This window comes from Anopheles ziemanni, chromosome 2 (genome assembly GCF_943734765.1).
Source record: "Anopheles ziemanni chromosome 2, idAnoZiCoDA_A2_x.2, whole genome shotgun sequence".
Lineage (NCBI taxonomy): Eukaryota > Metazoa > Arthropoda > Insecta > Diptera > Culicidae > Anopheles > Anopheles ziemanni.
The window spans coordinates 48998257-49070345 of record NC_080705.1 but is presented as its reverse complement, the minus strand read 5'-3'; the positions used below and the strand labels follow the sequence as shown (position 1 = coordinate 49070345).

General features: G+C 42.7%; 4 protein-coding genes and 1 pseudogene across 4 annotated transcripts; 2 read left to right on the top strand and 3 right to left on the bottom strand.

Annotated features, from left to right (window-relative positions):
• Nucleotides 1–11639: 11639 nt before the first annotated feature.
• LOC131293732 (myeloid differentiation primary response protein MyD88-A-like) lies at nt 11640–13022 on the bottom strand. Its single transcript, XM_058321799.1, has one exon. It carries the CDS (start codon nt 13020–13022, stop codon nt 11640–11642), a length of 1383 nt encoding a protein of 460 aa, XP_058177782.1.
• A 316-nt stretch (nt 13023–13338) lies between these two features.
• LOC131293731 (uncharacterized) lies at nt 13339–17161 on the bottom strand. The gene is made up of 2 exons (XM_058321798.1): nt 16540–17161; nt 13339–13364 (listed from the first exon to the last, which is right to left on the bottom strand). Exons 1-2 carry the CDS (start codon nt 17159–17161, stop codon nt 13339–13341), a joined length of 648 nt encoding a protein of 215 aa, XP_058177781.1.
• Nucleotides 17162–33220: 16059 nt separating this feature from the next.
• Nucleotides 33221–33846, top strand: LOC131293730 (putative nuclease HARBI1; annotated as a pseudogene).
• An 18635-nt stretch (nt 33847–52481) lies between these two features.
• On the top strand, nt 52482–55226 carry LOC131293729 (uncharacterized). Its single transcript, XM_058321796.1, has 4 exons — nt 52482–52539; nt 52857–52885; nt 53380–53541; nt 55035–55226. The coding sequence occupies exons 1-4, from the start codon at nt 52482–52484 to the stop codon at nt 55224–55226; spliced, it is 441 nt and encodes a 146-aa protein (XP_058177779.1).
• A 2739-nt stretch (nt 55227–57965) lies between these two features.
• Nucleotides 57966–59047, bottom strand: LOC131293728 (uncharacterized). Its single transcript, XM_058321795.1, is given in 2 exon segments — nt 57966–58147; nt 58150–59047. Coding segments are annotated over 2 exon segments (1080 nt in total).
• Nucleotides 59048–72089: the final 13042 nt, after the last annotated feature.

The following is a 72089-nucleotide window of genomic DNA, read 5'->3' as shown; positions in this document are numbered from 1 at the left end:
ATGGTGTACCGAGCAAGTGAACCGTTGCCTGTTGAGAATGCACCGGGAATGGTGGCAATTGAAGAAGGATCGCGGGTCCGATTAGCGTGGCCTTAGCCGAGGCGAGCGAGTGATGCGGAGGGTGGGAAGGCGGCACGATTGAAGAATAGGGTTGCTGCTGCTGCTGGAGGATGGCGCGGGAAGTGAGAGCGCCACAGGAATTCGTAGAGGTCAGCAGTCCGTCCGGGAGCTGCTGAGACTGAGGTTGTAGCGATGGCAGCATATAGCAGTAAGCTGAACCTGTCCCGTCCGGCACGGGAAGGGTTATGCCTGCCGTTTGCTGCGAAAGGCCCTCCATTTTGGGCAACAATTGTGGAGCGGGGTGATGCTTGTACTGTACTGGTTGGGGCGGTGGGGGTTTCTTGCCAACGTACAGGAGTGGCGCCATTTTTTTTCATCTGCAGGCCTCATCCAGAAAGTAATGTCAGTTGAAGTCGTTGGGATGTCCGCCGAAGATATGTTCAACATCACGAATGCCATCTGTGTTGAACTGTCCACTGACTGTGATGCCATACCGATGCCAGAGATGAGTATGTTGATATTCGAAGTGAATACAATTAACTGCCGAGCGAACGCTTCTGAGATCAAGTTGGACATCGATCCGGAATCGAGAAGCTCTCTTTCTTCGCAGCTTTTTCCAAAGTCATCGATGGGATGTGATGTCGCGGTCTCAAGGAAATCCGTTTCCTCTTCCGAATTAACTCCCATCGAAGTTGTAGAAGTAATGTGGAGAAGCGAGTGATGACGATCCCCGCACGTGCGACAAGACTGATCCGATTTGCAGTCCTTCGCTGAATGAGCATTGCTAAGGCAATTCCAACAATAAAGCTGCTTTGCCACGATGTCGCGTCGGTGGTTTACATCTTTACCGCTGAAAACTGGACAGTTGCTTAGCGGGTGGTTTTCACTGCACTCCAACAAACACCGTGGTTGAAGTGTCCCCGAAAATCCGTGAGTAGATGCGGTGTTTGTAATGGCCGTCCGTGGCGCATTTTTCCGAGAGTTGCCGGCCACCTTGATCGAGGTGTCGGCTTTATCAATAGAGGACCGTTCAGTGGACCTTAGAATCCGAATCCGACCCTCGACGAAGTATAATAGCTCTTGAAACGTATCCTCCTTGAGGTGGATAGAATGCTGTTCCCATGCCATTCTTGTTTCACTATCAAACTTTAGCAGAAAAATATTGAACAGTGTAGCGTTCCATTCCTCGATAGGTTCCTTAAGCTCTATCAAACCGTTGATGAGACGCGTGAACTCCTCCACTAGGTAATTCAACGCCTTTATCGTAGGATACTGTACTGCCGGAAGCAGATGCAGTTTACGCCAATATTCTCGAATAAGAAAACGTGTATCACCATACTGTTTGAGAATCACTTACCCAGGTAGCTTGTGACTCTCGTTAGTTGACAGTATGGTTTGTAATGGTAACGCAGCGTTGCCCATTACTATTGAATCCGTAGGAAGATTCACTCTGAGGAACGCCTTGAGCCGTTGGCATCGTTCCTCCATGTCGACCCGTGCTATGATACATGATTCCAACGAATCATCGCTGTCGTCTAACTCTTCTATCTCCTCCATCGCGGTGAAGAAATCTTCCTTGTGCTGGTGAAAGCTTTCCAACGCCTCGGGAATCTCAACTGCATCTTGCGGGGAGAACGCTTTCATAAAACGCTCCAGCGATTTAATATTCTCCAAAGCGATCCGTAGTTTGAGTCGGGCCGCCTTGATCTTTTTTTTCATTTCGTTTAACATTTTTTCACTGCTCCCCTTTTTCGCTGTTCCTCCAAGGGTTAACCGATAACGCGCTTGAAGACCAAATGCGCGCGAAACTCTCTCAAACTGCGATGGCGCGCAAAACGTGATGGCGGATGGATGATACAGCACTATCGCGATGCGGTGAGGTGCGTAGGCGCCTTTCTCTAGCGTCGAATCTTGTGCACTCTTTCTCACTGTACTACCGATGTAGTAAACAAAGTTCCTTGCGTTGCACCCGTTATGCAAATCACTAGTTACACTCGACGACGTAATTGTCGAATGTTTCCACTGCACTATTGACGTCGTGAACGTCGAAGTTCTATGTGTTGCACCCGTTGTGCAAATCCCTAACCACAATCGACGACGTAATCGTCGAATGTTCTTCTACCACTTGCTTCGCGGTCTTGACGTCGTGAACGTCGAAGAAAACAATTGTCCGTAAGACAATGCGTACGTCGTAGACGTAAACCGATATAATTGTTCGTAAAACAATTATAGAGTAAAACTTTCACTCAAGCACGAATAATCCGGTTCGAAGGACCAAATGTGTGAATTTCGGATGGTCTTCGTGCTGTGCAATTAAACCTTACACTTTGAGCTCCAGTTTGCTACTGTTTATTTCTTCTGTCAAAATAGTTCATTTGGCTTATTCATTCGACTTAGTTCCTAATTCCTTTTAAATGAATAGAAAAGGATTCCTGCATTCCTAAACGCCTGAATGTAGGCAACTGCTTAGAATATATTTCGAACAAGGATGAAAACTGATTCACTTAAACAACTCTTCATTGCAACTAACATTTTGATAGAAAAAATGAACTCTTACCTTGGTATCGTAAATGGCACCATAGCAGAAACGAGTCCAGAAAAATATGAGAAAGAATGCACACATAACCACGATATAACATCCGATCATCAAGTATACCTTGATCAACAAGTTGGAGAGAAAAACTTTTCTGCCAATACTACCGTCAGATGTTGGCAAAATGTTGAAGATTAAGTCAAAAGTCAATCGTAAAAGTATTGAAATAGCAGTACTTAACCATAACTACAACAAGGAGCTTGGAAAACAGATTATTTCTCTAAATGATGTAAAAGGCCAAAATGGAAGTCTGATCCTCGAGTCAGCTCTTCTGGAAATATGCCAAATTCTGAAGAGATATAATCGTGATAAAGTTGCAATTTCAGTAAAGGATGAATTATTTAATCAATTTTCTCAGTCAACCATAAAGGAAATCGCGGATACAGCCATTTTCGGTTATGAGATAATATTATTTGATCCACCCAAATGGATTAGCGATGAAAATAAAAAGAGACAAATTATGCGAGAATATCATATGATACCAACTGGAGGCCATGTAGGGCAGCACAGGTTATATTTGAAAATACGTGAAAATTTCACATGGAATAATATGAAGCAAGACATAAGGAACTATGTGCATAGTTGCGAAACATGCAAATTAAACAAAGTAAACAGACATACAAAAGAAAAAACAATAATCACAACAACTCCAAGTAAACCATTTACAGTAATATCAATTGATACTGTCGGTCCTTTACCTAAAACACTAAACAATAACAGATACGCAATCACCATTCAATGTGACCTTACAAAATATGTAGTGATCATTCCTATTCAAAACAAAGAGGCAAGTACTATTGCAAGGGCACTGGTTGAAAATTTTATTTTCACTTACGGTTCATTCTTGGAGCTCAAATCGGATCAAGGATTGGAGTACAATACACTGTTTTCAGGGCCAATTCGTCGGCATAAAGCTGCTCTTTGTTGGTAGAAGACAGTGAATTGCACGCGCAAGGTTTTTGTTTGGCATCGTTAGGAACCAGTTTGGGCTTATTAAGTTTAACTTTGCCATTATCGGTAGCAACATTGACGCGACGAGAAAATGTCGCGTTGTTGTCGCGCCAATGTTGCAACCGATAATGGCAAAGTTAAACTTAACAAACCCAAAGTGCTTCCTAATGAAACCAAACAAAAACCGTGCGCGTGCAATTGACTGCATACTACCAACAAAGAGCAGCTTGATGCCGACGAATTGGCCCTGAAAACAGTGTAATGAGATTCTAGGAAAAATTGCTGAAATTCTTAAAATCAAACAGACATTTGCTACACCCTATCATCCACAAACAATCGGTGCGTTGGAAAGAAACCATCGAAGCCTTAATGAATATTTAAGAGCATTCACTAACGAACACCACGATGATTGGGATGCATGGATCAAATTTTACGAATTCGTTTATAATACTACACCAAATTGTCATACATTTACACCTTATGAACTTGTTTTCGGTAGGAAAGCAAACCTACCTCAAGATATTTACAAACATAAAATAGACCCAATTTATAATTTAGATCAATATTACAATGAGTTAAAATTTAAATTACAGAAATCTAATGAAATCGCTCGTAAAAACATAATTGAACAAAAAGAAAAAAGACAAACCTACTTGAATCAAAACATACACCCCATAGATATTAGTATAGGCGATTTTGTGTATCTAAAAAATGAAAATAGAAAAAAGCTAGACCCGTTATACATAGGACCATTTACAGTAATTGAATTGAGAGATCCAAACTGTACTATCAAAAATAATCATACTAATAAAACAACGGTAGTTCATAAAAATAGGTTGATAAAAAAATGAAAAGCTCACATACTGTTACACTTTTCATTTTTTTTTTTCTATAGGGGTAGGATGTAACATAATTATAACAGCCAACGAATTTAGGTTATAGGTATTTGAAATAATTATAGTAAGCTAGTTAGTGAAACATTTCAAAACTTTCGTTAAGATAAGATTGAAAGATGTTTAGCACCGGGCGATAAGATAGATAGCTAGATAATAAGAAAGAGACAGATATATGTTTTAAGCATGCTTATCAAATAATTGTAAATTTAAATCAAAGTATAATTATAAATAGGTAGGAAATAATTTCACGTGATAGGTAATTAAAATTAGGGTAATTAGGAATATAACTTAGATAGGGTAAGATGACCAATTTATAGATCACAAGCAAGCGGTCACCTTACTTTAATTACGTTGTGTCATTGGGCCTTTTGTGTAAGAGTGATATAAAAGCGCGCTGCGTGCGAAGTAAGATGATTCGCAATAAAGTCTTCGGAAAAGTCACACTTAAATAGTTATTATTAAAAGTGCCGGGATATCACATCTGTTTTTGACTCAACGTTGAGGACGGAAAGACGGACATGTACGTTGCACGCATACCATTGCATAGTAGAGCATACGGGTTTTTGGTTCGTTTCGTCGTATCCGTTTCGATCGGTCGTTCGTTACCGGGGCGGTTGGCCCCGGTGACAGCAGCTAGTTTTGGGAAAAAAACGCCCGTCAACAAAGTGTTAAGCAAACGCATGCGTTTGCGTTTTTTCCCTTGGGAGAGATAGGGACTGTCACCGATGGCAGCAAACCTTCCGTTTTCTGTACTAAAAATCAAAGGATTTTGATTCTTGTCGCAGACTCTTGCGTTTTTATATGTCAATTGTGAATATTGTTCCTAGTAGATTTTAATGAGATTGTATTTACATTTAATTGGGATTTTTAAAAGTTAAAGTATTATTTGAGACAGAAAATTGTGTTTGTTTGATAGATGACCTGATTCATTACGGTTTCGAAAGACTCATTAACACATTAACCGTCATGTCAGTCCCTGGGGACCGATAGTCAAGTTTCGTCTAGGTTCGCGTCGGTCGTTCAGAGTCAGTCTGCTAATCTCGGTCCGCCAGTGTGCTTCATATTCATGCACTATATTCGAATCTTTCTTTCCACTTCGTTTTGTTTCACCGGTGTTTACCCAACAACCATTTTTGAGTGTTTTCGCTCATTTTTAAAGGGCTCCACCTTCCATAATGGATGCGACTGCGCGTAACTAACGTTGCCTCGAGTCTTATTAGCGCGCATCGTCCATTGTAGCCAACCTAGACTCTCCATGTGTCTAATGCCAGCCGCATAGCCTTTCGCTGGATCGATTTGAGGCGCGCTCGTAGACGTGAGCCCGACGGCCACCCTACCACAGCACTATGGAGCGAAAAGAGCAAATTGCCGGGATAAAATTCGGAATCAAATGTTTTGCAATTTTTTCATTGTAATATCGTGTAATACTATTATATTACACGAAATTGTGATGTTTCGGGACAATCCCGCCAGGTGGCGCTCCAAAAACCACATATTTTTGAAATTTTCTATGGGTGCATTATTTTTTAATTTTTTTTGTTATATTAACTTAAAGATTTTTAAAAGTTTGATATAAAACAAATTAAATTTACTACAAACTTTCATTCAAAATGTTGTCATCTGGAATATAATTGATATTCAAAGCATCTAACGCGGACATAACGTCTCCTAACGAAGAGCTACTGTCTGAATGTCAATAATTTTATTGATGTTTTTGTTGACAAAATTATTGACGTTCGATCGAGTGCGATCGATGCTGACGATCGACCGATAAACATAATCCAGCAGATGGCGCTGGTACTTCCGAGAAGAACAACGAAGATCAAATCAATAAATAAACTAAATTAGGTCATTCGCAAACCGACACTTGCGGCAAGCAGACTGAATTTTTAGCCTTCTCGTAGTGCTTAAAAAATATCTACTGTGTCGCCTTTTCTTGTGCGAACTCCGAAACGCGAATCAACAACACTGAATATTCTGAACTTGTACCATCATCTTCTTGGGTTTGAATTGGCAAGGGACTGTTACTATTTGAGGAGCTGTAATCTACGAAGAATGTTTTTACTGCGTCTGGGTAAGGGATTTGTTTTTTATTTTTCAACGATTTAGCCAGAGATATTGTTGAAATGTATGGATCGGATGATTGTAATGCTCTCATAAAAATGTCTCTAATATTGAATTCTCGTGACATTTTACGGGCGTGTTCTCTTCTATCCCTTCTGTATATTTTATTTCTACCTTCTGCTGCTTCCTCTCCTAAGGATCCCAATGGTGTTGGGGCATTTACAATGATTTCACCTACATGCGCAAGAACTTTATGGACAGTAGAAGCCATTTTGTGCCAATTGTAATGATGTATGTAAAACATGTATGTGTCATGGCAATATAGACTAATAGTTTTTGGATTTAAAGGCTGTGAACAGTTGATGGCTATTAAAATATTTCGAAACCTTTCTATAAGTTCTGTTTCTATTTGCAAAATATCGCTCAATTTTTCTATGTTTGAAAAAGCCCGACGACAAACATTTCCCGTCGTACTATTTCCACCCATTTGCTTTGGTTCATCTACTTTAACACCAAATTCCATGTTCATCTTTTCCAATAATTTTTTTTTTTCGATCGTTGTACATGTTTTTATAATTTTTAGTAATCTTCCATCTTTTAAATTCAATTCTGTACGAAATGTGAAGCAGGCATTCGAATAATCTCATCCAACAGTGCTGTGGAGATATTCTATAAGATAAATTCTCAGGATTTGGAATGAATCCACTTTCTAATTGCTGTCTGTTCATTTCTGTTGGTTTTGCACCACATATACAACATGTTTGCATAGACTCTGTCTCGGTTAAATATGCCAAAATTCTTCCATCAATTAAACTCGTATAAAATGTATAGTTTTGCGCCACATAACTTGTTTCATTTAGCTGAATTGTATAAGGAACTAACCTGGTTATTTGGGTTTTGATTTCGTCTACTGTTTGTATAACTTTCTTTTTTACTTTTTCGCAACACAATTGAAAAATGATCGATCACAATTGGCCTGCAAAATCTAACACTTTGGGGCATCAAGTTTATCCAGATGATATCTGAATCGTCACTGATGAACGAAAGACGGATAGGCGTTAATGCCGATACTACTATATCACTGTCTGATGCAGTATTTTCTCCGGAACCATGAAGCGGTTGATTGTAAATGCTGTGTCCACTAGATCCGTCAATGCCCCACGAGCACAATAATACGCTTAGTGAATCACACAAAGAAGATGAAAGGTGTCGCAAGATTTCTGCTTTTTGTATTTGTATTTGATTTCTGCATTTGTATACAATCTACACGCAGTGTGATTGATGCTTACGGTTTGATGCTTACTTTACTTTCAATGAACTCTAACGCATACCAAACATTTTCCTTGCAAGAAGCATTGTTTATCAAAACGTTTATGATATCAAAACGTTTATGATATGTAAGGGTACAAACAGAACAAAGTATTAGTGTAGGGTACATTATTCCGGGGAATTTTGGGTATAAAAAGATGGGTTTGTGAACTGTAGAACAAGTAAAAGCGACCTGATACATTCAAAGCAAACCAAACCAAATTTCATTCTTTGCCAGTGACTTGGCTTGTCTTTCACCTTTTACGTGATGTTCAACCACTACCCTGCTTCACATTTTTCATTGAATGAGAATTTCAAATATTTCTTACCACACATGATGCTGCATATGGCATGATGGAGACGCCTAGTCTATATCTATAAAATTCTTGTGTCACGGTGTTAGTGTTCAAACTCCTCCTAAACGACTGAACCATTTAAACTCAAACTTTGCACACACGTTCCTTAGGTATGAGAATAGGTTTTTAACTATGTCTCATATCTGTAAATTTTATACTTTTTTAATTAATTACAATTTTCTATCGTCATACATTGGTTTGTTTGTTTTGTTTACATTCAGCAATGACACATAAAGTGAACTACAACAAGTATAAACGGACACAGCAACATGCCTTTTGACATACTGTGGTGGTGAGTTTAATACAAAAGTGGTGAATTTAATTCAAACAAGTCGTTTCATATAAGTGACGATAGTAAAATCTTTGTTAATTTTTGGTAATAATAACTAATGTTGTTAATTGGTGGTAGTAGAATATGTGTTCAAATTATTGTTGCTTAGAGCAGTGAGAAAACCTTCTCATTTACCAGTGTTGTGAAAACGAATTTCAGTATAGTTACCACTCGCGAGGCTATGAACTCGCGAGTAGGGACGAGCATGCTTATTCGTCACGTTTACATGCAATCCAACGTGGCGTAAGTTTTACTGTTATCAGGACAAAATGCGGCGCATAGTCATGATAGAACAAAACGTGTGTTCAAACATTAATGTCGCTGAATTTAGTCCGACAAGCTATGATTAGTATCGAGGATCGTAGCATGGTAATTAAAAAGTTATTGTTATGTTTTAGGTTCGCCGAATCGAAGTGCATTTAATTTGATGGACACTGAAATAAGTCGTGAACTGCAGCATAATATTGCAGTCATGTTGGATATCGTTTCTCACAACGTATCAATGTTGACTGATGAACAAGCATATGTTTACCCAAGTAACATTTCCAAAACCTAATAGACTTTTACAAGTTTTATCAATGTTTTAACATGGGTGTACCAAGTCCAATTGGTTTTTTAGAGGTTTCCCAGCAGGCAAAATAGTTTTAATATTTTGACATCCTTTTGAGGATAGCTATAAAACCGCTCATTAAGTCTAAAATCTTAGTAGACTTGAAGAGTCTGTAAATACGCTGTTAAGTCCTTCTTAAAACCTTCTTTTTAAACCAATCAGTGATTTTTGGTCTAGAAAAGGTTTTAAGGGATGGTTTTGACAACGTTCTGTAGAGTGGGCCCTCTTACACTTAAAACGGGTTTATGAAGGTTTTATCACAGCCTTTAAGATATTTTACTCTTAAAATGGAACTTAATGATGAGCATGAACAACATCGTTAGAACCATGATAAAACTTAAAATGTTACTTGGGTACGAACGCATTATCATGGCAGTATCAACGGGACAAAGTGGTATCTTTTTTTGGATGCCCCAGTCCGAACTGGCAAAACATTTCTCATATCGCTCTTGCTTTCCAAAATACGAGCAAACAATGACATTGCAATACCAGTTGCTTCATCTGGAATTGTAGCTGGAAATGGAGGTAGAACGACGCATTCATCATATAGGATACTTCGAAACATCAATAGGAACACAAAAGCCGTATGAAACAACAAAAATCAATAACTCATGGCCTAGGTCATGCAACAGTGAAAAATAATTATCTGGGAAGAATGCACCATGGCAAAGAAGCATTCTCTTGAGGCGCTGTACAGAACACTCAAAGACGTGAAGTGTAATAAAGATTGTTCCAGTAATACAGTAGATCCCTGCAGTACGCTATTCTCGATATACGCGAATTCGCAATACGCATTTTTTTACAACTGACAGCCCATAGGGTTGCTCGACTTCTATTAGTCAGTTTTACTTTGTTTTGGTAGAATGAAGTTTTTAATATACACTTTTTAACAGAGATATAATGAAACAATGGAAAAAATGGAACACTTATTAGTTATTTGGATAAAAGATATGTTAAATAAGCGGTTCCCTCTCAGTGTCAACTCTTCAATATGAAGTATAAACTATATGGCAGAGGAAATCCCCAATACGCGAATCGATATACGCTATTGCGTTCGGTCCCAAACATTCGCGTACTGCGGAGACCAACTGTACTGTGTTTCTCCTCTCAGGTGATTTCAGGCAAACTCTTCCCGTAGTGCCACGATCCACCTATGCTGATAAGATCACCTGAACTTGCCTTACTCATCGGTGTTGTGGAGCAATATTGAAAAACTTTAACTAAGCATAAACAGGCACGTCCAAATGCTACAGGATCCATCAGCTTTTACTTTCTCCAAACAGTTATTAGACATCGGCAATACACCTTAGCAGATTCTTAAAAAGCTCTAATAGAAACCCAATTTAGAAAACTAATATGTACGTCATACATGGCTTACCAGGCGTACATAAAACATCGTTCATTCAATTGATCTGCTTGATTATTAACAAAATAAGGATGATAATCATTAGCAGCCTCACTATAAGCTTTTTACGACGTAAAAAGTGTAAATACAATGAAATTAATGTACTTAAGAAATATAATGTGACCGTTAAACCAATTTTCAACAACATCAAACGGGTCAGCTAGTAGGTGATAAAATATAAGCTTCACATGTAAAGTACAGAATAACGTAAAGATGCGCGCGTATGCGCAAAGAAAACTATCATTTATTGTTACAAAACATTCTTGACTATGAGTGGGTATGCATTATATTACAATCTTTCACAATCCTTAGCGATGGCGTAAGGTTAAAAACAGAAAATTGAAAAATTTTCCAGGAGTTTTGCGAAACAATGCTTAATATTTTTTGACATTCAATTTCAATTTACTCAAACTGTCAACAATTATAAAGCATGATAATATACCTTTTCAAAACTGTGCTTAAAATCCGATTCCGGCCATTATTATAGGAGTTACAGACCTTCAAAAATGATGGATTTTTTTCAATTTTTCACGCAATATTTTCACAAATCTTGGCTTTGACGGGCTGTTTCTCAGAACCTGGAAGAACAGAGGCTCTAGTTTTTGGGTCATTTCTTAGTTTCATCTTGTAGATTAAAAAAACATGTTTCATTTTTCTGAAATCCAAAAATGAATTTTTGATTTTTATCCCGGCTTCGTTCCATCGTGCACAGATGCGTACTCAACGACAGACCGTACTAACGAGCAGTACAATATCTTTATGGAGGTGGGATCGTTCTTATTCTTGGCGTAACGACCTCTTGGCTTAGGAGACTTGTTTCCCTGTCGTACGTGGATAGTCAGTCCTCTCGTACAGGGGAGGGTCCGATCTCGGTTGGGATTGGAACCCACGCCGTCGAGGTGGTGAGCCCCGGCGCTCATGGACCAATTTTGTAACCGGCGCTACTGCTCGGCTGTCGCGAACCCCTTGGTGGTGGGATCGTTGAGCAGGTCAATTAGCTGGTTGACCTTAGCGACGACTTGTTCCCGCTGGTCCTGGAAGATATCGTATGGCACATTGTAACCATCATGTTGCGGGGGCCACCTTACGGCCCATCGATTTGTACCATTTCTTTTTCGGCTTCGGCTGCTTCTTCTCCCTCCCCGGCGAAGCGTTAGACAGAACGGATGAAGCTGCATTACCGTTCGGTTTCGGGGAATCACGCTTGATAAAGCTAAGCAAAGAGTAGCTCGTCTGGTTCGGACTGGGCGACGGTGTAATGTCATTGATGTTCACCTGTGAGCTGCTACTGTAAAGCCGGTTCTTCTTTTGACTGAGCCCGGAAAATAGATCCCAGAACGAATGCGACTTTTGCAAGCTGTATGAGCAGCCCTCCTGTTCCGCGGTGTTCGGTAGTTTTACTATCAGCGTCGGTTCATCGTCGTCCACGGCCAGTTTTGCAATCGGCAAGGGGGCGGTTACAGCGATTGGTTGCGCTTTAGGGGGTGCCTGATCTTCTGGATCTTCTTTGACGGGCGACGCTTTTATTGAGACCGCCGCAGACGATGGTCTTATAGAGTTGGCAAGTTTGTCCCAGAAGTTGTACAAATTTTGCGATCGCTGATAATCCAATCGACAGGTGTACTTGAGATGTGGCGGTAGGTCACATTTCTCATACACGCACGGTATTACCTTGCGTTGCCTCCGTTCGATCTGCAGTGCCTGGGCAAAGGTAACAGTGAAATCGTTGAGCGAGCTGGCCAGGAATGCCTCCGATATGATAACCACCAAGCGGCGGCAGCGCTCTGAAATGAGCCGCGACATGACCTCGTGCTCGAAAGAAGCACCGGCCAGAATATCACGATCCTTAAGGCACAGCTTCAACCCGCGATCCTCCAAGCGGGACACCATTTTCGTGGCAAAATCAATGTCCTCTTGGGCGAATAGAATGAAGGCATCGAACTGTTGCTTGTACCTGGCCCTATCGCCTACCACAATAATATCGTTGTCGTCCGGTACACAGTCATCTTGCAATTCCGCTGGTTCACTTTCCCTAGCCGTACGCCTGTGTTCCTGCAGCAAGAATTTCTCCGCATCTTTCTCAAACAATTCGAACGTATCGTCCACGACGTCCCATCGGTCGATGCAGCCGAGCAGGTTCTGCAGTTGGGCCAAATTTGCATCAACCTTACATTGATGTGATTCCTTTTCCCACAGCTCCAGCAGGAAGTGCGTGTGTTTTTCATGGCCCTTCACTAGCGGGTAGAGGCTTTTGGGAATTTCAACCAAATTGAAAAGCCCCCGCCAGTCTCGGGAAAATCCTGCCTCGCTCAGGAATATTCGCTCCTTGTCCAACAGACAGCCAAGAAGGTCACGGGTCAGCGGGCTAAGTGCTTTCAGCGGCACCATCGTCAGGTCGTTTCGGCTCCCGACGTGAGCCTCGGTAACTTTTGCGGAATTATCAAGCATTGGGTTCGCAACAGATGCAAAGCAATTTCTCACCAACGCACAACCTACAGGAAACACGCATGTAACTTCGAGGAAATGGCTAATCTCACTTTTAAAGAAAAGTTCACTTTTATAAATTCTTTCGTTCTCAGGCAACAACCAGGTGTTAGAACTCGGTGTCTTTACGATGTTTATTCTTCGATTGTTATTCTGAGAGTGGTGATGCCTACAATGTGTGTCTTATTTACATATTGCTTTCTATCCGGAATCGGGTAAGGAGGGTAAAGGAAGGAATCGTCAACGGGTACACGGTAATGTGTCCTGGGTGACGGATGCATCACAGGTATTCTTGTAGGCGGGATCCTGTCGAACAGGTTTACCCCGTAATAGACCCGTGCTGGAATAATCTGAGCATCTGGAGCCGTGTCGCGTAATCGGTGAAGTATGGCGACGGTGGCAGGTCTTCTTCTTGGCGTTACAACCTCTTGGTTATGCCTACCCGTTAAGGGCCTACGAGACTTGTACCCTAAGAGTACGTGGATAGTCCGTCCTCTCGTATAGGGGAGGGTCCGGTCTCGGTTAGGATACGAACATACCCACGGAACACAGCACAAAGTAACCTTCCAACATTAGCTTCGGGTCGAGATAGGAATTCAATTGGCAAGAGCGAGATGGTGATATCCTTGTCTCTTTTACACCAACGCAGAAATTCCCCACTCCCAACATCACCAGAAAGTTCTCCCTGCCGCGCCCAGCAATTCCCTCGGGTTTGTTCAAGCGCGAGCAATCCACCGCGGTATTCGAAGAACCAGCGCGAGCTATCGAAAACCCAGTGCGAATGAGTGGGTTGAACGTATAACGATGCATTCCCATACAGTCCATACAAACAGCTACTCAGTAGAAATATATTGCGCCTTTAGTACACCGTTCTCAACAAAGAGCGAAGGTCTTGCGGTTGGTGAGCACAGACCGGAGTGGACACAACGCGGTTCAAGTCCGCGTAATAGCTCGAGACATGCGAATGTGTAGAAGGAAGAGTAGAGAAAAAGTGGGAGGGCCCCAAAAAGGGCCTCCATTTTTCGTTTTTTGCCGCGGCAACTTCGGTTTTTTCTTCGGTTCGAGCTGGATATAATCTGAATATACCGATGAGACTCCATTTATTACCCAGCCGCGTTTTACAAGGTGCTGTGGCGCTAAGGTAAAGCAAGCCAAATTGTGGCTCAATCGGGATCCGAACATTCAGATCAATTTGGTCGAAAATTACCGAAACAAAACCGAAGTTGCGCATGTTTTTTGAGTGTTGATTTTTTTCCCGTCATATTTCTTGATGCAGAATGCAATGAAAAACCCAAACAAGCCCTCCATTTATTTTTCTTTGATTTTCGTAACAGCAGCACAATTTTTCCAATTATTGCTGGTGCACCATCGGTAGCGCCGGTTAGAAAATCGGCCCATGAGCGCCGGGGCTCACCACCTCGACGGCGTGGGTTCGAATCCCAGCCGAGACCGGACCTTCCCCTGTACGAGAGAACTGACTATCCACGTACACCAGGGAAACAAGTCTCGTAAGCCCTTACGGCCAGGCATGACCAACAAGGTCGTTACGCCAAGAAGAAGAAGACCATCGTTCTTCTACGCTCACAACACGTGACCAATCCAACCCTATCTTATCTAACGAATCGCGTACAGCGCAAAATATATCCTCTGCCGTTGTAGTATTTAGGTGGCACGACATCCCCTAGTGGGACAAGGCCTCCCTCCGAAGAGAGTTTGTGTGACTGAAAGACGGTATATTATAGATCGGTGGTCAGCCGTTCGTAATACCGGAGGGTGCCAGACTCGAGATTCGATCCCACACCTGTGGTGTGGTGTTTCCTCGCGCTACCGCTGCGCCATGTTGTAGTATTCACCAATGGTAAATAGCTATGTGGAGGCTTAGTGGTTTAAAAGTTTGGCGATTTGAATGTTAAACCTCCTTTTTTATTTGCTAATTTTCACAGGTTACAAGGAACGGTTCGAGCGCGAAGAACGGACACGAGAGATTTTTTTTTTATTAATTTTAGAGACTTTGACCTATTCGGTCATTCGTCGCACGGACACGAGAGAGAGAGTATAGCGCTGCGATGTTCAAAATTGGAATTACCTCAGGCCAACGCGTGAACCTGTCAACGATGGAAAGACAATAGCGTTGTCCGTTGCTGACGGGGAAAGGGCCCACTAGATCGATGTTGATATGGTTGAACCTTCCATCTGGCGGGGTATAGCGTTGGTACGGACTTTGTGTATGTCGAGTCACCTTGTTGGCCTGGCAGGCCAAACACTCTTTCACAAACTTGCCGCAATTCCGCTTTACGTCCAACCATACCAACTGTTGTGGATTGCCTGGAGTAAAGGTTGGCGAAACTTTCGTGTGACGTACGGGCGGATGACACCAGTTGGGAAATCACAAATCAGTTTGCGGCTGCTGCTCGGGACTAATACACTTTGCAGGACAAGATAAGTTGCAGTTTTACCACTAAGGAAGTTTGCTAGTTCCGAATCGTGGGACTGATTCTCAGCTAGAGCGTCAAAATAAGATGGTGGTAGCAGCCTGGACTGGTTCGATGCGTGACAGTAGATTAGCGGTGACGTTGGACTCCCCTTCTACATGGCGAATATCCGTAGTGAATTGGCCAATGAAGTCGATGTGTCGCGCTTGTCGAGGCGTGGCTTTGTCCAAGGGTTGTTTTAAGGCGAACACCAGCGGTTTGTGGTCCGTGTAAAGGTAGAAGCTTCTTCCTTCCAGTTGATGGCGGAAATGTCGAACCGCCAAATATATAGCCGTTAGTTCCCGATCGTATGTTGAGTATTTTCGCTGCAAAATCGGAGGCGTCCGTCCACAGAGAAAGTTCAGCGTCGCGGTCTGGATGCGTCAAGAGAGTTGCTTCAGCGAGTTGGGACTTGTATTCTTCGAACGCCGCGATAGTTACGGGGTTCCAGCTGAGTGGCGTCTTGTCGCGCTTTTTATTTCCAGGTGTCATTGCTATCAGTGGCCCTTGTTTTTCCAACGCGTGCGGGATAAAAAGTCTGTAGAAATTTATCTTGGCTAGAAAACGTTTCAAGCCCATGACCGTTTCCGGGCGTGGAAATGCGCGGATGGCGTCTACCTTTTCAGGTAGTGGAAGGATCCTCATAGTTGTTATACGATGACCCAAGAAGTTTATTTCAGGTTTGGTAAACTCACACTTGGCCAGGTTAATTTTTAGTTGATGCTCCTGGAGTCGATCAAAAACCAGCTGCAAATGATGTTCGTGTTTCTCGATTGATGAAGAGGCGACTATAATATTATCCACGTAAGGGAATGAAAAGTCTAGGCCTCGCATTACACCATGGATCAAACGTTGGAACGTTTGTGCAGCGTTTCGTAATCCTAACGGCATTGTGATAAACTCAAACTGGCCGAATGGTGTGATTAAGGCCGTTTTTGGGACATCATCCGGGTGTAACGGAATCTGATGGTATGCTTTGTGTAAGTCTATTTTTGAAAATATAGACTTACCTCGTAGGTGAATCGTGAAATATTGCAGATACGGAAGTGGATAGCGATCGGGGACGGTCTGTGCGTTTAGTGCGCGATAACCACCGCAGGGACGCCAGGTACCGTCCGCCTTCCGGACCATGTGGAGAGCGCTGGCCCAACAGCTATTAGACGGGCGACAGATGCCGAGTCGCATAAGGGCCTCAAACTCTCCTTTAGCAGCATCATACTTTTCCGGAGCAAGTCGTCGGGCTCTAGCGGAAACAGGTTTGCCGGTGGTCTCTATCCGATGCGATACTCCCATGTGTTGTGTGGTACCAAGAGGGTCTGGAGAGGTTAGTTGCGGGTACTTACGAAGTAGGTCAGACATGCTGGAAGTGGCGTCAAACGTGCGGATGGTTTCCACGCTAGTCTGATCTGTATTTCCTGGAGCACGTAGTTTCGTTTTGTTGTCTATCAAACACCTCCCTCGAAGATCCACCATGAGGTCGTGGTGGTGCAAGAAGTCCGCTCCCAGGATGGCAGAACCAACGTCTGCAATGACGAAGTTCCACAGGACTGGACGCCGCAGGCTGAGGTCCAGTTCGTGCAGCGTTTGTCCATAGACGGTGATTGGGGTACCGTTGGCGGCGTAGAGGCGCATCACAGAAGGCTTGGTTTTTTGTGGTATGCACGTTACGACAGTAAACCAGCGAACGTATCATATTCCACCCTCGCGACAGGATGTCACCGCATTCTATGAGAACCCTCGCTACGGATGCAACCACTCAACGCAGACACCAGCGCGAACCCTCGCGACAGGACATGACCACTCGACGCAGAAACCTGACGACGATCGCGAACGAGTTGAGACATGAATTGTGCAGAACAACGACTGTGAGAAAGACTTCGTCACCAATCGCAGAGCAACACGTCGAAACAGAAGACCACCCGGAGCAGCAACGGCAGCGCTATAAAAGGGCTTCATAACAAGTTAGACCTCAGTCTCTAGCTAGGAACAGACAGAAAAGGTTCAATCCCAAATAAAAATTGTAATAGTCGTGAATCAGTAATTATACTTAAATAAAAATTATATTTTTTTATAATAATCTTGAGGCAACGATCATAACTGGCGCAGTCGTACGGCTTAGCGTGAAAAATCCTGTGAAGTGAAAGTGAACAGTGGAAGATAATTGCAAAAAAAAACTCTTATCGTCAGTGGCCCCGCGAAAGCATCGGAGTAAAACACCCCGAGTAGAGGACCCCCCGCCATCTAAGCACACCAGGAAGAAGCAGCTAAGGAACCCTGAACCGAACCCGTCGGACAATCCAGCAGACTCCGGGACGATGATAATCATCCTGTAAGTATTTAGTGAAGTGAGAATTGTGCATAAATTCCTCCAACACTGATACAAACCCAAAAACCGGTAGAGACGATTATTTGCGAATAAAATAATTGTTTAAGAATTCTACCAAGTGTAACGAAAATTGTGAATAAATTTTCAAACACTAACCCTTGCGGAACAAGCACCTTATTTTGCGCATAAAAATAAGTGGGAATTATTTGTGCATAAAATAATTCGCCTTAGTGGGTGATTCGCAGTGTTAACAACAAAGAAAACGCTGACCATAGGTAAAACCGGAAACAGCAGTAGAGAGACCATTTTTCTCAAAAACAGAGGTATAATGGCAACCAACGAGGAGTTGATGGCACATATTGCCCAACTTTCCGAAAACCAGCGTTCCCTCCTGGAACAACTGAACTTCATTAAAAGCAGACCGGTGGTGGATCCGTTTACTTACTACAAGACTCCGGACCCCATCAAAAATATTTCCCTTTTCTCAGGGAACAGAAGAGAAACACTCGCATGGATTGAAGAAGTGGAAGACACTCTCGATCTCTTTAAAGAATGCAAAGAAGAACCGATCTACCCTCAGTTGATCAGGGCTGTTAAAAGCAAAATCACGGGAGAGGCTAGAGAAATCTTGATCGCAGCGGGAAATCCCAGCGACTGGATCGACATTAAGGATGTGTTACTGCACTCCTACGGGGATAAGAGGGATCTAGCATCTCACATCCAATCCCTTTTTTATATAACACTCGGTAAGAAAACAATTACCGAATACTTCAACAAACTTAAACAGATAGACACAGCAATCAAGAGCACAGCGAATTCGACTGACGAATTCAAAGGTGCCACGAAGCAGATCAACGCTTTTATTGGATTGATAAGCACCACACGCTACGTGGACGGCTTAGGGGACAACCTTTCGATGATTGTCAGGAGCCACAAGCCCGAATCATTAGAGGAAGCACATACCTACGCTATGCAATATTCAAACGCAGCGTACCGCCAAAAGTTAGAGAAAAATAGCATCAGGCAACCAGAACAAAAGAAACAATATCCGAATCAACCAATAAAAACAAATATGTACCCACCGGCAAACAGGTCAGACAGATTTAAAGCCAAACCCACCGAGGTATACAAAAACATCCCAGACGAGGATGTCTCCATGAGAACCCATAGGTCAAAAGTTGTCGTGAACAACCACGAAGGAATAGAAGAAGATCAGGAACCTCCACCGGAAATCGACTCTGAAGACGATGATTATTTCATATCGGACGAGCTAAATTTTCGGCAGGCCGAGGAAAAACCACAAAAAACCTAAAAAATAATAATTTCATTCCATACCTTCAAATCAATACAACAAAAGGAGCTTTAAAATTTCTCGTCGACACTGGCGCAAACAAAAACTATATCTCTCCAGACCACGTAAATATAGAAAACTGCAAAGACGAAGAAGGGATAAAAGTTACAAATATCAAAGGTACACACAGCATAAATAAATCAGCTTCATTCGACGTTTTCGGCGTGCGAAAGAAAGTAAAATTTTTTGTTTTCAAATTCCACAAATTTTTCGATGGCTTAATAGGATACGAAACACTTAGGGAATTAAATGCAAAACTGGACATCGCCAAGAACAATCTCAAGGTTGGAAGGAAAACATTTAACCTTAACAAAAGATATCCAGAAATTCAAAAAATAAATCTCAACGAGCATGAATCACAATTTATCAAAATCAAGGTCAGGACAAACAAAGACTTTTTAGTGGAGAACGAACAAAACTTTCAAAATTTCTCAATTCTACCGGGACTTTACAGAGCTCAATCGGGAGAAGCAGTTGTAGCCATTAGAAATAAAACCTCAGAAAATTCACTCGAAATCAACCTGAACGAAATCAATATCGAAACCAGCGAATGTAGCGTAATGAAGAACGCAAATACTCCAGAAAACCTACCCTTTGATGCAAATTTCAGGAAAGATCACATGAATAAAGAAGAGGAACAGGTACTAAAGCAACTCATGAGAGAGTACAAAGAGATACTATACGATGAAAATTCTAAACTATCTTTCACACACAAAATTAAACACAACATCAGGACGGTAGATAACATTCCAATCCACACGAAGTCGTACAAGTACCCCCAAATTTTTGAAGAGGAAGTCAAACAACAAGTGAAAAAAATGCTAAATGACGGAATCATCAGAGAATCAATCTCACCTTACACCTCTCCAGTATGGGTCGTACCAAAAAAGACCGACTCATCAGGGAAAAAGAAGTTTCGCTTAGTAATAGATTATAGGAAACTAAACGAAAAAACAATAAACGACAAATATCCGATTCCAGATATTACAGACATCTTGGACAAACTAGGAAGAGCATGCTATTTCTCAACAGTAGATTTGGTTTCAGGATTCCACCAAATTCAACTCGCGAACGAAGACATGGAGAAAACCGCATTTTCTGTGAATTCCGGAAAATACGAGTTCACTCGGATGCCTTTCGGTCTCAAGAACGCTCCAGCCACGTTTCAACGGGTAATGGACTGCATTCTTAGAGAACACTTAGGGAAATTCTGTCTCGTCTATATGGACGATATAATAATTTTCTCACCCTTATTCCAAGAACACAAAGTCCATATTTCACAAATTTTCCGTAAACTCAAAGAAGCCAACTTAAAAATACAACACGAAAAATGCGAATTTTTTAGAAAAGAAGTCCAATTTCTAGGTCACACCGTCACGGAACATGGCGTGAAACCGAACAACGACAAAATTGAGGTAATCAGGTCATGGCCAATACCAAAAACAGAAAAGGATATCCGACAATTTTTGGGCATCCTCGGATACTATAGAAGATTCATAAAAGATTTTGCAAAACTCGTCAAACCGCTAACAAACCTTCTCAGAAAAGAAGTAGAAATCGAAATGGCCCCCGAAATAGTCAAATGTTTCGAGAAATGTAAGAAGATTCTTACCCTCGACCCAATTCTAATATACCCGGATTTTTCAAAGGAATTTATCCTCACCACAGATGTGAAGCGACCCAGCTGGTCCACCACCTTGCCGCCTCCAGTCCTTCCCGCCCGAAGCCTACAAACACCAGCTATTCCGTACCCGCGGACAAGTTCAACCAATATGGGAAACGCAACGTACATCGTAATATCCCGAACCCCGAACCCGTGCAACCGCCACTCCCACCCGCGCCGCACAAACATCGGCAGACGAAACCCAAAACACAAAACACCGTGTCAGCAAAACCCTGGGAATCAGCGAGTGTCCACACCAGCACGCAGCTAGCAAGCCGCGTGCGTAAGGCAGAATCGTTATCACGGAAGCCGGGCCACGCGTCAGCAAACGCAGAAGGTCGCACATGCCAATACGCCGCGGAGTTCGGATTACAAGCGTGTGCGCACTGAACACTGAAGATCGCGAACACCAACCTGCGTGGCCGCCGCATGATTCCGCGATGCATCAACACGCGCATGTACGCACCCAATGTCCGGAACCCGGGTTTCGGGTTACATCGAGGAATGCATCGCTACGACTGGGAGTTTGACCGGACAGGTTGATTCCTGTCGAAACATGTTTTGATAAGCACCGTGCTGATAAGCGATGGAAATCAAATCAAGGAATGCAGCATCAGCTCGTTTCCTTTCAAAGCGTGGGAAACGCTGAGTTGGCGGATTGGACAAATTCGGGGACGTCTTGATAAGCGATGATAAGCCACGGAAACCAAAACAAGGAATGCCGCATCAGCTCGTTTCCTTTCGAAGCGTGGGAAGCGCTGCGTTGGCGGATTGGGCGAATTTGGGAACGCACGTTTTGAAAAGCACTGATAAGCGGGAAGTGGAAGGAAGGTAGCGGGCCAGCGGGGTTAGCCAAATAGTATATAAGGAATCAGAATATTGTAATAAAGGCCGCAGTTTTGACCTGGAAGTGCCAGGGAGATATAGAACCTATCCTTGTTGCATTTTATTTAAAAGTCCGTTTCTTCGCCGTTTGGAAGTCCGCTTCGCTTCTGATAGCAAAGTTTAAGGAAATTGGTAGAAGCCATTCAGCCTGGCCACTCGGGCTCTTTCATTTGGTGACAGCGGTGGGATTCTTATCCCAGTATCATTTAGTAGTGACCCGGTGGGTCGCGAAGGTGGTACAGTGAAGTATAGAAAAAAAAGTAGTGACATTTAACAGAAAATTATAGTGTGGAAATAGTGAGTGCATTAAAACGAAGACAAAAAGACAGTTGCAGCACGGCGAGAATCCTTCCAGTGCGCAGGACAGCAGTCAGAAGAATCTACAAGCGCAGAACAACGAGTCGCTGCACTTCATACGCAAGAGAGCGGACAACGGAGAATCAACCGGCGCGGATATCGGAGATCGACCCGAGATGAAAGCAACGCTACTAGGGTTATGGTGAGAATAGAGCCTTCCCAGGAACAACAAAATTGTGAGCCAGCAGCATTAGTTTTTTTTTTGCTGTTCTTTTTTTTGTCTTTTGATGAGAGAAAGACGACTTCGCAGTGAACAAGCTGAAAGAAGTAGGAAATGCAGGTAGTCGCAATAATTGGAGTTAGCTCCCTACCTATTGAAAGTGAAAGAGTCAATATATAGTGTACCTATTGCACCCAGTCTTAGAGAACTCGGGGAACGTAGTGAAAACGGTTTCAGCGAACACAATCCGAGCGAGAAGATTAATTTACGGGCTTGAAAATGAGTGTAGCAAAAGATTACCCGATCACGAGTGTGATCGCGCGCATTCCTGAGTTTCAAGGCTCAGCTGATGAACTCGAGCAGTTCGTTAACCAGATAGACCGGATACATGAGCGTAATCTTGTAGAAGAAGATATACTACTTGACATAGTTTACTCTAAATTGAGAGGCGATGCAGTGAGGCACTACTCTCGGATTAAAGCTGGTACATGGGCAGACCTAAAAGAACTGCTTTGTCAGGAATTAGGAGTACAATATAGTGTTGAGGCTATATTCCACCTAACCGAAACATTATGCCAAAAGCCACAGGAAACGTTTCGGAAGTATAAAGATAGGGCCCGACAAATTGTGGAGTTGGTATCATCGTATGCACCAGACAACGAAGCATTGATGGAATATGCATGTCGGCATATAAAACATCATTTTGTTACGGGGCTGAATGACGAAAATTTAAAAGTGCTAGCACTTATGCAAAACAATATGAAACTTGAAGCCCTCATGGATTATTTAGGAAAGATGCATGAAAATGTTGATCGGGTTACAGAAGCGACAAGACGATTGAAAGCAGCGCAGGCACCTTACCCACCATGGGATGGATATCGTGACTATGACTACAATCGTGATACAGGGTTTTCCGAGGTGTACGATGATAGGAATACGCCAGGATGGCAGGATAGCAGATATTATGAAGAGCACAGACAATATCAACAACCTTTTGAAATTGAATGGCAACAAGCCGATCACAGCGAGGGGGATTACTATAGAAAAGATCATAGAGACGAAGGGAGACAGGCTGGGTACGATGATAACATGGGGTCTGACATCAGATACGCAGATGCGAGGGATAGTCCACCACTAGGAAACCACCAAAGAAAAGTAAGGTTCGTTAATCATCCGGCGAACGAAGGTAATGATGAAAATGATTCAAAAAACGAATAACTGGGGAACCCGGAAGCCCGCGGAGATTCTCCAAACTCCGAAAAAAATTGAAGAAGGAATGGAAGTTTAACTTACTAGGACCAGTATTCGAAAAACAGGGCAGTAACAATAATTTACAACAGAAGAATTATACAGAGACAAGAATAAGAAAAACAGAATCAGCTAAACAAGTGCATCATCCGTTGGGCTCGTCTTCAAACAGACAAATGAATGTCACTTTGTCTACCGTAGCAAACCCATCATACAGTACCGAATATGTTATAGATACTGGTACAGAGATGAATCTGCTAGACTACAAAATGGCACAAAAGATAGGCGTAACTCGATTGGATTTATCAGACCAAACGTCGTTAGAGGTAAAACCAGGTCTCAATATATCGTTGATAGGAGTGTGCACTGTTGATCTACTCTTAGGAAATGTTGTGTACCCCACCAAATTTCACGTAGTAATAGGGCTAGAAAGCTCGTCAGCTCGTTTAGGTATGGAATTCATCAACCAATATGTGGATGTGATAAACCTTGGACAAAAACATGTAGGGTTTACCAACGGTATTCTTAAGCATACCATTTCAAACAAGGAAGAAGAGCAGAAGAAGTTAGAAGAAGATCAAATAAAACAACGAGATGAAGAAAATGAGCAAACGATGGATGACACGAAGTTCGCATGCGATCATGAGAATTCTGAGAATGTCAAAACAAATACAGCAATAGATACGGAACCTTTGAACAAAATTACTAAGATTTGCCACAGCGTATTTCAAGCCAACAGAAAAATAAGCAAGGAGATGAAAATACGCACAGAACCGTATAGGTATTCGAAGGCTGCGAAGCCTCAGAACAAGAAACAAATTAAGAGGGTATCGTTACAGGAAATGGGGAGGTCAGACGAAAATCCGTGGATTTCTCCAACGTCTGCAATAAGTAAAAACGAGGACGTCAAGTGGATACACTTTTATCCACCCTAAATAATTATTGGGTTTGAGTAGTTAATTTGTAAAACGACACTGCAATGAATCGGCTAACCACAAGGAAAGATTAACGAAAAAAAAAAAAAAAAAATACACGCATGAAGTAAAGAAAACTAAGACTAGATACCGCTCAATATAGCGAAGGTGACAAATTTGCTCAAACAAGGATAGCTAGGAACAGTTAGGACGCGATCGGAAACGCAAAAGAGCCAAACATACTCAAGTAGGGACAGTTAGGGTCAGTTTAAAAGGCATTAGTCCTAGGGAACCGAACGGGTTATGGCCGAGGAGTATCCGTACTCCCGGATTCCTTTAACCAACGATTGTTTTAGGGCTGGGTTCAACTCCCAGTGCCCATTCGGATTCCATAGGTTGCTAGGCAGAGAGAAAAGAAAAGAAGTAATATACCGCTCAACATAGCGAAGGAGCCAAAGATGCTCAATAGTATTGTAAAGGGGGAAAACTACGGACACCCACCTAAAAGACAGTAGGCCGCTCAACATAGCGAAGGAGCCAAAGATGCTCAATAGTATTGTAAAGGGGGAAAACCACGGACACCCACCTAAAAGACAGTATGCCGCTCAAGCCTAGCGAAGGGACCAACGATGTCCAATATCATTGTAAAGGGGGAAAACCACAGACACCCACCTATAGATAGCAATGGGAAAACCGAAGACACCCATCAGTAGTAATGACAGAGAAACGAGTTGCAAATCAGTAGGGACAGTTAGGGAAAATGCTCAAACCTTAGTGGGAACGAACGGGTTATGGCCGAGGAGTATCCGTACTCCCGGATTCCTCTAACCAACGATTGTTTTAGGGCTGGGTTCAACTCCCAGTGCCCATTCGATACCCAGGGACAAGTAGCAAGAAGTGTAAGAAAAACAAAACCATATACCGCTCACGGATAGCGAGGGAGCCCAAGATGCTCGAAATTATTGCAAAATTGGTCCACGGTCACCCACTCGAAAAGGGGTTATGACTAAGCACTAATGAAAAAGATAGTTAACTTCGAGAATGGATTAATCGTTGAAAAAAAAAGAAACTATGAAACTTGGAAGCTAATAATAATAAGAACCGTAACTAAATCGTAAACAAATTGCAATCGCAACAAGAAAAATATTAGTTTTAAACACCGGGCACGCTACACCGGGAACATCCACAATCGCAAAGGGCAGGACTTCCCCGAAAGTCCCAACGTACAACAGCCGTACGCCACCACCTGGCGTATACAACCGCAAAAGGGCATGACTTCCCCGAAAGCCCCAACGTGCACCGACTCATCGCGCGCAACCACTAAGCGCACCCCGACCTCTCAACAATCCGGATGTGCGAAGTCGGGCAGCTACATGAGACTCCTTGAAGGACGCTTGAAGGATGATCACCAAGCAGAAGATGACACCGTATCGGCAGCCGATGGGTCCACGGAGAACAACCTGATCCCGCCAATTTCCAACAAGCTCCAGATCTTTCTATTTTTTTCCCCAGATCTGTGAGCTCGATTAAGCGTGGGGGAGAGCCCCACCGAACAACAAGTTGGCGAACCAGCCGTTTCGCTAACCACCGCCGCTCAGCTAGCTCAGATCTTCCTCTTCTAGGTAGATCTTTGAGCTCGAATAAGTGTGGGGGGATGAAGCGACCCAGCTGGTCCACCACCTTGCCGCCTCCAGTCCTTCCCGCCCGAAGCCTACAAACACCAGCTATTCCGTACCCGCGGACAAGTTCAACCAATATGGGAAACGCAACGTACATCGTAATATCCCGAACCCCGAACCCGTGCAACCGCCACTCCCACCCGCGCCGCACAAACATCGGCAGACGAAACCCAAAACACAAAACACCGTGTCAGCAAAACCCTGGGAATCAGCGAGTGTCCACACCAGCACGCAGCTAGCAAGCCGCGTGCGTAAGGCAGAATCGTTATCACGGAAGCCGGGCCACGCGTCAGCAAACGCAGAAGGTCGCACATGCCAATACGCCGCGGAGTTCGGATTACAAGCGTGTGCGCACTGAACACTGAAGATCGCGAACACCAACCTGCGTGGCCGCCGCATGATTCCGCGATGCATCAACACGCGCATGTACGCACCCAATGTCCGGAACCCGGGTTTCGGGTTACATCGAGGAATGCATCGCTACGACTGGGAGTTTGACCGGACAGGTTGATTCCTGTCGAAACATGTTTTGATAAGCACCGTGCTGATAAGCGATGGAAATCAAATCAAGGAATGCAGCATCAGCTCGTTTCCTTTCAAAGCGTGGGAAACGCTGAGTTGGCGGATTGGACAAATTCGGGGACGTCTTGATAAGCGATGATAAGCCACGGAAACCAAAACAAGGAATGCCGCATCAGCTCGTTTCCTTTCGAAGCGTGGGAAGCGCTGCGTTGGCGGATTGGGCGAATTCGGGAACGCACGTTTTGAAAAGCACTGATAAGCGGGAAGTGGAAGGAAGGTAGCGGGCCAGCGGGGTTAGCCAAATAGTATATAAGGAATCAGAATATTGTAATAAAGGCCGCAGTTTTGACCTGGAAGTGCCAGGGAGATATAGAACCTATCCTTGTTGCATTTTATTTAAAAGTCCGTTTCTTCGCCGTTTGGAAGTCCGCTTCGCTTCTGATAGCAAAGTTTAAGGAAATTGGTAGAAGCCATTCAGCCTGGCCACTCGGGCTCCTTCAGATGCAAGCGATTTCGCTATTGGAGCAGTCTTATCCCAAGGATCAATAGGACAAGACAGACCCGTGGCATACGCATCACGTACACTCAATAAAACAGAAGAACGATACTCAACAACCGAGAAAGAACTATTGGCAATCATTTGGGCAGTGAAACACTTTAGACCCTACCTTTACGGAAGAAAATTTAAATTGTACACCGACCACCAACCTTTAACGTTCAGTCTTACGAACGCAAACAACAAAATCATCAGATGGCGGCTAATGTTAGAAGAGTTTGATTATGAAATTATCTACAAACCAGGCAAACAAAACGTAATTGCCGACGCACTCTCACGTATAAGAACAGAGGAGATAAATCTCAACCCTCTTTCAGTACACGCTGAACCTTCGGAATCAGAGTCAGACGATATGACTGTACATTCCGCAGACACTAGCGATGATTATTTCATTCCATGTACCGAAAAACCCTTAAATGTTTTCAGAAATCAAATCATTCTCAAAATCAGTCATATTGAAATGGAAGCCTACGAGCAAATCTTCCCTAAATACCACAGACATACAATAATCAAAGCAACATACACTGAAGAAGCAATAGTAGACCTGTTTAAACGATTTCTTAACCCAAAAGGAACTAACTGCCTTCTACTACCTATTTCTTTAACGCAACTGGTTCAAGAAACGTTCCGGAAACACTTCTCATCCAATAGATTGTTCAAAGTATTTATTCTTTCCTTCCTTTTAACAGACCTGAGAATGGACAACGAGCAAGATGATGTGGTCAGAGAAACGCACAACCATGGACACCGAGGAACGAAGGAGAATAAATTGCAAATTTTACAAAGTTATTTCTTCCCACAGATAGACCGGAAAGTTAAAATTTTCGTTAATTCATGCGAAATCTGCAAAAAGGCAAAATACAACAGAAAACCCCCAAGGTTAATTCAGAAAAACACAACGGGAGATAAACCATTCAATAGAGTCCATATCGACATTTTCTTTCTCCAAGGGAAAAAATGGCTAACCATAATCGATTCTTTTTCTAAATTTGCCAATGCAATCCCATTGGAAACTAGAACAATAATCGACATCAAACAAGCATTTTCCGAGCATATACGTCAATTTGGACGACCAGAAACAATAATATGCGACCAGGAACCTTCATTCAGATCGATAGATTTCATCGGATTCCTCGACGATCTTGGAATAGCAATACATTTTGCAAGCAGCTCCAGCTCTAATGGAATCATTGAACGCTTTCACTCGACCCTAATCGAGATTTTTAGAACAACTAAACCCAAGTACAGCGAACTAACCCTAGAGGAACATGTCAATGTCGCTATTGACATCTATAACAATACGTTCCATGAGGCAACAAAAGCAAAACCAAGAGATATTGTATTTAACACCACTAACAGCACTAATACAGAAGAAATACAGGAGAAAAGCAGAAAGTTGCAATCAGCTATTAAAGTTGAACTCAGCAAGAGGCAAGCTAAACTTGAGAAATCTAACCAAAGTAGAAACGATCCCGTTCAACTGCAAATAGGAGAGAACGTTATCATCAAAAACTCACAAAGACTAACAAAGGATAAAAATCCATTCAAAATCGCGACGGTTAAAACAGATAACATATTAACCTTCAAAGACGAAAACAACGTCAAAATACACAAAAACTGCATCAAAAAGACGATTAGCGGATAGTTATTAAGAAATATCACACTTACTAACTTTGAAATTAACTAACATAATACCACGAGGAACTAATAATTAACCAAATAATTTACCAACACTTAATAACTAACAAACTAATAACGGTTTTTTTCCCCTCGAATCACTTACAGATTGCTAATCATAGCATTAGTTAATGCGAACACATACAAAGACGCTAATAGTAGCAATGGCCTAATAGCATTCACATTAGGAAAAGTTAGGATAAAAACAGGCTACGATAGATTGGTACATGAGATAGACCTACAAATAATCAGAGGAAACTTACAACTGATAGATCAAGCAAGAACACTCTACAATAGTTCCGATCACCTCGAAGATACTTTGAAAAGAAAGATCGAAATAGCAAAGCGAAAACTTAACGCACTTCAAGTGAGAAGGAAGAAACGAGCGCTTATTAATATGCTAGGGACAGCTATCAAATACATAGCCGGAAACCCAGATATTGAAGACCTCGAGCTTATCGATAAAACTTTAAAAGAGCTAGAGTCGAATCAGGAAAAGCAGATAAACATCAACAGTTTATATCAAGATAGGATCAACAAAATCACAGTATCCCTCAAATTAATTGACTTAGAGCTCGCTTCAAAGAAAAATCAAACGGATAAAAATACAATGGATTTGGAATTCGTAAACTTAATATTCAATACCGAGAGCATTGTCAAACTGTTAGAAGATATAGAAGAACAAGTAGCATTTGCAAAAATGAACCTTCTCAACAAAAACATTCTATCAGATCCAGAGAAAATATTCATCTTCAATAAGCTTAGGGAACAAGGCATTACAATAGAATTGCTAGACGAAGCCCTGCAGTACGTGACAACCAGTCTATCATTCAGCAACAATCGCATCATCCTGCTGATTAAAATTCCTAAACTTCACGAAGAACCCTTCGATCTGTTGCGCCTGGAAACAGTAAACTCCAACGGTTCCATGCTCAACACCAACATCCATCTAGTTGCGAAAAATCATGACGAAATCTTCGCACAAAACAGCATCTGCGAACTATGCGAAAGTACAGCCCCCATAAGAGACGAATGCATTTTCAACATGCTCACACACCGTACAGCAGAGTGTAAATTCTCAAAAGGGAAAAGCCCAACACGCATAGTTGAAATTAAGCAAAGTATAGTGCTAATAGATACGGTCGAAGATGTGCTCATCACAGACAATTGCATTGGAAACAAAACGATTAACAAACCAATGATAATCGAGGTAACCAATTGCACCATAACCATTCGAAATCAAACATTCTCAAACGCACCCCAAAGAATATTCGAAATGGAGTATCTAGCACCAATATACGCTAAAGTGGTTAATAGGATAGAAACTCCAACGCTAGCGCAGGAAGTTCAGCAACTAAACATAGAAAACTTGCAAAAGTTAAACCACATTCGATCAACCCTGAGTAAAACTCACCAGACCATCAGTTACGGATTCATAGGAATCGTCAGCGTCATCAGCATTCTAACGTGCATGGCATTCAAGCTTCTCAAAAACAGAAACAAACAGGAAAGCAACAAAACCATCCTGCAAATCACCGGAAGACAAGAGGAATCATCTTTCTCGCAGCCAGCAACGGTACCGCTGAAGATATTGCAGATCCCACGGTTTGCTCTTCATACTAGCCGATCGAGGACGACCGACCAATCTTAGGGGGGAGGCGTTACGACAGTAAACCAGCGATCGTATCATATTCCACCCTCGCGACAGGATGTCACCGCATTCTATGAGAACCCTCGCTACGGATGCAACCACTCAACGCAGACACCAGCGCGAACCCTCGCGACAGGACATGACCACTCGACGCAGAAACCTGACGACGATCGCGAACGAGTTGAGACATGAATTGTGCAGAACAACGACTGTGAGAAAGACTTCGTCACCAATCGCAGAGCAACGCGTCGAAACAGAAGACCACCCGGAGCAGCAACGGCAGCGCTATAAAAGGGCTTCATAACAAGTTAGACCTCAGTCTCTAGCTAGGAACAGACAGAAAAGGTTCAATCCCAAATAAAAATTGTAATAGTCGTGAATCAGTAATTATACTTAAATAAAAATTATATTTTTTTATAATAATCTTGAGGCAACGATCATAACTTGCATGTTCGGGGTAGGACGGAAACGTCAGCGCCCGTGTCGATCAGGTAGGGTCTGTGAGTACGACGATCCACGACGATGAGTCGGTTTCTCTCGTTAGCCACGGAGTCTACCTGTTTGCTGACGTTTCCTTCATGTTCGCACGAAGATTGGCGCGATGTGTCAGGGTTGGTGTTCATCTGGACCGGGTGTTTGAAACTGCAAGGCGGCTGGCAACGCGGAGCCCCAGCTCCAAAATGGCGATGGTAGTAGCACTCCACACAGGTGATGGCGATCCGCGCGATGGAGTTCGTGCTCGTGATTGGGAATTCTTTTCCGGGGAGGTTCTCGTTGTAGGGCTGCCGTAAGTTTTTGGACCTGATGACGAAGATCCGCAAGTTCACGTTCAATGCGCCGATCGTCGTGTTGGTGAACCTCAGATACGGGGTAGCGACTTCCGTGGTTTGCTGAGCTGACCAAACAGTCCATGACCGCGTCGGCCACGCGTGCCTGGTCTCTTGCATCACCACGGGCAGCAATTACGGCGGCTTGAAGGTTTGGAGGCAACCTACCAATCCAAAGGTCGAGGAGCATTGCTTCGGACATGGCGTTCGTGAAGTCCGTCAGCAGCTGTGAAGGCTTCCGATCCCCCAGCTCCATACTGGATAGAAGCCGATGCATACGACTTAGTTGCGATTCTTCGAAGTGAGCAATCAGTGTTCTTTTGACGAAGTCGTAGCGCTCCTGATCTGACGAGTGCTCCAACAGCGGTCGCACTTCCGGAAGGATCTTCGCCGGTAGTTGGGCCATAAGAATATGGAATCGGCGTTGGTCCATGCGTGATGTAATTAGTGATGGGTAAATTCGTCAAAAAACCGGAATCGCTTCCGAATGACTCCACCAATTTCGGAAGCGGCTCCGTAAGGTAGGTGCAACACTCCGCGGTCGGAACCGTCCGGAGTCGTCCGGAGCCGCTAGTCGGCAGCCGGAGCCGTCCAGAGCCGCCGGAGCCGTCGGAACCGTCGGAACCGTCCGGAGCCGTTCGGAGTCGTTCGGAGCCGTCCGGAGCCGCTAGTCGGCAGCCGGAACCGTCCGGAGCCGTCGGTACCGTCGGAACCGTCGGAGCCGTCCGGAGCCGTCCGGAGCCGTCCGGAGCCGTCCGGAACCGTCGAAGCTGGCTGACCGTCGGAATCGTTGGTGCAAAAATGAATTGAAATCCCCTAAAGGTTCAAATCGTCCATGAGATGATTAATTAAAAAAGTGCTTGTATATAAGTCTTCATAGAAACTTTTCAATAAAAGGAGACAATAATTTGTAAATTTGGAAATTAGATAAACACACTTCTTTGCGAAAACGATTTCCATGTCAAAATAAATACTTTATTAAATGCTGGTTACTATACTTAATCAAGTATGCTTCAATCAACATGTAGGGTAACTGTACCAATAGTGGTGCACTTAGTACTGGAAATACCAATTAGGTGTAATTTATGAGTGTTAAGAACACAATATTCTACATATATGACTCAATTATGATCGAAACATGACTTTTCTTCTGGAAAACATCAATTTTCACCGTAAACCATACAAAATACACGAAAAAAAGCGTATTCTTCTTCCTAGTCGGTTGCTCCTATTATGGTGGTATGGTTCCAATAGTTGTGGTATCGTATTCCTATAGTGGTGGTAGTACGAAAAACTTGAATATATTTTGACTATGACTTATTTTTGAAGGATATTGCAAACAGAACGGTAAAATACTCCTTGACCAATGCGTTGTCATTGGAAAGACTGTATTGTTTTACCGAAATATGTCCAATTTTAATTCATAAAAAATGGTCTGAATATTACAGCTAAAACTATAGTACGAGCTCGTATATGCTTTATAGCGTATTCCTTCGCCCGCTTTCTTTTTTCTTTCCTCTGCTTCTTCTGCTGAGCCTTCTCTCCAGTTCCGCTTTGTTTATTTTGTAGAAACAAAATAAAATCACTAAATTTGCCTGATTATGGTACCTATCGCGAAAGCAGTAGATAAAATTTACCAACCCGTTTGATTATATCGACCGATAAATTTATCTACTCGAATTGGTATCGCGAATGTATTCAACTGAGCAGTCGGTAAAATTATAACAACCCATAAAAATACCTATCGAGTAGTTTCTCCGTCTGTCAAATTACCATGGATACCTAGAGTTTGTATACTTATAACAACGTTACAATTAGTGCGACTTCTATCATATCGAGAACCATTTTAGTTCGTGAAGCATCCAAAAGATTAGAATGATAAATTCATTATTCTTTTTAAATGATGCGGAGAATAAAGAGGAAATAAATCTAGCAGCGTACCGTAGGTGATTGAAGAAGCATTTTGATCCGCTTGAATTATCGGATAAAACGTAAGCGTATTGGCTCAACAATCGTTGCCACTGTGTTAACATGTTCCTTTTTCAGCTTCATTAACAATTACCGAGTTCCGAAGAGGCTGTTTGAAGAAATCCTTGCCAAAGTGGAACTAGCATAAGCATAAACGTGGGTTATCAGAGGAAGAAAAATTGGGAACAAAACTGCAATTTTTTGCACAAGGGTCGTACCAACAAGGTGTTGGTAACGATTTTACTATGGCAATTGCACAATCTACTTTTTCTGAAACGCTAGATACAACTCTAGCCGCGTTGGAAGGTGAACTAGCGTATTTCAAAACCATGGATATGACTGCCGACGAAAAAGCAGACGCTAGGAGATTTTTTTATAAAAAATTACCTGTCCTTGTGTAGTGATGTCCACCGATGGAACTCAACATCAGAATTGTCGCACTTTACGACAACCCAATTCAATATTTGAATAGAAAAGGGTTTTACAGTTTAAACGCTTTAATGGTAAATATTAAATTTAACACTTCTTTATAAAATGCTTATTGATAATGATCTACTCGATATCTGACCACAGGCAAATGATCCTATTTGTAGATAATACAATACAAGCCCAATATCTTCATACTTAGAAGAAAAATGAAACGGTGGTGACCGAACGATGAAGCTGTTGGGTTTGTCTATTTACATATGTATGACATTCTTGTACCCAATATTAATGATTTTTTTAAATTATTGTTTAGGGGACTCTGCTTATCCTTTAAAACCATGGATGATTGAGCAACGAATATTTCTATTTTTCTATTTCTTTCTTATACATTCACGTACTTTTTTCTACCAAATTTTTGACCTGCCATTATTCTAAGGTTGTCTTAAAGTGAAACAGGGCCAATAAGATTCATTTTGTACCAAAACCAAATTTTCCACAGTTTCGCCCCAATGAAAAATACTGGGCAATCACAAAACTTTGTCTTAGGCGAAGTGGTGTAACAGTTAGAGATGTTCTTGGCAAGAGGAAGTGAACGGAGGTTGCGAAAACGGTATCTCCTTCCACGATACGGGTGGTAATGCAGGAACCAAAAAACAAAATACGTGAATTTATAAGAACAGGCAATACAATGCATAACTGTACAAAAGAAAAATACTCAATTTTTTATATCGTTGACATTTTTTGTAACCTCAAATTAATATTATTTATATTTTTATATTATTATATATTTTGGAAAACATCTTCAAGTATCTTCACTGAAAATTTCAAATCGATCCGACATCTCAATAAAATGATAATTGGTCCGAAGTACGAGAAATACGGAACGTTTGAGGGGTATCGACCGACATCGGCAAGTAAAAATTATTTAAATTTGTTTAAAAACTTGTTTTTTTTTAGCAAAACGATAGAAAATTAGTATTTCTAGGCATTCTCAAAGTTTCATGCCGATACGACAATCCAATCAATTGTTATTTGAATATAAAACTACAATAACTACCCGTGTAGGCGGTTAAATAAAAAAACAAATTTTAAAACAAAAAAAATCACCAGAAAAATAAATTTTTTGATGGGCTAAAGTGGTTAAAAAATAATAAGAAGCGAAAATTTTTCACAGAATAACACTTTTACATTTTTTAAAATAAATTTTTCCACGGTCAACAACTCTTTTCAGTATATCGGATGGGTTGAGGCAGTAGTTAAATATATCGGTCGATATAAAAAAAATGTTTCGTTCGCGATGCAAATTAAAGACTTTTTTACCAACTGCTCGATTTTTTTCCCACGATTTGTACGGTAGCCATGGCAATTGTACACGCGTTTTTACGGGTTGATAAATTTGATGCGTTGCGATATCATTCCGCCATTACTGTCATTATATCGGTCGATATGTTTATCGACCGGTTGTTAACTTGGTTCGCGATAGGTACCTATATTGGCCAAAACCGGAATAAAACTAAAAAATACTTGTTCAAAAATCTATGGCTACTATAGGAACAACTTGGATTTTTGTGCCTGTAGTGGCACTATAGTAAAAATTATAAAAATATAATAAAATTATGCTAAAATGCACTAAGTTCGTATAAATCAATAATATTGGATTTTGTAGTAATTATGGCCTTAAGGAAATCATGATATTGGTTATAGTTTCTTAAGGAATGCAGCATGTTGGGACAACCTGTTTAGAAAATATGAATTTTGGAGCTTATATATTACGCAATGAGATGGTGCATCTTTTTAACACTCCGCAGAAGAACAAAGAACATTTCATAGAAGAACAAATAACTCCATTGTATATATATCGGCGTAGAGCTAGGATTTTAATCCACTACAACCACTATTAGTACTAGCTCCACTATGGGTGCTGTTAAAGACAAATTGTTTTTAACGGTGCTCTAGGTGGTTCGAAGATAAAAAAAAAAGAAAGCAACCAGCTTGCCTATGTGAAACTTTATTAAAGCTACAAAAGCCAAAAAATCGTCTGGCTTTTCCGTCTTCTGTAGTGAAAAAGAGATCGAAGGCGCATCCTTCGATACTTTTTATATTTTCCAAAATCTAAGCATGAAACTAGTGGAGCTCTATTTTTATTTAAACGGTCAAGCATGTCAAATGTAGAAATCCAGCGCGTGTGACAATCTTGTTTTAATTTCAAAATAGGACAATTTAAATTAGTTTGCATTTCAAGCAGCATCTGAGCTGCTTTAGAACTTTTTTTGAAAAGAATTTCCACATTCTTGACATTATCTATAGTACTTTTGATAGATTTTCGAGTGCCTGTTGTACGACTAAATTCAATGTATGTGCCCCACAAGATAGATGCACAATGTTTATATATTAGAAGCATTATAAGTAACCAATGCGAATATTTTGTCAGTTATATTAACCCTTTTACGAATATTTTTCCCATCTACAATATTTTTCCCATCTACAAAACTTTCCCAAATTCATTTCCCAAGGGAAATATTTTTCCCATCTACAAAACTCGTTACTGTTTGTTCAACTAATATCAAAACGATACTTTTGGTTTTTGGGAAACATTGAGGAATTCGAAAGTACCAATGACAGATTAATAGAGAAGATGATCCCACTTCAGCCTCAGTCAGAAAACACAATTGTAAAAGAAATCGAATTATTAGATAGTGATGATGATATTTGGGAACCTTTAATACGAAAAGGAAAAAGAGGAACCCCAAGCTGTAGTCCTATGATTCTTGCAGCTAATGAATTAGATCGATACATAGCAGAAAATAATTTAAAATTAAATTAAGATGCCCTTAATTGGTGGAATGAGCGAAAATCAAGATATCACATTTTGTACACTTTCGCCAAACAGTATATAAGCATTCCAGCAACATCGGTTCTATGCGAACGCATTTTTTGAAAATCCGGTAACATAATGACTGAAAAACGAAACAGGCTTACGTCTAAATCACACACACAATCACACTGAACACTATAGCAGCTTGATGCGGACGAACTGGCCCTGAAAACAGTGTATCAGGAACCATAGACGCCCCGTTCATTTTAAGCAAAATCAACCTTCTAGCTCGAAGTAGACAGTTACGACCCAGACAACTATTACGAGTAGAATACAGATCCACAGTACATAGCACTAGTGACCCTTTAACACAAATGATGGAGGCATATAATTCTATAAGTAATCTAGTTGATATTAATATGACGGTTAACCAGGTTGGCAATTGTTAAAGACAAGTTGTTTCACGATCCCTAGGTTTACTTTACCACGTTTTATTTATATTTATGTTTTGTTATGAAGGCAAACTATGCCAGATAACGCGAACCAATCTTCTTCTTCTTGGCGTAACGACCTTGTTGGTCATGCCTGCCCCGTTAAGGGCTTACAAGACTTGTTTCCCTGTTGTACGTGGATAGTCAGTCCTCTCGGGGGGGAGGGGAGAGTCCGGTCTCGATTGGGATTCGAACCCACGCCGTCGAAGTGGTGAGCCCCGGCGCTCATGGGCCGATTTTCTAACCGGGGTTACCGCTCGGCTGTCGCGGACCCCCAACGCGAACCAATAATAAATAAATAAAAAAAAAGTTTTCGCAAAGAAGTGTTTTTTTCTAATTTCCAAATTTATTTTTTTCTCCTTTTATTGAAAAGTTTCTATGAAGACTTCTACACAAGCACTTTTTTAATTAATCAACTTATGGACGATTTGAACCTTTAGGGGATTTCAATTCATTTTTGCACCAACGATTCCGACGGTCAGCCGGCTTCGACGATTCCGGACGATACCGACGGCTCTGGACGGTGCAATACTCCGAGCTCGGAACCGCCCGGAGCCGTCCGGAACCGTCGGAGCCGTCCGGAGCCGCTAGTCGGCAGCCGGAACCGTCCGGAGCCGTCGGAGCCGTCGGAGCCGCCCGGAGCCGTTCGGAGTCATTCGGAGCCGTCCAGAGCCGTCCGGAGCCGCTAGTCGGCAGCCGGAACCGTCCGGAGCCGTCGGAACCGTCGGAGCCGTCCGGAGCCGGCTCCGTACGGAACCGTGTGTTTTACTAAGCCGGAATCGGAGCCGGTTTATAGATGCTCGGAAGCGGTTCCGAGTGGTGGGTGCGGTTCCGAGAACTCATCACTAGATGTAATGCCGGTCGCCGCAAACCGATGCTCGAGTACCCGAGTAGTAAAGAAAGATTGTAGATCGCGAGTGTCCATCTCCGGGGGCGGTAGGCGTACATGGTAATTATCGAGGTGGGCGTTTTAAGGGTTGGCGGGTGGCACGAATGATCGTTCACCTATTCCTGTTGGCAACTATGCTCTTGTGTCGGGATCGCTAGTGTGGTCTTGATCAGCAGGCGGCGAGGCGTTCGGCTTGGGCTTAGTAGGGCTGCGTGGCAGCATTTTTTTGGCTTACGTGTAAAACTAGAACTGTTATCCGTAATCAGTTTCGTTGGTGGTTTCCGTTGGTCAGCTAGCGGATAATGCGTGGAGGAGCACGCTGGTTCGTTCGTAGAATGGTGAGCCAGTAGAGTCGTTTTTATGGAAACCTCAGCCGTTGGCGAGCGTTGCTTCGCGGAAGTCTGCTACCAGCTACCGTTCGTTCTGCGAAGTGTTTGGCGGTAGCGAGCGATTCCTGGAACTTCACGTGGTCGATATCGCGGCTTTTGTGCACTGAGAACGTTCCCTGCTGTGTTAGCTGGTAGCGAGCGATTCCCGGAACTTCACGTGGTCGATGTCGTTGCTTCACTACACCGAGAACTTTCCGGAGTCCTTGCACTTCACTACACTTTTACTGCACTACTTTTTAACCTGTGGTGCGTGATCTCGCCGATCACGTCGGGGTCACCAGTGTGGAGGTTTAGTGGTTTAAAGGTTTGGCGATTTGAATGTTAAACCTCCTTTTTTATTTGCTAATTTTCACAGGTTACAAGGAATGTTTCGAGCGCGAAGAACGGACACGAGGGAGAGAGAGTAGAGTGCAATGCGCATTGCGCTTTTACTGTTCATCTCCACATAGCGAACTCTCCTCGGACGAACTGACGAACTCAGTTCCCGCAACAGCTGGGAAACTCGTAGGAAACTGGTAGGAAACTCTTGACAGCACTAGCAAAGTCCCTCGTTCTGACGTTTAATAACTGACGGATGAAGAAGAAGCGAAGAAGACCGAAACAAATGCGTGTCCACTTAGCGAACTCGGGAAACTCGAAACTCCATGCAACTTTGACAGGAGTTTCACTAGAGTTTCCTATCAGTTGGCTATGTGGAGATGAACAGTTACAGTGTTCGCTGTCGTTGTCCCATTTGCCCACAGATGGCGCGTGTGGTTCCCTTAAGTTGCGTTTCGACAACGCTGGTTTTAGATGCGGACGCCACAGCTATAATAAATATAGCTACCTGAGCGATATCAGTGTTGTTGGTGCTGTCGTCGATGCCAATTGAAACCACCACAAAATCTTTCACTTTTTCCTTCAGTTGATTATCCAGATCAGCAGCAAGGTCTGAAATTCTCTCGGCTACCGTGTTTCTGGACAACCTTATAGAGTTCAAGACATGTCGTTTCTCGGGGCAAATATTTTCTGCTGCTAATAATATGCATCGTTTGACGAACTCGCTTTCCGTGAATGGTTTTGATGATATAGCAATTTCATTAGCTATTAGATAACTAGCTTTCACTGCACTATCACTAATTTGTTGTGGTTTGATAAAAAACATTGTTGTTTTTTCCATAGCGACGTCAGCTTTTTCACTTCTGCGTCCTCCACTGCTGGTCCTTCAAGTTTTCTAAGTGTATCCTTGTGATATGAGTCATAATGCCGACGAAGATTGAACTCCTTCATTACCGGAATAGTTTTGCCACACACTAAACAAACAGGCCTACCATTTTATTCTGTAAATAAGTAGGGTAGTGTCCATTCGCTATTAAAAACTCGACACTCGGTGTCGACTTTCTTTTTTTTCATCACCGACATTTCAACGGCAATTTTGATCACTGATATTAACTAGTACGACTTGTTGTGCGTATCTGAAGCGATCGCTATGGTGGTTGAAGTGATACTGATATTAAATCTAACTCAATTTAGGCTTCTGTACGTTCTATATTCCGAATGCTCTATATTGCTGAATTTTGTTGTTATTAGAAACCGATTCTTGAGAAATCTCAAAACAACAAATGTTTCTTATGAACACTAAAAAAAACTAAATCAGGGGAATTTCATGAAATTTGAAGCACAGAAGCAGCACATTATCACCTTGAATTCATGGTGGCAGCAGTGTTTTTCAAGGCAAATAAAGACATACCATGGAAATGGCTTTAGAGGGCTAAAACACAATCGAGCTTTCAAGCAGCGCCGATTTCGGTTCTCGGAATATATATATATTCGTTATTCGCATTGCATCGAGATTGCTCTCAGTTCGATCGCCATCTACGATGCCATGCGAATAATGACAAAAACAAAAAATTGATACATAAATACATATGTCATTTAACTTACATCATTTTTTATTTTTTAGTACGTTTAGGGAAAAATTTTTGTTTTGAAAATTTATTTTTTCATTTAATTTATTTTATACTTTTACGTATTACATGAACAGAGAAAACAGGATTTATTCTTTTATATGAAAATTGTCATTAAGTTAGTTGAGTCGGAGTGTACTTAAGGAACGAATAGAAATCCACTGCCTGTTACTGCAGGATCTAGCGCAACTCGTTTTGCTTTGCTGTGAACAGGATCGCGATGTCCGAGTACTAATTATCAAGTAGTAAGAGTAGGGCTGCATTCTGTTTTAACGTTTGCTATGAGCACTGAGGAAGTGCTCTCGTTCTTCAGCACTGCTGCGAGTGAACACAAAATGCGATCTCTCAATGTCACATAGCGCTCTCCCGGGAGAGCTGCTGAAGGAGACCAGCACGCTATCTGTTCAAGTGGGCCAGAACGGGATCGCCAACGCACAGTCATAATCTAGGAGGGAAATACGCTGGTGTTGTTGGCACACTCTTTCATTACTGATCTCCTGTCTTTTATCTCTGTCCGATTCAATTTTTGCGACATCCGGGAAGGTGAATGCAAGAAAACTGTTTAATAAAACTAAAACACTTTGACGTAAAAACAGCTTACTTGAATGGACAACTCGACGAAGAACTTTATATGGTGCAACCACCTGGTTTTGCGGTAGAAGGCAAGGAGAACCTGGAGTGCCGTTTGAGGAGGAGCATATACGGCCTGAAACAATTGGCCAGGTGTTGGAACAAACGGCTCGACGAAGTTCTCCAAAGAGTAGGTTTTCTTCAAAGCACGGCGGATCCATGTCTGTACACGAAACTAGCGAATGCAAATCGAGTTTATACTTTGGTGTACGTCGATGATATTTTAGTTGGCTCCGAAAACGAAAATGAAATCACTGCAGTTTACAATGAATTGAAGCAGAATTTTGATATTACGAATTTAGGCGATTTGAGTTATTTCCTAGGTTTAGAAATTCATTGTAATACTGGCATATATAGTATCTCATTAGAAAGCTATATCAACAAGGTAATAGCCAAATTTAATTTGCGTGATTTGAAAGGGTCCAAGGTCCCAGTGGAATAAGGATACATAAAAGAAGAGGATAATAGTGCTACACTTCCTGATGCAACCCAGTATAGAAGTTTAATTGGCGCGTTACTGTACATAGCGATCTGTGCTCGGCCTGACATTGCAGCCAGTACTACTGTTGTTTTGAAAATTTATTTTTTCATTTAATTTATTCCTTTTCTACTTGCCATTGCCAGAAGAAGTCAAAGCGTTGTGTGTGTAGTCACTGGAGCAAACACCTCGTCGTAGTCTTCGCCGTATTGTTGCGAAAACCCCTGTGCTACCAAACGTGCCTTATACTTTGTTTTGTTCTTTTTAACTCGAAAACCCAGCGGCAACCGATAGGCTTCCGTTTTTCAGGTAGAATCACTAGTTCCCACGTACCAATGTCCAGGTGGGACTTCAATTCATCCAACATTGCCGCTTGCCACTCTTCTTTGTTTGCACTATTCAACACTCCTTTCACATTTTTCGGTTCCTTTTCTTCAATGAACGCTGTCTGCGGTGAACGCCTCTTCTATGAGTATTTTAGGGGGAACTACCTTCGATGTTCGTGTTGACGTTCTGGCTGGTTTAGATTCACTCGAAACACTTTTTAATGACGAATCGGTTTCGCTTCCACTATTGTTTTCCTCCCAATGATCGTTAGAATGTTGGACAATGTATGAATCGGCGTCGGAGTGTATTAATGGAACGGTCGAAACTCCTCCTGTCGGTGTACCTTCGGAAATAGATGGTGATACCTGCTTTTCAACACTCAACTAAATAAATTTTGCGTCCCTGCTGATTGTCACTGTGCACGTTTTAATGTTCACGAAACGATACGCCTTTTATTTCACCGCGTACCTGACAAAAACCAGTTTCTCGGCCTTCATATCCAGAGCACGCCGTTTTTCTTTTGGAATATGAACAAACGCGACACATCCGAAAACTTTCAAGTGTTCATACGATGGTGTCTTTTTATGCCACAGTTCGGGGTACGTTTGATTGTTGAAGACGGACAGCGATTTTGTATATAATTCGCGGTACTAATCGCTTCTCCCCAAAATCGTTTAGATGCCTATTTTTTCGCTCGGCCACTCCATTTTGCTGTGGTGAGTATGGAGCAGACATTTCTTGCAAGATTCCGTTATCGTTCAAAAATGTCTTTAGACCACTGCTCAAATATTCACCCCCGCCATCAGACCGAATTAATTTCGGGTATCTTCCAAATTGATTTTTCATATGTTGGCAGTAATCACGAATTTTGTCGGCAGCATCATTTTTATGTTTTAACAGGTAAATCATAGCATAACGACTATAATCGTCCACCAAAATGATATAAAAACGATTGCCACTTGGAGTTGGTATTTCCATCGGGCCTGTCAAATCACTATGAATTAGATCACCCACTTCACTTGATCTGCTACTGGAAACTTTTGGGAAAGAGTATCGACTCATTTTTCCTTCACAACATGGAATACATACGGATTTCATGTCACATTTGTCCATTTTTAGGCCTTTTCCCAAATTATTGTTCACTATTTTGCAGTGGCGTCTCGTCCACCTGAGCAACCTGTGCACTGCACAGTCATGAATTTATAAAATGAATCACAACATTATTTTTTTATTTATGGCATTGTAATTTCCACCCGTAATAGTTGCGTTCAAAATCTACTTAACGCTTTACAACGTTGCGCTGGACACTTCTGCTGGTGCACCGCTGCCACAAACGAGCATCTTTAATCAAATAAGAACAGTTCTCTTAGCCACAGTCTCATAATACCATTCTCATTACGAACGGTGAAGAAGCGCTAGTTTTCTTATTGGAAGAGTCAAAATCCTGTTGGAAAGTCCTTTAGTTTTATTTACAGGTGGGCACTTCTGCCAGTGCACTAGATAATCGTATATGTACACATTAGTTCTCTCGTGCATGTGTTGAATGCGTCCATGTGAAATTGTCGATGTATAGGTGCCTTTCCTGTGCACATTAGGTTGTACTCAGGCCGGACTCGAGGTGAGTCTGGCTTGCCAAATAAGAATTTGATTCACAGACATTGACTAACCGCGGATATATTTATCGAGTAGATATTGACGTTCGTGAAGTAAATTTGGAAGAAAATAAAACTTTGAAATAAAATCGAGGTGTTTCCTCGCAAACACGCAAATATAGCCAACAATTTAAAGCTAATTAAAAAATGTCTAAGCAGGCACGCTGGAATGGGCAATACTGCTGGTGCACACACTTTCATTCGAAAGATTATTCTTGCAATTGTTCTATTTAGCGTGAAATTACCAGTCAATTTGTGCATTGAGCAGGACATCGTAGATGAGCTGTTAAACTCGTTTTTCAGGTAGATTCATTTAGTAGCAATTAAAGATTGCAGAACTAAATAGACCATTTACGGTTCCTCAAACTATTCATTCACTTAACATCCTGACCAAATTCGTCGTAGTGTGTCGTGTCGGTCTGGTTATAATAAACCACGTTATATGATTTATCTAAGAAGGTATTACTTTTTTTGAAGGTGCACAACCATCTCATTTTCTCACGAGACGCCACTGCTATTTTGGCTTTAGCACTAGGGTCACGATGTCCAAGACGGCGATGCCACACATGCTCACAAGATCCATTGTGTGTTTTAATGTCCACGTTGCCAAACACGTTAAAGGTGCTATCACTAAATTGTTCCAAGTGGTATAGGTCACCTTTTGAAATTTTACACTCAGTTTTACCAAACCAGACACTAAGGCCCAAATCCGAGATTTTACTAACCGATAGTAAATTTTATATTATATTATATTATTTATTTATTTATTTGGTCCATCGGACATTATTAGTCTACATGAACACTTATGAACTATATAACAAAACTAGGCAAAACGCGCACGCAGAGAGTCACGGAAACACTTCAAAGCTAAATAGGTCTGAGTTCTCATTAAAAACTGCGGTCATGGCATTAATTGGTTCTTATTGTCCGAAATTTGTGCGAAAATACCTTTCCCTTAGAAAATGTCGAGGCCGAAGCATTCTTGATGGCGCTGAAAAATGGATCTTACTCAGTCAGTTAGGCGCATCGATGTGATTATTAATTAGTCCTGCTATGAAGAGGCATTGGGCCGACTAACGGCGTGAAGATAACTGTTGTATGCTGAGCAACAGACACCTGGCATCGTACGAGGGGAGTGTGTCCCCTGCCCTCCAAGGAAGTAGTCTAATGGCATAGCGTGTTGCTTTTCGTTGGATGCTTTCAATCCTTTGGGACCAAATGGTGGCAGAGGGACACCATACAACACTAGCGTATTCAAGTACAGGACGCACAATTGAACAATACAAAGCCTTAATGCCTTGGAAATTCCTTGGTCAGACGAAAAGTAAAACCTAATAGCTGATTGCCCTTACTCAAAACATTCTCCATGTGCGGCCTAAATCTGAGACGCTTGTCAAGTAACACGCCAAGATCACAAATTGTTTCCGAGCGCTCCCACACGCAATTGTCCACATGGTAGTCACACGAGACTTGGACCCTAGATCTAACGAACGACAGAACACGACACTTATCGATGGACAGGGATAACGCATTACAATTACACCAGACACTAAATGCGGTCAGGGCCTGTTGAAGGTGACTGCAATCGTCAAGATCCTTAACTGCACCATACAGCTTGACGTCATCGGCAAAAAATAGCACCTTCTGGTCGTGCAGTAGCAACGCCGCATCGTTGACGAATAACAAAAACAGCAGCGGCCCAAGGTTACTACCCTGCGGGACTCCTGAAGTGCACGATATACTCCGGGACAGGCATGAGCGGACCTTAACACGGCACGACCGGCCAGTGAGAAAGGATTGAATCCAACTCACCAAGTTATCCGTAATGCCGATATTGGCTAACTTTGCCAGCAGGATATTGTGGGATACGGTGTCAAAGGCAGCCTTGGTGTCCAAGTAGATTGCGTCAACCTGGGTGCCGGAATCCAGACTACGCTTACAATAGCTGACGAATTCGGTGAGATTTGTAGTAGTCGACCGCCTTGGAACGAACCCATGTTAAGATGGACTGACATAATTAGAAGAAGCTCTCATAATGGCGTCGTATACCAGAAGTTCGAATACCTTCGATAAGGCACAGAGCGACGTAACACCACGGTAATTGGACGCACAAGAGAGGTCCCCTTTTTTGTGAATGGGCGTCATCCAGGCTGATTTCCAATCGTAGGGAAAAATTGCAGTTTGCAGGGACGCATTAAATATGTTCGCCAGTATAAGGGCAATAACGTCATAACAACGGATCAACACAGTTGTATCATGCGATACAACTCAACCGCATTGTTGATGCATGTATAGCTCGAGCAGTCGAAGGTTGCGGCAAATGATACAATACGTCTTCCCAGTTCAGCGAAATTTGCACGAGACAAATTTAATCGCCGAGCTTGGTCAGCACTGCTCCGTTGAATTTTCACTCTGGCAGCAATAGACCATTCGAGCGCAGGATGATAATTATCCAAGGCCAGTATAGGTGCGTCACAGACTAGAATTGATGAAGTTGCAGAAACGGCTGCCAAGTTTGTAAAAACTAGGTCTAACTGGCGTCCTAAATGGGTGTTTACACCGCTGATCTAGAAAAGACCACTGCTAGCCATCTCATCAACAAAGGTGACGTTTGTCTGCGACCGTGGAACAGGATCATAGTGCATAATTGAAGATAGCAGTGGTTCAATGATCGCTGAGCTGCCGTTCGGTGGAATCCATGCTACTTCGGGTTGATTAAAGTCTCCAATTAGAAAAAAAACATGTCGTTGTCTTGAAGGCTGGCTAGTATTGCATTCACTTGTTCAATAAGTGTGGCACTATTATTGGCATGCGTTGGTGGGATGTACACAAGAGCAAGGAATAAATGAGTATTGGTCATGCGGATCTTGACGCACACCATTTTCATCGAACTCGTGATTAGCGATACTTCTTGTGACAGAAGACCCGAAGAGCAACAGATCATTACTCCACCACCACGAGAGTGATCACTATTCGATTGGCTCCTATCGCACCGATAAATATGATAATCCGTGTTGGAAAAAGAGCAGTGGGAATGGTACTGTCAAGCCATGTCTCGGTGAGCAGAATTAAATCGTAGTCGACTTCGGTAAGTGCCAGTCGGAGGTCAGTAATCTTCGTCCTCATCCTGCGGACATTCTGGTAATATACTGAAATGTCTTTTTTGATCCGTGTATTGTGTTGTTGCGTGCCGGTGTTCTGACGGGTCGGAGTGCAAAAATTGATGATCCGTTCATTGGTGAAAAAAGTGGTTAAGCGTGGTTTGGTGTAAAATAGGAGTAACTGTTATTGTGATTAACGTTGAAACTGAGCGGCGGTCCTTCAACTAACGCCATGCTGGCCGTATCCAAGGTCCCGCTAAGTATGGTGGAAGCAGTGCGCGTTGACGGTAGTGCCGGTGTATGTGTGTTGCCAGCTATTGTGGAACGGACTGGAGTGGTATTGGACGACGATGCGCGGCGGTGAACGTGCGTTTCCCGACGATGCGAGATGAACTCACGAACGCCAACACCTGCGGGCCAGGCGGCAGCAGTGAGAGCCTTCACACGGTGGGTGAACGATGCGCCCTACCGAGTATTAAGACGCGTTTTTACTGTTGGAAACGTTTTAAAAAACGCGGGGCTTTATTGGCGTATGGTCACTTAGTAGAAAGGCCGATTTCGTTGGCGCGCTTACTTTTATACCCTCCGTATCGCGATGGCCGGTTTATTTTCAAAATGCCCATCGGGGCCATCATTCGCGCATCTTGATCGGGCGAAATTTCGCCCAACCAAGGTTCTTAATATTCTCTTAATTGGCCTTGCTTACTCTCTAAACCAGGGGTCGGCAAAGTGCGGCCCGCGGGCCAAATCCGGCCCGTAAAATGATTTTATCCGGCCCGTAAGAATATATGTTTATCGAAAACATTTTAAATATTTTATCTTTTACCACTTTTCATGCAACTTTGCTATTTAGAAAGTTCCACTCTCCATTACAAAAGGTATTACTTTGAAAACATCGAAGAATCGTTTAAAGTATCCGGCCCACGCCTTCGGTTTCTCTTTGATCATCTGGCCCTTTTTGGAAAACGTGTGCCGATCCCTGCTCTAAACCCTGCCTGTCACTATCTGTTATTGTTTACTTTATTATAACACTACCGCGTGGATTCCTATCTAGTTTTAAAGTCGCGGCCAGTGTTACTTTGTAACATTCTCCCCACCGGTATGCCACGTGAAGTGGCCTACCCCTGTTTCTGGCCGACATCTAACACCGCGATATTGACGGCCGGCCGTTCGATTATTCCGCTCAAAGTTTTAACTTGCACGCGTCGTACTTGCCCATCCGCGGATCGGTATGTTTTTATCACGTGCCCCCGTGGCCAGCAGTTCCGAGGGTTGTTTGTATACGCTACGAGGACCAAGTCTCCCTTCTCAATTGGTTTAGTGGATTTGTGCCATTTAGTCCTCCTCGTCAGATGGGGTAAGTACTCGATAACCCATCTTTTCCAGAAAAGATCTGCGAATTGTTGTGCTGACTTCCATGACCTCCGGAGCGACGGCGGCGAGTCGTCAAATGGCACTGCTGGTTTACTACCGTTGGAACTCCCTAAAATGAAGTGATTGGGAGTTAGTGGGGCTTCGGCTTCATCTTCAACTGGTACGTCTGTCAACGGTCACGAGTTAACAATCAACTCCACTTCACTGAATCAACTCCACTTCACTGAAAATAGCTCGTAGCAGCTCGTCGGACGGGTTATGTGGAAGGGCCAGTTTGGTAAGCGTTTTCTTAATAGATTGTACCAGTCGTTCCCATGATCCTCCGAAATGTGGCGCAGCAGGTGGATTAAATTCCATTTCGTTGTAGGTTGGACGAATTCTGTCATCAGGCGCTCTTGATCCACTGCTGTCATCGCTTCCCTTAGCTCGCGTGAGGCTCCTACGAAATTTGTGCCTCGATCACTGATGTACTCGAGAGGCATTCCCTTCCTCGTGAGAGGCTGTGTGCGATTTCGATGTGAATACCTCGCGTTGTCAGGCACGTCAAGATAACTCCCCTCCGTTTTTCAGCTCTTCTCCCCACTGAGACTTGCATCGGACCGAAGTAGTCAATTCCGGTGTACGAGAACGGTCGCTAAAATGCTGCTAGTCGCTGGGGCGGCAGATTTCCCATTGCGGGATTTTGAGGGAGCGCTCACTTTATCTTGCACTATTGGCATCGGTGCCTTACCTGGTTGCACGTGGTCTTGAGCTGCGGGATGTGATACCTAAGGCGCACCTCATTGACGACCGTTTGGTGGTTGGCGTGCTTGTATTTGATGTGGTAACTGTTAATCAGCAGTTCAGTGACGTAGTGCCGTCGGGGGAGAATTATGGGGCGCTTGGTATCCTCGCCGACCCATACACATTTCTCGATCCTTCCTTTGATGCGTAGAACTCCATTCACATCCAGCATAGGGCTTAGTTTATACAGCGGGCTCGATTTCTGCAGTGGTCGCTTCCAAGGATGCTTCACACATTCTTTACTGCTGAGTACATGTATCTCGTCGGCATACTCAGATCTTTGTACATCTAGATAAATGGCGTTTGCTGCACGTTCCAGCTCTTCATGCGTCAGGCTATCTAGTTGCTTCTGCTCTTTGGCTATGCCTTTTCTGCAATTTCCCAGAAAGCGGTATACGTAAGCTACCGCCCTTAGTAGCCGTTGCCACTTGGAGAATCTGGTGAACTCGATATTTGGCGTCGTAACCGTGTGAATGTAGCAGGCTATGTCGAATCTCCTCGCTTGTCTCTCCGGGTTTTTGTTCTACTATGGGCCACTGATCCTTTGGCTCCCATAGGAAATCAGGCCCACGGAACCATCTACTCGAGGGGCTGAGGTCTGGTGGCTTTTGCCATTTTGTTACTTCATCCGCTACGTTAAGCCGTGTAGATAGCCAGTTCCACTCTTCCGGGTTCGTAGTATCTAGTAGCTCACTGACCCTAACTGCCACGAACTGGCTGTATCGGTGATGGTCAGATAGCAACCAACTCATAACGGTGCGCGATTCCGTCCAGAGGAATCGGTGATTTATAGGTGGTATATCTCGGTGGGATAACTGTATCGTCTCTGCTAAGCGGGCACCTATGACTGCAGCCTGAAGTTCGAGTCGTGGGATGGAAACGAACGTAGTAGGGGCCACCTTCGCCTTTGAGCCTACTTGGGTGCACTCGATCACACCGTTTTCCTCGAATCGTTGGTAGGCGACGGCTGATGCCCCATTTTCACTGGCGTCGCAGAACATGTGGAGCTCTACTCTTTCTGCGTTGGCCGTCGTCTTACTCCGATTACACCTTGGGACGCTGACTCTTTGGGTAACCGCGTTGCCCAATGTTCAAAGAGCCACTCAAGGGCGAGGTGCCCATGCGCTCTTAGCGCGCCAAAACTCCTGTAAAAGTATCGTCAGATACATGAGGAAGTTTCCTATTAGCCCCAAGGGATCATAAATCGCCATAAGCGTTTTTAGTACGATCCTCTTCGTAGGTGCTCGCTCACCAAGCAGCACTCGTGGATCGTACCTCGGGGATATTTTAAACGTGAACACGTCCGTCGCTGTGTTCCACCACATTCCAAGGACCTTTTCCGTCGACATTTCGCTCTCGACAGGAATGTCCACTCCGTTGTTTTCGTTGCCATTCAATAACTTTTTCACCGTGGTGGAATTGGACAGCCAATTCCGTATCTCAAACCCGCCTTGGGAGTGTATATACTGGACGTCACGGGCTAGATTTATGGCTTCTTGCTCTGTTTCTACGCTCGCGAGCATGTCGTCCACGTAATGCTCGTACTTTATACACTCTACAGCTTTTTGTAGCCTCGAACCTTTCCGCATTTACGTTCTTGACGTAATGCGCGGTGCTGGGTGAACATGCGGCACCAAATGTCATCACTTGTAGTACGTAATGCTGTGTGGCATCCGTCGAATTTTGCTCATCAACGTCTCCACGATGAGCTCCGGGCGGCCATACCACTCTGTCAGGATGTCGATTGCCTCCGGTACGCTAGACGGATGGGAAAGGCAACTTTCCACGGCGTCCCGTGCCTTTCCCTTAAGGCACCGCTGAAGCCGAAGCAGGTTCTCTTCGTTAGTGTACCCGCAGATGGCCGTAGAGTGTTTATAGTTGGCAATAAACACCGACCACTCCTGCGGGTCCCCGGAGAACGTCGGCAACTCTCGGCTCGTGCACTTTCTTGCCGAGAGTTGGCTTTGGTTAAGCAGCTCGAAGCTTTCGGAGTGGCTTCCGTTCACTGCTGGTTCCGGCTGCCTCGCAGTGACGCGCGTAGGCTGCCGGAGTGAGGCGTGAAGTAGGCGTCGTTTTTCATCCTGCCGACGCTTTTCGCACTCCTCAATGACGCGCAATCTTTCCTCGAGCATTCGTTGCTCGCACTGCTCGTCGATCCGTTTAAACTCCGCTTCCAGCGCTGCATTGGAGTGTGCGGCTGGAGCACTTAAACCGCGATGGCGGATCTGCTCATGATCGCGCGCGCGCATTCCCACACTCAACGTCCAACGCTCTGTATTCGTCGTCGAGCTCATCCGCGATAGACGACGATGTCGCCAAGCTCCTTCATGACGGCCGCTAGCTCACGTTTGACGTACCGAGCTCTCCGCTCTAACTCGTCCACTTCGCTCACGGATGATCCTCTTGACGTTGGCCTTTTCGTGGCCAACAGGTCCGAAGCGGCCGGCTGCACACTTCACCTGCTTGGTGGCCTCTCGGTGGCGGGCGGATGCTGCTCCTGCCCTGTACCAACGAGCTCCTCGGTTTGCGGGGCCACTGGACGAAACATCACTTATCACGTAGCTTTGTAACTCGATCCGCGAATGATCCTTCGGGTCACTATGCGACTCAATCGCGTTTACCTCGAACGGCGAATGTTCTTGGGTGCAATCGCGACTCAATCGCGTCAACTTAACACCTCCCGTTCGACGGAAAACATTCGCGGGTTCACTTAATACACGTCTCGTTTAACGGGAACCGCTACACGTTTTTTAAAAAATGTGAACGATACGCCCTACCGAATATTAAGAACGCTTTTTTACTGTTGGAAACGTTTTAAAAAACGCGGTGCTTTATTGGCGCATGATCACTTAGTAGAAAGGCCGCTTTCGTTGGCGCGCTTACTTTTATACCCTCCGTATCGCGATGGCCGTTTCGCGATTGCCGGTTTATTTTCAAAATGCCCATCGGGGCCATCATTCGCGCTCGCTTACTCTCTAAACCCTGCCTGTCACTATCTTTTATTGTTTACTTTATTATAACACTACCGCGTGGATTCCTATCTAGTTTTAAAGTCGTCGGCCAGTGTTACTTTGTAACACGGTGGGTCTCAGGGATTCTCACCTTAAGGGAGATGAAGTTCATCCTATCTGCGCGAACTCCCTTCCTCAACAAGCAAAATGCAATGACGTCATCAGTCTCGAGACGGCGCTGGACGGAGGCAATGTCATCAGCTACGGTCACATCTGATGAAAGATTGGACATACGGATCCAAATTCGGGATGTGCGGGAAGCGGGGCTGGCTGCCCTTAGCGGCGAAGAGCTAGTATCAGTATCAGTAATTTCCTGCAGTATACGAGAGGAAGATGAATTAACGACCGCATTATTTGTCCCAGTCATGGGCACGTCGTTGCTCTGGCTGTCGTTGGTTGTGTTGACAACAGCACCCGCCGATTCAATCTCCTCCGTAACGCGTCTTCGCTTGCCTGCCGGTACAAACTCCAAAACAGGACGGCGGGATCCGACCAAATTGCCCGCAAGTGTTGGTACGTGTAAAACATTTGTAAGGTTCACTTTCACACGCGCACCTTTACCATTCACTCCATAAAACAGTGCCGATCCAACGAGGAAATCTGATTTCCGTCGGCTAAAAATATGGTCGAACTGGACCCGTTGCATCCTGTAAGGATTGAGGCGTCTTTTTTCATGTGGGAGGTTGCACCGGAATCAAGGTACCATGAACTCACCTTTCTAGTTCCCACAGCAGCAACATTCTGTGATAACTTTAGTGATTGGTGCCATCTAAACGAGCTAAGTATTTCAACTGAAAAGTGTTGTGTGTTAACTTATCATAGAATAGACAAACCTGTCGTTCATAATTACAAAATCATGGGTACCGATATTGCTCGCGTAACCGAGGTCCGTGATCTCGGAGTTTACCTAGACAGTAAGTTAACGTTCAATGTGCACTACAAGAAAATAATAGATAAAGCTACGAAGTTGCTAGGATTTGTTTGCAAGCAGTGTCAGGAATTCACAGATCCTACATGTGTAAAAGCGTTATATGTCAGTCTGGTCCGTTCAATTTTAGAGTTCAATATCGTCATTTGGTCTCCGTCTACCGATTACTGGACCACCTAGAATAGAGGCAGTTCAGCGTCGGCTTACTTGTGTCGCGTTACGACTTTTCTCGTGATCTGTATCGTTTCGACTTGACTATCGTACACGTTGCTTGTTATTAGGTTTACAATCCCTTGACCACAGGCGTAAAGTTGGGCAATGCGTATTCATTGGTAAGCTTTTGCTAGCTAGAAATTAACATATATGCTCCTGCAAGAATTATAAGAAATAGACAATTTTTAGCACCTCAACTACGTAGGCGATTATACAGCCATAACGAACCTCTGTTAGTGATGATGCGAAACTTTATTAATTACTATGAGTACTTTGACTTTAACTCCTCTATGTTACGCTTTAAAAATGAATTGCTGCTTCTTTATGCTAGAGTTAGTTCTTAGTATAAAGCTCAGTGTCCAGGCCGTGATGTTGGCCACACACTTTATAAGGAAATAAATAAATAAATAAATAAATAAATAAATATCCACTTTGGTCGCGCCAAGCGTGACAGACGTTACTTATCATATAGTGACAGACGCTACCTGTCATAGTGACAGGAGACAAGAAATAAAAACGGCGTGGTCAGAAGTGACACACTCGCATACAGAAAGCCGGCTGGTCAAGACGTGTTAAACAAGTGGTATCCGAAAGAGTTACAGCAATATGACAGATAAAGAAAGAGAAGTGCCTTCCGGAAAGGAAAGCACAAGCCTACTTCGGTCAGCTCGCTGGTGCTATCGAGTATTTGCATAAATGCGGTATCGCTCATCGTGATATAAAGCCTGAGAACGTCGTGTTGGATGCGAACGATACCGTAAAGTTGATAGATTTTGGATTTACTTGCTGCTTGTCGAAGGTAGATGATAAGGATGAGCTGCGGCTGTTGGAAACCTTCTGTGGGAGTTTCGCATTCGCCAGCCCGGAACTCGTCATTTGTACAGGGTGGCATCTTAGAAGTGATACACTTTGTTTATGTTATAAAATTGAAAGCAGGGTGTTATAGCAAGGTTTGAACTTGATAACGGCCCGTAGACGCTTTTGGAAGTCGTTGCAAGCCGCACGCACAACTTCATCCGGCATTTCGTCCCATATCTTTAGCAACCGTCTCTTGAATCCGGCCAAATTCAAACCTTTGACGTCGCCTAATTTCCCAAGCATGTATCCCCATATGCTGAAGTCCAACGGATTCAAATCTGGAGACGAAGCAGGCCATTCCGATGCGCTGATAAAACATGGCAAATGTTCCTTGCACCACTCCTGAACGATTGAAGCTTTATGGGCCGGGGCTGAATCCTGTTGGAAGCAAAAGCTGTCTTTGCCAAAAAGCTTCATAGCGTATGGTTTCAAGTGGTTTTGGAGAACGTGTTCCAAATAGTACTCCTTGTTTATCTTCACGCCTTTGTCGATAAATAACAACGGCAACTTCCCTTTGGTCGAGATAGCTCCCCAAACCATAACCGCTGACGTATTTTGATACCGCTCGACTGCTCTTTTATCGGCTGGTATATCCCGAATAGATGCTCCATAGACTCGATCATTCTACTTATTCAAGGGTGCCTCCAGAGTGAACAGTTTTTCGTCCGAAAAGATGATGTTGTGGCCTGCGTGCGTCTTCAGCAGCAAGCGAGATCTGGTAACCCTGTCGGCAATATTTTTGGTGGTTAAGCCGTGAATTTTCTGCTTTTTAAAGGCTTCGTAACCAAGGTCCTTTTTCAAAATGCATTGCATGGCAAAGTGACCAATGTTCATGTCACGCGCCATTTTTCTTCCCGAGCGAGCTGGATTCCGCCGGACACGTTCCTTCACCGCTTTGATCACCGCTGGAATCCGGACACTCCGTTTTTTGCCCGGTTTCTTCTTTGGAACAACTGTCCCTGTCTCCTCGTATCGCTTGATGGTCCGGTAGACAAATAATCGACTTAAATTGAGATGAGACAGTTTCTGCCTGATCTGAATGTTTGTCAAACCTTGCAAATGCAAAAATTTTACTTGTTCGCGACTTGAATTCATTGTAGTTACTAGAAAACTGAACTGAACACTCAGTGTACGTTTTGGACATAAATAGTAAACAAGTAAATCTGTCAAAATATACCCATTTGTTGAACACACTGGGTACAGGGGTTTGGCAGAAACCGCTCGAATAAGTGTATCACTTCTACGATGCCACCCTGTAGACCGTACGCTCCGTAATCGTGCGACTTATGGGCATCGGGAGTAGTTCTTTACATGATGTTGTTTGGCAGACATCCTTACGCTACCTGCAAAAATGTGTACGAACAGTTGAAGATCATATCGAAGACTGCGTAAAAAGATATGTACGAACAGTTGAAGATCATATCGAAGGGCTACAGCTTCCCGGAAAATGTTACGGTAAGCGACGAAGTGAAGAAGCTTTTTAAACAAATCTTCATTCTTGTTGAAAACCGCATCAACGCTACTCACATGAGTAGATGCGATTGGCTACAAATGAAACCGGAAAAAACGATCCTGGGTTCGAAGAAGAGTATCATGGATTAACAGGAGGTAGTCAAATATTTCGGCTACGCATGCCATTACTCTTCACTATCACATTTTTGGGCTGGCCAAGATCCTACAACAGTTGAAAGCTGTAGCTTAGAATTATCATTTTCAAACAAGCAAATAATAAAATATTAATCCTTTATAATGCGTAAATTGTAACAATCTAATTCAGAAATAGCACTATGAGCCGAGCAAGTCAAATGGTAGTAGATGAGGTTTACAACCTGTGTTCCTGCACCAACGATGTTTTCGAGAACAAAACACAATAAAAAGGCGAATTTGAACTCAAACGGCTCAGCACCATATAACTTAAGAAATGCTGCACCAGAAGGAAGACGAAAAGGTTAACAGTTTGTCCAAATAAAGAACTTTTCGAGAAGCACACGACGTACCGGAAACGAGATGCCCAAATTAACATACATCTAGCGCATGGGTCGATCGCGCATTTGTTTAGGACGAACCGAACACGTGGCATAAGGAACAGCGATTACGCAATGTACACTGTGGTGCAAAATTGATCGGACACATCTGATAGCTTCGTTGATTCGCTCGTTAAACTTGTGTTATGATTGTTTCCCTCTGAATTCTTCTTCTTGGCGTAACGACCTCTTGGTCATGCCTGCCCGTTAAGGGCTAACGAGACTTGTTTCCCTGTTGTACGTGGATAGTCAGTCCTCTCGTACAGGGGAGGGTCCGGTCTCGGTTGGGATTCGAACCCACGCCGTCGAGGTGGTGAGCCCCGGCGCTCATGGGCTGAATTTCTAACCGGCGCTACCGCTCGGCTGTCGCGGACCCTCCCTCCGAATTATGTTTTTTAAATATTCGTTTTCCTTCGATACGTTAATGTTCATCATTAAACAATTTTTTTTAAATGTGAAATATTTTGGTAAAATTTTTTTTTCAACGAAGCTTTGAAAACCGCTGTGCATAAGTCCCCGACACTCATTGAAACCATCACACAATCAAACGACAATAATGAATGAGAATTTTAATGTCACTAATACTTCTACAAAACATTAGTGCCTATTTTTGACAAAAGTTGAAAGCTCACAATGGCCGACAGGAAGAAAACATCGGTAGCTCAACGAAGTAATGTTATTTCACTTCACAAACGCGGTGAATGAAACTATTCGTAACATTGCTGAATATCTTGATATTTCAAAGTCAATGGTATCGAACATCATTTCTCGCCAAAAAGCCACAGGCGGCATCGAAAATCGCCCCAGAAGTGGGCGTCCACCGATTCTTTCACAGCAAAACAAGCGGTATTTGACACAATTTGTATAAAAAGATCCGTCATTAGTGGCGAAAAGTTGGCTGCCGATCTGGACCCATCATCGGAAAATCTCTAAGCCGGTTCACCATCAGCAGAGACTTGAATGAAATAGGAATCAAGAGTGGTACACCTCGGGGAAAACCATTCATAAGTGAGCAGAACATATTGAAGCGTTTGGCCTACGCCAAGGAGCACGAAAAAAAACCAATGTCATTCTGGAAAAAAGTACTATGAACTGATGAAAGTAAGTTCAACGTGAGAGATTCAGATACACGTGTTAGAGTTTGGATAACTGGCGGTACCGTAGATGTACGATATTTGGCGCAGTTAAGGAAATTCTGCATAAAAAATTTAATAACAAAAGCAATGTTCGGTCAAATCATACCATTTTTTGCACAGTGCTGGCCTAACTACCATAGAATATAAGAAAAATAAGTGAGAAACTGAGGGGGGTCCGCGACAGCCGAGCGGTAGCGCCGGTTAGAAAATCGGCCCATGAGCGCCGGGGCTCACCACCTCGACGGCGTGGGTTCGAATCCCAACCGAGACCGGACCCTCCCCTGTACGAGAGGACTGACTATCCACGTACAACAAGGAAACAAGTCTCGTAAGTCCTTAACGGGCAGGCATGACCAAAGAGGTCGTTACGCCAAGAAGAAGAAGTGAGAAACTCTTAAATTAATATTTCTCCATGTTTCAGAAACTCTTTGTGTGGTACATTATGTTCCTAACTTGGCGCACGATTTTTTCAATGTTCCTTATTTGGCGCGATGTGTTCCTAACTTGGCGCACTTAAAACAAATTGGATGTAGTTTATGAAATTCAACAGTTTTATTCAAAAGTCAACTTAATGTGGCATCCTGGGTTTCGGGTTACACGGATAGAGGGTAGTCAGTATGGATCGGACTCTGAATAGAGAGGGTCGTGTGTGTCGACCGCTGCCCGTTGACTCGCAGCGTATGCGTTGATACAGCAATATACTAGCATGTAGGATATCACACTTAAAACAATAGAAACACATTTCAATAACAATTAAATAACATATTTAGCTTTTTTGCAGCAGACTGTCGTTACCTTCAATTTCATTGGGCTCAAACCCATGGAACTCATTTTGGTTGTCATCTGGCGATGTAATGGGCTGATCTGCATTATTTTTCATTTCCTGCCATACGTAGAACAAGTTGATATCACCTACAGGACCCGGCCAAATCAAATCTGATTGGTGTTTCTCAAACATTTGTAATTGACCAACTTTCAGATTCGATTCGAGGCATTCCAAACCAACTTTCGCCTCAGTATTTTCGGTGATCTTGTCATTGCCGGATTCAATCGTGATATTCGCTTCCTTAATCGAGTTATCTTGTAAAAGCATGCTATAGCTGACCGCACTTGGATTCCAAGGCACGATACCACATTGGCGAAAACCATTAACAATAACCGTTTTTAAATTTTTCATGTTGTCAACCGATTTTTTTAGAAGCGGGGCGACTATGTGCTTTGGTCGTTGTTCGCCGGCATACAAAACGCGGTATTCGATCAAGTGCTTGTTCCATTGGACTTTTAAGGGTCAGAAAAAGGACACGTCCAAAGGCTGCAGTACATGGGTCGAGTTGGGGAATAGAGAAATGAGTGTAATCTGACTCTTTCGACAAAACTCAACAGTCTCATACGACACATGCGTAGTATGACCGTCGACAAAAATGATAATCGGCAGCGGTACTCCAGTCTTTTTCACCCAGGGAAGAAAAACATTTTTCAAATATTCAAAAAATGTTTCTTGCGTCATCCATCCCGATTTGTTCCGTCCAATTGACCAACCCGATGGTGCACTTCGTACGATTTCACTCGGCAGCCTTTGCTTGTATGGGAAGAGCAGCATCGGTGGTGCCAGAGTACCTTGTGCATTGGCTGCAAACAGGGCTGTATAACTTTCCTTTTCTGAATTCCCATTTCTGGTGTGGACATATTTTTCACCAGTTTTGGCTAATACTTGTTCTTTTGTTGGCACCATCCGAACCGCCGTTTCGTCCATGTTGAACACACACTCGGGCTTTTCCAGAATATGTTGAAGTTTTTGGTTTTCAATGTAAGAACGTATTTCATTGAACCAGTTTCGGATTTGGATTTCTGAAACGGTGGTGCGCTGCTTGGACAGTGCACTCGGAATACGACGAGAGATGTCAGGATGGCGCCCCAAGAATAATTTCAGCCACTTAAGACCGGGGATCCCCGATGTGAAAGGGTTAGGTTTTCCAGACACACGAAGAAAATAAGCAACTGATGCCTTCAACCGTTTGGCATCGACCGGAAACCCCGTTTGAGCCGACAAGCAAATCCATTCAGTTATCAACTTTTCCTCTTCCGCACTCAAAACAGTAGGTTTCCCCGGTGAACGTAGCTGTTGCAGCTTCAACCATCTGCGTACCGTGGTCTCCGGAACACCGTGAGCAGCAGCTGCTTTACGAACAGAACTGCCTCTCCTTACCATGTCCACGGGTTTTTCAAGTGCAGTTTCAGAATATTTGAAGTAATTTCGCGACATTGTTGCTACTACTGTGGCAAACTGAACGTTCAACTCAAAAAAAGAGTTCAATCTTCTCTTATTGGCTTCTCTCGTGCAACTGAAGCTATATCTTCGCTATCTTTTGTCTCATTCATCAAAGCTTTCTATGATTGAAAAATATCATCGCTAGCAAATTCGTTACTAGCAGCGCAAACAGTCATATACTCCACGGTGAATAATTAGGAACATTGTGTGCCTAACTTGGCGCAAAATGTTGTCGCTTCAAATTAGCATAAATATCTCAAAAAGCACCGAATCTAACCACGATTCAGTGGAAATACTTACATTTTAACAGTTTCGGTTAAAAAAAACATTAATAATATTTGTTTTGCCTTTAAATTATTGGAAACAGTTGAACCCACTCCTTAGCAGCGTTGCTAACGCGGGTAAAAATGGCGCACTTGTAGGATGGAATTTTTCATTTAATTAAATTTACATTCAATAACCAAAAATCAATCACATGTTTTGATGCGGAAGTATTGTACAAACATAAACAAATATTTGACTACATATTTTAGGCTGAAATGTTTTGGAAATAGTCTAATATCGAAGAAAATATTAGAAAGTGCGCCAAGTTTGGACCCGCGCCAAGTATGGTGCTTCTACGGTACCTCTCTAGAAAAAAAGAATATGCGTGGAACTGTTAAGCATGGCGGCGGATCAGTTATGGTATGGGGTGGTATGTTCTATGGTGGAGTGGCCACCTTGGAGTTCATTGAAGGTATTATGTTCAAAGAAGACTACAGAGATATTCTGGAACGTAATATATCAAAATCAACCAGGAAATATCGGTTAGGCAGCAACTTTGAGTTTATGAACGACAATGACCCTAAGCATAAGTCGAAGCTTGTGACGGAGTATTTGGCCCAAAAAAACATCACTGTGCTGAATCACAGTGTAGTTCTAACTCACGTTTTGGATCAAACAACACTTACAACGGTCGTTCACTCAGACTAACCTTCAATTGCTCAAAAGCTTTTGCTTGAACACTCCCCCACTCAAACTGAGCCTCCTTCGTCAGCAATGCAAACAACGGTGCCGCTACTACACTAAACTCCGGTATAAACCTTCGGAAGAACCCCGCTAATCCCAGAAACTGCTGTTCCTATAGTATTTTTTCCGGTACGGGAAATTCCTGAACCGCCCGGGTTTTGGCTGCTCCTGGACGAATTCCGTTCTTCGAGACTTCGAATCCCAGAAAATCCACGCACGACTTAAAGAAATATGACTTCTTAAAGTTTATCGTAAATCCGGTCTCTTTGAACACCTCGAGCAGCTTTTCAAATTTTCCTGACAATTCCGCCACACTTTTCTCGCCGACGACTAAGTCATCTATATAGGCCACCACCCCTTCCTTCCGCAACTTTGCTGTGGCTCGCTGGAACACCGAACACCCATTGGTCAGCCCAAACGGCATTCTCAAAAATTGGTAATGGCCATCGCGCGTTGAAAATGCCGTGCACTTCTGACTGTCCTCGGCCACGGGAATTTGGTAGTAGCCCGAATACATGTCTAACGTGATGAACATTTCAGCGCCACTAAGTTTCCCTGGTATCGCAAAATTCATTCATGAACGATTCCGAAGGCGAACATGTGGATGAGGGTTGTAGCGGAACGTGAACACGGCTGGTACGGGGTAAAACGATGAACGCACCATGAACGATTCGTCGCTCGGAAACGGTAATCCCAAGCGCCACAAGCTTCGGGTCGAGGTAGGGAATTCAATGGGCAAGAGCGAGATGGTGATAGCCTTGTCTCTTTTACACCAACGCAGAAATTCCCCCGTCCCGCCACCGCCAGAAATCTCTGGCCACCGCGCCCATCTGGTGCCGTGACAGCCGATCCGAACCGAAAAATCGAGGCTTGTGATTGGCTAGCCGAACCCTCATGTGTGAAGTCATCAAAGTGCGCATGCGCATTTCAATACGATACGAAGTTTAAATGCCCTGCGCGATCGGGTCTTCGAAACCCCCGAAACACTGCACGAAGTAAAGCAAGCCAAATTTTGGCTCAATCGGGACCCGCATAGTCAGATCAATTTGGTTGAAAATTGCCGAAGTAAAACCGAAGTTGCCGCGGCAAAAACGAAAAATGGAGGCCCCTTTCGGGGCCCGCGCTCTTTTTCTCGTCTCTCCCTTCTACACATTCTCATGTCTCGAGCTGTTACGCGGACTTGAACCGCGTTGTTTCCCCTCCGGTCTATGCTCACCTACCGCAAGACCGTCGCTCTTTGTTGAGAACGGTGTGCTAAAGGCCTATCTGAATAGAATATTCAGAATGATTGCAGAATTCACGCTCCATAGTGAATAATTCATTTTGCGCTACCAGGGACAGTCGATAATCCACGGCCATACGAAACGATCCATCTTTTTTTGGCACCATCACCACTCTGCTGTTGTACGGAGACTTGGACTCCACTACTATGCCTGCCTCTATTAATTCGTCCACTATGCCGCGTAAAGCAGTTTCACGCGCATACTCCATCCGATGGGGTTTCGTGTACACTGGATCCTTATCGCTTAGTATTATTTTTATTTCGGTCCCTTTTGCGACCCCTTACTCTTTCATGTTTTTCGCAAAACACTTGCGATACCGGTTTATTAAACTCAAAATCTCTTCTTTTGGCCCCTCCGCGTTCAAATCCTCCGCTAGGATTTCTGAGCCTTGACTGTAACTATCTACGGTGTACATCGTCTCATAAGTTTTTGCTGAAACTTCCACTAGCCTTTGCTTTGTCATGTCACACTCACTCCACAATTGTAGCATAATCTTTCGTCACCCGTTGAACAAAGTGCTGCTTTATGGCCAAGCTGGCCACATCTGTATCTGGCATCTTTGGCCCACAATATATGGCTGCAGCCATTACGGGTACTTCCGGGAGGTTATGGATGTTTAGGAGAATTGGCCAAAACTGTGTGTTGGTGTTCTTAAATATCGGTAACCCATGAACGGACATATTTAGATGGAGCTTCAAAATGACATTCACATTCTCATCGCTAAAAACATTAAAGAGCATTTTTAGAAAATAAAGATCGAATAACATTCATCTGTTTCAGTACCTTAGCTCAACCAGCAGACTTTTGTGCACGCCATGGTGCCAATATTGTCCTTCTTCTACCTTCACGATTTCCTTCGATGGATGTCGGTCGATCTTCAATAACGTCCTGGCATCCTTAGGAAGTTTACAGTCGCTCACATTTCGTATGATTTCCATAACATCCTTAATAGACTCGTACGACGGCTTATGGTCCACAGCCCATTTCCGTAATGCAGCGATAATGGAATACGACTCTGCTTCGGTTTCCGAAGATTCATCTGAACTTTCATTCAGGTAGTCTTCCACGACATCCTCTGTCTCATCTGCAGACGTAGAATCTACCTGTAATTCTACAACTTCTTCAGTAAATCTACAAGTTCTTAGCTGTTCCTGTGAATCTACAAAGCAGAACATGAATCAAAACACGAAGATCACAAACTAAATTTATCATTATTTACCACTTGTTTCACATTCAGGCTGATTCTCAACTTCCGAGCCATTTGGTAATGTATCCCGATAGCGATACAAATACGAGTTGTATGTGATTCGCTTGGAAAAACTTTAAAAACTCCTCAATCCTGCATCGTAAATTGAGGCATTCGGATGGGAACCAAATAGGGTTCCGAATTTCGGCCCCATATGTCACTCAATTTCATATGGCCGAGTGTTTCATGGGTCCTGCCAACCTCTCTACTGGCGAGCTGAAGCTGCCCCCCATGAAACACTCGGCCATATAAAATTGAGCCGTCGGTGGAACGATCGCTCGATTCTCTTGTACCGATTATCTCGTTCCATCGATTCCATATGATCCACGCTCCCAAGAGCTCAGCCGGAGTACGGACCCCTTGGGCACGCAAGTGACAGAAGACATCTAAATCGCGGCTCAGTATTGCTTACGCGGTCGCCCCCATCATCAGAGGCGGAGCCCTTTAAAAAATGAGCGAAAACTCTCAAAAATGTTTCATGCCCGGCAAGCAAAGAGAGTGTACTTTCGTAGGCGAGGAGTACTATGCGGTAGGCTGAAACGTGGGGAAGCGCGATGAGGTGAGCAAAAGTTTGCCTGCACGAGAGAGAATCGCACGATGAGTTGAATTGTGCGGGAGAAGTACAGATGCACAGCGTAGTTTTGGCCGATCGGTAAATAACTGCCAAAGCAGGCTTTGCAGCGCAGTCTAATTTTCTAACTCGTGCAGTCTGTGAACTTACAGTTCGGTCGCGCGTTTTGAACAGTAAAAACTTGTGATTTTGTGCTGATGTTTTCAAAAAAAAAGACAAATGGTCATCTCCAGGATACCTTACGAAGGCCCAGGACGTTGGTTTGTAGATCCGTACTGGAATTTACTCCAGCGGAAGTGGTAGAAGAAAAAACAGACGTGTTGGTGTTTTACGCCCGAAAGCTGGCAACAACACAGTTAAATGTGCATTTCCAAATAAGTTTTGGCTATCCGACTGAATAAACGGATAAGAATTCAAAACAAAATGCATCCTTTTGTTTTTTTGTCTTCTGGCATACCCAAAATAACGAAAGAAACGACCGTGGGAAACACAACGAGAGTGTCGACGCCTAAACCTTTGTTCGGAATTCAGCGATGTAGGAACAGTTCTGATTTACTGCGACAATCAGTCTGCAATCACCATCGCTAAAAACGGATCGTATAACCCTCGGACGAAGCATATAAGCATACGCTACCATTTTGTGCATGAAAGCTTAGAAAATCAAGTGGTGAAACTCGAATATGTGTCGAGTAAATTACAACTGGCCGATGGATTCACTAAGCCTTTGCAACGGATGAACCAAGCTAGGTTTTGTAATAGTAAAGGAATCGTGAATTAGGGAGAAATGTTATAGTAGGCATAGGAATAAGTAATTCACGATTACTATGGCAAAGATAATACTATATATTAGCAGTGCATCTGCTAATAAAGTTCATTCGGTTAAGGAACCATTCTGCAATATTTTTAAACACGCTATAACTTCGTCAGTTTTCAAGATATTTTAAATCTGTAAACGGCATTTTTTTAGTATATGTGTATCTTTTGGCGTTCTTGGTTTTTGATACACCCTACCCTTTCTTCGCTCGGTGCATAGTAAACGGGATTTCACGAATGTCGAAAACTGAATAAGTTTATTTTTCTGCGCAAAAAAAGGTTTATGGTTGAAAAAAAAGTGCGCTGAAAAGTAATAACAAAATTATTAATTTCAAAATTTTACGATTCAAACTGCCACGTGTAGTCAGACTCAAAGTTTTCGAGAAAGTGACAACGCACAGCTTACGTGCGTTCTCTCACCAGAGAAGTAACTTTATTTAGCAGGAAATTTTACCGTTATGAATACAGGATACAGGAAGAAGGGATTCATCCAGGAACAGGAATACAAACCAGGATGAGAGGATCCAAAAATTGTATATTCAAATGAAATATCTGATATAGTGTTTTAAAATACCCTTCAGTTGCATAAAAGTAGTTGCATAAAAAATATAAACGGCTTTTTTTCTGTCAATAATTCCATGGTTATTGTTTTATTAATTCTTATATGATGATTTTGGTTGTTGTTGATGTATCGTATGCTTCACACTTAATACAAATATAATTTGTCTTTGCTACACAACGTCCGCAAATACATTTTCCACATTTTTCGCAGTTGTTTGTGAACTTAACAGCTTTTAGTCTGGCAGTGTTTTCTTTTCAAAGCTGTTTGCCCTTGGGAGTGGGTAACGGTGGGATCCTGGTTTTCCCTTGTTTGTGCAGGTGGTATACTATTGCTGAAATAATTTGTGGCAAGTTCTTCTGCAAGTTTGGGCAAAAATTATTTTCTAGAAATTTGTATGCCTGTAGTTCTTTTATATAAAATCCAAGAATTGTTTGCAGCAAGATCTAGTATTGTACATTAAAAAACTTAGTGTAGTGGCCATCTTCTCGATTGCGATTTCACAGAATATTGCTTTGCCATTTTATCTGTTATATCAACTCCACATTTGTTTTCGTTATAGAACTGTAATGTGCTGGGTAAGCACTTATTCCCTTTACCTAATGTTACACTTCTATGTTTATTTCTCAGAACACATGCTGTTTTGAACAGTTCGAACCCATGTTTGGAGTGTTACATAAATTTGTCATAATTTTAGCAATTTGCATCTGACTTTTTTTTTGCGGCACCAACCGAAAGAAAACAATTATCATACCGTCTTTCGGTCACACAAACTCTCTTCGGAGAGAGGCCTTGTCCCACTAGGGGATGTCGTGCCACATAAAAAAAAAACACATAAATTCCATGGTTCGCACCAACACATGCATAGATCTGGGCTGCACGTTCTCACTAACACACGCTCATAAGCCCGTGGCTCATACTTCTAACTTTTACTGCAAAATAGGAGTTTGCATGCAAGTTTTTGTCTAGTGGGACAAACGCTTTATTATCGAAATGCGTCTGTATTTTTGTTAAGAAACAAATTGTAAATTGTTAATGCTAAATGAAAATAGGTAAAACAAAAATAAATCAAACTGACTTGTCAAAGCACAACGTTAGATTTGCAAAATGCATCCTGAATTATCATGTTCTAACATGAACTCTTCTATCTTTAATTACTATCCAGCTACAAGTTTTACTTCTGACTACTTCTTCAGCTTCTAACGCAGACAATTTATATCCATTCGTTATGTATCGAAGCTTGCTCTGTTCTGTCGAGTCGCTGCTCTACAACACTCCTCCTCGACATCGATAGGGGCTAACAATCGACTTAGCAGATCTCTTGACAAAACCTCTGCAAATATGCATTCTGTTGGCCAATACTGCAGGTCTTGCACGTAAAACTATTTTGTTCCGATATGGTAAGATCGTTTTTCAATTTTTCAATTTTCTACAATTCGAATGCAGCTTTGATTATCTTCAAACACTTGGATAGGTTCTGCGTTTTCTCTTGTTTCATTGAAGTCTTTCATCAATTTCATTATCCATCGCAATTCTTGACAAGCTTCACTTAAAGCAATCAACTCTGCTTCTGTACACACAGAACTGTTTTCGTGATGTCCAGCTCATTAACCCACCTCCAAACCGAATCAGGAATCCAGAATTCGTTTTCCTATCCCGTTGGTTTCCGGCCCAATCTGTATTTGAAGCGTGTATCCTATACAGAGGTCAACTTGGGAAAGAAACAAAGAAATTCAATTTGTCACTTCATGCTGAAGCGTTTCCGCCAAGATGATTAAATACTGATAAGGTGACTTTTTTTTTTTTGTGGCACGACATCCCCTAGTTGGACAAGGCCTCTCTCCGAAGAGAGTTTTCGGTGACCGAAAAACGGTATATTATAGATCGGTGGTCAGCCGTTCGTAATACCGGAGGGTGCCAGACTCGAGGTTCGATCCCACACCTGTGGCGTGGTGTTTCCTCGCGCTACCGCTGCGCCATGGGCACCCCCAGGTGACTTTTTGGGAGGTATTTTTTTTAGAAAATGGCGACCGTGATTTTTGACAGCATGGTGATAAACATAGAATGTAAACAACTATGCAAGTAACCAGAAGGTACGTGAGGTGAAACTTCGACACATTTGGTCGAAAAATCGGTGACCCACTACAGCCGACGGCTTCTTAAACATTTGCCATGCGAACAAAATGAAAGCAATTGAAGAATCGGTTGTTTTGGTTCTCATGCGTTGTTGTTTGTTTATCCTCTAAGGACGATTCCCGCCAAAATCAGCATACTGTCAAAATCTATTTTTCGATTTTTTGCAGTCTAGACGTTAAAATGCTCTACATTTCTCTACCTTATATAGAGTGTATTTATCTTGGTTTCCGCCTTTCGTAGTTTGACAGCAATGACGTTTCGTCTCAACCAAGGTCACTATATTTCTACATAGAGGTGGGAACGAAGTTGTCATTGCAACACTCCTCCTCAATAACTGTTTCCACCATTCGACGACAATTCCAGCATACAAGAAAACTTTCGTTGCTTAATCGTCCCTAACGGTTTTGTTAGTATATCGGCGGCCATCTCCTTAGTGGCGCAGTACTCCAGTTTAAGTACTCCTCGATCGCACAGATCCTTCACGAAGTGCTCACGAGTCTCAATATGCTTAGACCGGCGACTTGTACGTTCCGAACCGACAAACTGAATGCAACTTTGATTGTCCTCTAGCATCTGGGTTGGCTCCTCCTGAAGATCGCCCATCTCCTCCAACCAGCCTCGTAGCCAAACTAATTCCCTAACGTACTCTGCCTCCATGGACGAGAGAGAGCCCCATTCTTGCTTCCTACTAGCCCACGATACTGCCGCGCCACTGTAGCAAAACACATACCCCGAGGTAGACTTCCTGGTATTTATATCGCCTGCCCAGTCAGCGTCGGTGTAGTCAATCAAATCTGCGCCCGTGTCATTGTATACGAGTTTCCGGTCCCGTGTCTCCTTGAGATATCGTACCACTCGTTTGGCTGCCACGTAGCCCGTCTGGGTTGGTGCTTCCACCTTTCGGCCCAATATTGCTGCGCTAGCCGCTATGTCTGGTCGTGCACAAACAGCAATATATAGAAGAACACCTACAAGGGCTCTATATTTCGAGCCATCCTCAAAGCTGCGCTTTGTTATCTGCTTTTACAAAATCAGAATCCATAGGTGTTTTGACACCTTTTGCGTTGTGCAGCCCAAACTTCTCCACTATACGATCAATGTAGCCGCTTAGGCATACACTGTAACATCCGTTTTCACAGTCAATTTCCAAGCCCAAAACATAATTCAAATCGCAAAAATTGGTCATTGCAAACTTTTCCTGCAATGAGTTGTACACTGCATCGATTTGTTTTTCATCTTCCGAGCCGACTATGATGTCGTCGACATATACCAACAGATAAACTATCTTTTCTGCTTCATCTTTCATGTAGAGGCAATTATCCGCTTTGCTTTGCCTGAAACCCATTATAGCCTCATAGCCGGGGCAAACACCTCGTCATAATCTTGACCATATTTCTGGGAATATGATTGCGCGACTAAACGCGCCGTATACTTCATCACATGCCCCGTCGAATCACGCTTGATTTTATACACCCATCTACAACCTACTGCCTTTCGGTCTGGTGGCAACTCTACCAAATCCCACGTTTCATTGTCCGAGTGAGATTTTAGTTAATTCAGCATTGCCTTCTTTCCATTCCGCTTGGTTTCGACATGTCTTCATGTATTTCGACATTCACTACTGTTTATTTACACAATTTTATAAAAAGAAACGAATCGCGTGAGGAAGAAAGCAAAGCAAGCAATCTTATTCAGAATTCAGAAGCTTTGCCTAGGCTTCGTGGTGTATCAACTCGGACCAATGAGCAGTTACTCCAAATCCACTCATATTTAGCGAATGAAATGATAGTAGTGACTAATAAAATTATGTTTCATGTGTGTATACTACTGGATCCTTTCATTTATCGAATATTTGTCTTAAAAGATTTAGTCGAAGTAAAAATGCTTATACTATGCTTTACAGTTAGCTCTAACGATAAATTTATATCACTTAAAGTAATCATTGAACCGCACTCCACCGTTTCTGCTACGAATTGCATGGCGTTCTATGCGAACCATGTGCACTTTCTTCTCTCACTAGCAGCTTAAATAAGAGTTTATAATTTCAAAATGATTAGTTTGATTGAGGTTGCCGAAAAAGGATTTCATTATTACTTAAATAAAAAACTTACCAGATCCGGTTACCGACACTTCATAGATGCGTCGATAGCATCGAAAAGAACTTTGGAGTGATTTCCACTTATCCCTCAACAAGTCATCCGGAATCTGAACTCATCCGCCATGGCCTTCCAAGCATCTACCGCAGCATTTGTGTTTCGGTACAACCTGTTTTGTCGGTTGCACAAACACTCGTGTGCCTCTACCCTACTTATGAAGGCAAGTGTTTCCTCATCAGGCATGTACATAGTCTGTAGGGAAAATGTGAAAAACAGTGAATGGTTCTATTTCTAGTCTAGCATATTAAAAAATGCATCAGTACTTTAATTATAGAAGCGTGCAAATCATTTATTAATATAGTAAAGCATCATGCATGACCCCTTCACGAAATGCTTAAGCATTGTGTAAAAAACTTTCGTTCAATAGCAAGGCATATACAGGTGAACGTCGATTATCCGGGGGTGTGGGGACTGGTAGGTCCCCGGATAATCTAATTCCACGGATAATCGAACATATACTAAAATACGTTTATAATACCTGGTTTGAGTCTTAGCTAGTTCACTTTTGACCAGTTCCAGTTAGTTGATAAATCATAAAACATGTTTGAATTATTTTTTTATGGTAATTTTCATTACTAATTTCGATCCGACAAAGACACCCGGAAAATCCGGCCCCCGGATAATCGACGTCCGACTGTACTTAATGAAATTGTCGAACATCGTACAAATTCACTTTTCACTACGCATAAAGAAACTACGCCACACCGGACCCGACACGATGAGTAACCAAGCTAAGCCAAACAATGAATTGAATCAGCATCAAGCAGTAAGTATAAATAATCTATATTACATTAAAGATATTTTAACAAACACATTTGTACCGTCTTGATACATTTGATGTTTCTTGTCGCAGTAATTGGTTATCTATCCGGCTAGCAACTTGCGTCGTGAACTTAGATCCGAACACTTCTAAAATGGTTCCAACCGATTGCTTTCCAAAACGTAAACAAACTGCTCTTCAACAAGTAGGAGATGACGGGAAAATATTCACTGTGCCAATCGGTAAGTGGGACGGTCAAAAAAAGAACACTTGTCTGACTTTGCCATAAGTCATAATTTTGCCAGCCTTCTTCGAAGCAGCTAGCGACACGAAACTGCACAAGAGACTTGTCCAAACTTTGCGAATATTAAAAAAAAAAAAAAAAAAAAAAAACTCCAATTACGGAAATAATAGGACACGAATGAAAAAAGTCTTGTTTTCGAGCCAGACACTAAAAGTCGGACACCTTACACATCACACAGAAACCATTGTTTTAATCTTTGGTAACATTACCATTGGCAGTTATTACTGCTTGTAATCTTTTGGGTACACTTTCAACTGTATTGTTCTTCCAAATCTCTATTTTTAAAATTGTTCACTCACGTCTTCATATCGTAAAGTTTATTACCCGTACTTTAAGTAGTTTATTTCTTTGTAACCTTTTAGGTCTTTCGCAACGCGCGTTTGGTTTCAGTTTTGGTTGACTCGCCAATAATCCTTTTTCCCTGTTTGCCCCTGTCCTTTTATATCTATTCCTATCACTAACACTAGTATCTAACTATAATTCCTATAACTATAAATTCCTATCACTAACACTAGTATCTAACTATAATTCCTATAACTTTAATTCCTATAACTATAAACTATACATTTGCTTAGTGCCTACATAAAGGCGCTACACAACTTACTTCAGACAAATTCTTTGGTCAAGTTTTTCCAATTCTTCTTTCATTAATGATTCCAATATTGTCTGCATGCTGTGGGGGGTTAAGAAAACAAATGGACAGTTGTAAAGCAACCACATCTTCGTCATAAAAGCTGTATGTTTAGGATCGTTGTCCAGATAAAATCCAAAGTTGTTCGTGATGCCTAGTTCTTCAACACTCGCATGCACATTTTCGTTAAGAATGTTGATGTAATAAATTGCATCCATGTTTCCCCGAATGACATGCAGTTTTCCTAACCCCTTTGCAGCCATACAACCCCAAATCAACATGGGTCCACCCTTCTTGATTCGCAGTCTTTATGGTGAACTTTTCATCGTAAGATTCACCAGCTTTACTCTTTACATATTGGCAGTCATCTGATCCATAAAGGTTGATTTTTGTTTCGTTTCTAATTAAAACCTGTCTAAATAATCAAATCTAGCTACAACATGGTTGTTTGAGAATTTTTGAGTAAAATAAATGTGATACCTTGAATCAAAGTTCTACATCTTTTTCCATGCATTATTTTGCGAAATCAAGCCGTAGTTAACCTTTTTGTTTCGGATGTGAATAGTTTTTTTACAGCCATTTGTCCGAAAAAAATGGGGTTTTCTTAGAAAAAGCCGTACAGTTAAAACATCAAAATGTAATCCACGCATGTCACGCAGCCTTTTTTTAAGTTCAACAGCACTCGTAAATGGATTTGATCGATGTTGTCTAACAGCGCTCCGTCCGTCTTGATCGCTAATTTTACGTATTTTTCTCTATTATTAGTTTTAATTTGAAAACTACGGTTAGCTTTGTATATCTTAATAATATCATGCACTATTAACTGACTTATATTCGTGAATTCGTTAATTTCTGGGACACTTTTGCCCTGAGTCATGTTGTGTATGACGATTTTTCAATAATCTATCTTAGACATTTTCAGTGATTAAAATTTTCACTACACTTGATGCTCACCTTCTAACTACCAACTTAATTTGCTTAAGTCATACTGATACATGACTATTTTTTGCCATATCATCGAGAAATGCATGATAAAATGAGGTGTCCGACTTTTAGTGCCTGGCTCGAAAAAACTACTTTTTTCATTCTTGTTCCATTATTTCCGCAATTGGAGGTTTTTTGTTTCTTTTTTTACATATTCGCAAAGAACAAAGGTTGGAGAAGTCCCCTGTGCAGTTTCGTGTCGCTAGCTGCTTCGAAGAAGAAGATAACTTAAATCAAAGTTAAAAGATAGTTCTATTTTCAAGCGTACGACTTTGAATGCCTGGTACTGTACATAATAATGTGTCGTGTTTAGGATGATCGAATGATCGATTTACACTGTTTGTAGGGCCAATTTGTCGGCATCTAGCTGCTCTTTGTTGGTAGTAGGCAGTCAATTGCACGCGCACGGTTTTTGTTTGGTTTCGTTAGGAAGCACTTTGGGCTTATTAAGTTTAACTTTGCCGTTATCGGTAGCAACATTGGCGCACCGAAAAGGGGTCGCGCTCTCACCGTCCGTCCACACGGCGCTGCGACAATTCTGCGACCGGGGTTTCTGCGACCGATTTGTGTTCACCGGAAGTGTCA

Excerpts from the sequence above, each read along its gene's own strand:
- LOC131293732 (XM_058321799.1), bottom strand. The coding sequence starts at position 13,022 with ATGCTTGATAATTCCGCAAAAGTTACCGAGGCTCACGTCGGGAGCCGA.
- LOC131293731 (XM_058321798.1), bottom strand. The coding sequence starts at position 17,161 with ATGCGCCTCTACGCCGCCAACGGTACCCCAATCACCGTCTATGGACAA. Across the intron at positions 13,365-16,539 it reads TTTCACGATTCACCTACGAG|GATCCCGCCTACAAGAATAC; the intron begins GTAAGTCTATAT and ends CCTGTTCGACAG.
- LOC131293729 (XM_058321796.1), top strand. The coding sequence starts at position 52,482 with ATGGGTACCGATATTGCTCGCGTAACCGAGGTCCGTGATCTCGGAGTT. Across the intron at positions 52,540-52,856 it reads TCTCGGAGTTTACCTAGACA|GCGTAAAGTTGGGCAATGCG; the intron begins GTAAGTTAACGT and ends CCTTGACCACAG. Across the intron at positions 52,886-53,379 it reads TGGGCAATGCGTATTCATTG|ATAAAGAAAGAGAAGTGCCT; the intron begins GTAAGCTTTTGC and ends GCAATATGACAG.